Below are 72,089 nucleotides of genomic sequence, written 5' to 3'. Positions count from 1 at the left end.
TTAGTGGAGGTGTCTTTAGGGTGGCATGGCGAAGGAGTAGTACTCACGTAAAATGAATTGTCAATATACAGAACTATTTCTCGCTACTATGTTTTATATCAGTGCAGGACTATGGGTGGCGTTCGTATAGATGTTGAATGCGATAAGCAAAAATCGTTCGATATTTCATGCATTGCCGATGGTCTGGAGCATGGTAAATGCAATAATATCCAATTGGATTCATTCTCAGTCATCTGTTCGTGTTGAAATGTGGTCTAACATTCCACTATCAACGTACAATGTCTGAATCCCAAACCGTGTCCTGGAGGAATGCCGACTATTTCGATGACGTCATTGCTGCAGATTTGAAAATGGCTGTGAATGATTTCAAAATTGCTGGCCTACACATTTCGACGGCAGTTCCAAAATCAGCAGGATTTGTGTCGGTCGTTCACAGAGTCTTACTGCAGGTAAAGTTCGGCGGCCTAAATTCTGGAAAGCAGGTGAGTTACATCATCAAAGAGAAATCCGATCCGGGTGAAGGTGGCGAGGTGGTGGCAGAGAAAATCAGCACGTATTTGAAGGAAACCGAGTTTTATAGCACGATTCTACCTGTATTTGAGAAATTTTGGGAAAATGAGAGCCTGAAATTTGGACCAAGGTGAGATGTAGGTTTAAGCTTATTTTGGAAACATAGTTGACTGTAATTTTCTTCAGGATGCTCAAAACCACCACAGCGCCATTCAAGATAATCGTTATGGAAGATCTAAAATCGTCTGGATTCCAGGCAAAAAAATGTGACGTTGGGCTTTTGCTGCCTGATTGCGAGAAAGTATTGGAAAAGTTGGCTAAATTTCATGCTGCCTCTGTTTTGTACTATGAAAGAGTGAGTAAATGTATATTTTCTAAAATTGTGGAGATTTTAAAATCCAGTGTTTTTGTAGAAGGGGTCTTACTCGGAACAATTTAAGACCGGCCCATTGAGTGAAAGATTGACGAAACCGTTTGAAATCTACTACACACCGCTTTTTGACTCATTTCTTCAAATACTGGAAGAGTTGAAGTACCATCCTAAAGTTTTGGAATCTCTTGTAAGTATAAGCATTTCCAGCCCAAAACGCACAAAAAATATCATTTTCGCTCGAACCCTTCCGATTTGAATGGAACTTTGGTTATAATAATATGATGTTTACAACCCATGGTTTGATTTTTCATTTAAATATAATTATTTTTCTCACGAGTATGTTTTTAAAATGTCGTATGTAAAAATGGATTTAATTTTTTTCAAAATGATTTATCAGATCAAAATTACATCTGAGAAGAAGTTGTGTAGGTAATTATATGTTCTTTGAAAAAAAAATACACCAAAAGATACATAAAAATAATCACAGACAAACACACATTAAACTCACAAATTGTTCATCGAACAAGCATTTAACGGTCAATTAAAAAGTATCGTAGTTGGTAGTACCACCACCTGTGGCGCAGTCAATTCCCTTGCGTTTGACGTTTACACAGTACCGCAATTTGTTCAGTGTACTGCCCACCACAGTGTACCTCACAGATGACGGTAATGTTTTAGCGACGATGTTTGATTGTAATGTAATGTTTTAACGACGATGTTGATTATGTTCAATGTGTTATATTTGTTTGTCTGTTATAAAACGTTGATTGTCTCGGAGGTACCTGTCAAAAATAAGCTTATAAGGTAGTGAAATTACTAATTTCTCTCTCTCTCTCTCTCTCTCTCTCTCTCTCTCTCTCTCTCTCTCTCTCTCTCTCTCTCTCTCTCTCTCTCTCTCTCTCTCTCTCTCTCTCTTTTCTTTTTTTAGACGTAAGAGAAACAAACCCTCTATTTCCGTTTGTTACTAGGATAAAGTTGTGTTAATTTTACCTGCTAACACTCTTTATCAACTTTTAGGACGTTACTTCAGCTTTTTTCCAAAAAATATTACGAAAATTGAAGAAGGGGTCCTTACACAACATCAACGTTCTGCTGTTTTTTTTATGTGAATTTACAGGTGTTATTTCTTTTCAGTCTATTTTTTCACAAAGAACATAAAATTACCTACAACTTCTTCTCACATGAAAAATAACATCCATACGCAGTTTAAAAAAAAATACTCTTGAGAAATATTATCATACAGAAATGGAAATTACAACTCTGGATAGTAACCAACATATAGGCAAACTTTCACTCAAGTTGCAAACAATCATTGCAATCTGTTTGCTATTTGGTGTTGAAATTCTCTATAAGCTGTTATCAGCTCGATTATTAGCTTATAAACGAATAAACCGAACTTTTGCAGCAACCACTGAAGGGGAGAGTTTTTGCAACCACTTGCAATCTGTTTAGATTTGACCCATTGAAGTTCAACGTTTTGAACCATGGTGACCTTCGGATAGCCAGCATTCACATCAGAGAGTACGATAAACTATTTGTAAGTGTATAAACAACCCCTAAAAATTGGTTTGATCAAACCATCAAGAAACTATTTCAGCTCAACTACCAGACTTCGTTTTACGGAACGCCCTCGTTCGACCTGCTTTACTTCCTGACCATGTCAGCTTCATTCAGTACTCGAATAGACAAGTTTGATCATCTGATCGACCACTACTACATGCATCTGAAGGCAGCATTGCAAAAACTAGGGACGAAGACAGGCATACCGACCCAGCGGCAGCTACGGGATGACATCACGGCTCACGGATTCCTGATGTGCCTCAAATCGATTGAAACGTTGGCCATATCACTGAGGATGCCCAAGCTGGAGATAGATATGAAATTGCTACGTTCCACCGGGCCGGATGGGAACGAATTCCGGCGGAATCTTTATGCGAATGTGCAGTTTGAGAAAACGTTGGAAAGGTTTGTAATGTTCATGTGGAAAAAAGATTTTTTGTCAGTTTCATGAACTTAAGCTACATTCGATAATGTTGTAGCCGGGCTGTGGAGTTGACTATAAATAATATGACTCCTCGACTCCAACTCGATTCCTCAGTTAATAAAAGATTTGACTCCGCCTCCGACTCAAATAAAATTCAATACGAACTTTGATCAAAGAATTCAGTTTTATTTAAATGTATTGTCGTAATCGCCCATTTCCGTTCTATCGAGCAAGAAACATCAATAATATCAATGATTTCACCGTGCACAAATCAATAATAGGTTTGTTCCTATGCGTTAGTTCATTAGCTACAACATAAATCCTGTTAGAGCGCATTGTATGATTATTTACGCTCATTGTTTTTAAAAACAAAAAAAATGCTCCTAGCGAACCCCCTTTTTCTACGTTTATCCGTAGGACGAAGAAAATCTAATGGCGTTTCAATGTGTTTGGACGGAATTGAAACTCGTAGAACGAATTTAGAATCAAGAAGCTGTATTAGATTTTAAACCATATCTCAACGAAGAGTTTTGAGTGGGTTGGTTTATTTCTTTTAAATTCCGTTATAATTGCTTATCTTTTGACAGATATGCGTATTTCGTCTACTAATTGCAGACTTCATCAGTGCCAAGTACTCAACACCACTGAAGAATCCATCTTTTATCTACGAGCTATATACTAATCAATAGGTACTAAAAATCAGCCAAGATTTAGTATTCAGCAGCAGGACAAATCAGCTGAAGTCACTGTTAGGATCAACAAAAGATTCGATAAATGTCTTAGGGAAAGCATAAAGGGATTCCGTTAAGAGGTTTGACAAATTGAAAGAATATCTCAACAATTTGTGACTCTTTATCAAATCCAACGGATACGTATTGAAAGGTGAATAAATTTAAAAGTCATCTCTGACAGAAATTTTCTTTTTTTTTTTTTAATCTCGTTCATAAAGGACGTAAATTAGATCAAAACCCCTATCACGGCTTGCTATTTCCAGCCCTGCACTTTGGCCAGAGTGCGTATAGGGCATCGTTGTGCCGATTTGGTCGTGGTACATTTCGAGTATGAGAGAGAACTTTCAGTTAGATCAAAAGTGCATGAGAAAACTGTAAGTTTTTTCGCGGATAACCCGAAGTTGCGATAGTGAAGATATTATCACAAACAATCAGACATAAAACTCTTAAAATGTTCATCGAAATTGCTTTTAACGGTCAATATAAATGTTTCTTAGTTGGTAGTACCGCCATCTGTGGCATAATCATTTCCCTTGCGTATGAAGTTTACACACTAAAGCCATCTGTTGAGTGTTCCGCCCATCACAGTGTATACGACAGATTTCCGTAGTGTTTTGGCGACGATGTTTTACAATGATAAATGTTCAATGTGTTGTGTCTGTTTGTCTGTGATATCATATTAAGGTAACGTTAGGGTGAAATCAAAACATTGAGAAATATATAGCATTGCTTTCAGAAACACTTCACTTCGTAACCGATTAACAATTCTGACGGGCCTATGAGTACCCAAGTAACCATATAGTCGCAATATAGCTTTATATATACTTGCTTTGCTTGAGTAAGGTTAGTTGGGGAATCCGATGAAACTATCACTTCTTGAAACTAATCCTTTTCGTATTTCTTTCATTCTCTTTTCGCACTTTGCATATAACATCATGTCATACTAATCTCTACATTGATTTGTTTACTCATTCCGAGTACTCGGTGGACCAGCGGCTTTAGTCGCTAGGCTCTTCCCAGATGATCATGGCATTGCAAGAAAATTTGTTTTCGTTGAAGGAAGTATCACAGCACAGGTAATTGCTATTATATATTTTTGCAGACAGTGACAGATGGTGGACATGAGACCGACCACACCAACCAGCGAGGGAGGAGTCAACCTCAAACCGGGAACCGAATTAGTGCGGATTTATCTCCCTCGGAAAACAAGACAAACCCGGAAAGGCGGATTCATGTCAGAATCGACCAAGGAAAATCAATCTACGGAAAGAAATTGCCAATGAAATACGGAGCGTTAGAGAAAAAGTATTAGGGATTCCTAAGGAAACAATCAATGGTGGCAGACCAGCGCATTTATTTTATCAATTCAAAACTCCCAACTTCACCGTAAATATGAAACTGCATATTTTTATCACTGGTACGTGTATTCGTTGCAAATATCTCTTGGGATTGAACCCAGACCCATCGGGGTGTTAGAAAGTAGTCACGCTTACCACTACACCACCGGCGCCGGCCTAGATCTGCAGTAGATCAATCACATTGTAACTCCCGGGCTGAACAATTATGCGAAATGTGAGAGCGTGTTAGTGAAAATCCAAGGAAAATGCATAACAAATCGCTGTCAAACTCATTTTGACAGATATAATCCCGTACATTTTCTAGGTTAGCCAGAGTAAAATAATAAACAACTTTTCACTGCGATGCTCCCGCTACTGTGCGTGCACAGTTCGAAAAAGTAGTGTAAATTCCTGTTCAATATGATGCACAAAATTGGAGCGTCACATATCATATACGCTTACATTATATATCATGTAAAGTTCTGAGAAATTTCATGCAATGTAGCAAATATTGTATACAAAAGCCCATTGTTGTTTAAAAGTTTCTCGGTTGCGTGAAATGAAATACAAGTTTATGTGAATGAATGTTTACATCACTATTAAAATTCAGAATTTTTATCTGTGTGTATTAAACGTCACTAATATCTATTATGAGAAAAACTAATATACGTAAATACGTGACGGTTTTCAACGATAGTGTCGTAAGACAGAGGCTGACATATGACATTTTAGTTCGGTTATGTATTTTTTTCCGTCGAGCTTGTTTTCCGTGCTGAGCACCAATACTTCTGACGCCAGGGAGGCAGCTTTCACACCTGGACCCTACATCGACCCATCAACTCATGAACCGGGGATAAACGGCTTTACTTTCCTTACGTGATCAGAGATGTTATGCCTCAGAACATCCCGGCGGTGCCGACTGAGATTAAACCCAGGCCTGCTGGGGTGAGAGGTAATCACGCTTACTACTAAACCACCGGCGTCGCTGATCTTAATGGTAAAAAATATTTTCAGTGTCTATGACAATTAGTTCTAGCCTCACTCTTTTTAAATTTAACATGACATCACCAAAATCGTACCAAAAACTTTTAAATTTGATCCATTTACCACCATTATTTTTTTCTTATTACATTTTACATACATATACTCAAAATACCGTGTGTTGTCCCTTTGCTCAACACTGCAAAGGATGACCCAGTATCAATTTCCATTTTAATAAGCCTGCCTTAAATAGAAACTTCAAGAAGATAACGTTTACCAACTCCACTAATTGACTTAATTATCATGCAAGGGTAGTTAATCACCTGATACTACGTCACTATCGTTATCCATCCGTAATCTCTTAAAATACTAATGTGAATCCTCCACATTAGCAGCACAACTAGCAGTATCACCTACATCGACATACACGAATAAATCAAATTCATAACATAATGAGAGCATACCAAAAAATTATGAATTTTAATGGTGATGTAAATATCCATGCATGCTAAAATTGAAGCATGTAAACTTCCTTTAAACGTAAACTAGCAACTTGCAAGAAATATTGCTTACAAAGATGGATGGTTGCATACAATATTTAGAATATTTCATTAAATGACTCATAAATTTACACGCGTTGTTTGATTTTATGAGCGGTCGTGTATATTTTCTCTCTCTTTTCTCTGTGTTTGGGAGCAGAAGCGTTCGATACCTGCGTCGGAGGTGCTGGGTTTTTTAATCTTTCTATGATGGTATTGGTGATCAGATGTACTCTAAGCCCTGGAGGGTCAGCGCATTCTGCTGCGAATCCTGCAGATGCATGGAACAGCTTCGAACATATGGAAAGACAGGAATATTGATCTTTCCTTTTGTATTTATTTAATTGTATTTCCAATTTCACATAATCTTTACTTTATATTGCCGAATAGAGATTCCTAAATATATTCCACTCCATATTAACACAAATGTTACCTCCCGAGACGTTTATGAAGGTAGTATGCTGCCCATAATCGCATATCAGTCCCATATGGATAGGAAATCAAGCAAAGATGGTTCTGATATACGATTATGGGTAGTATGGGTTCCCTGCACCTTCTTCTGCGATTGTAAGGATATGGCCAGATATATAATGTGATGCTTGTTTTGAAAATTTTGTCGTACTGGAAAAATCACTAATCCCAAGTGTGTTTCACGGCAACACACGATATTTTCTGCAAAATAATTTGGTTGACCGTTATATAGCCCCCACGATTTATGCAATCGCATATGCTATTTTATACTATCCCTAATAAAAAAATAACTATAAACGAACGATAACCCAAATAATAAAACTATGCCACAAATGGTTTGGATAATACCCAGAATACATCATTGAGCAAAATAACCATAACAATTTTATTAGGTATGTTTTAACCTTTTAGCGGGTGCGCTAGTGTACTGAGTACACGCGTTTTGTAAAAATTCAAAAAGATCATGGAAATATAATTCATATTGGTCCGGGTTTTGATTGTGTTCGAAGATCTACTCTTCTTCTTTCTAGTAGTGAAAGTTGTAGAAAATCGCTTGCTTCATAGCATGGATTTGCACGTGTACTCAGTACACACGATGAGACTCGCTTAAGGTCCGTTTAGACTATCTGATTTCTTGGTCTGATTTTGACCGCCGTCATAATGAAAAATCTGCTCTATTTTACTTTCGACACACTTTGTCGAACCCCCCTGTTTGCTGGTGTTTACACTGCTTGCAAATGTCGAAAGAACTGTGAAATTAGATTTCAAAACAAAACTGTACCAGGAATCAAAAATAAATACATCCATTCATTGAAAAACAGGACACGATTTTGCGTTCACGAAGCTATTTCCGTCAAAACATTTTTAATAACGAAACTGCATTTTACTTACTACTAGTTGAGAATAATGCAATCCATTTGGCAGGGATCTTCAGAAAACTCAAGACAAGCACATTCGAGTATCTCCCCGGTTGTGTTGATCCATCGCCAGTATTTCATATTGGCTTTAGCCATCGACTTCTCTTGAATAAAAGATCGTACATGCAAATTATCGATACCATCAGGTAGATGAATGTTTCATGCACCAACTGGCATCGTAGCATTGAGTCACAAGAAATTGATGATTGAAGTCATTATTTACAAAAGCAGACTCGCCCCAATGAAATTTTGACACTGAATTGTAAATTATTGCGGATTTGGTACCAAGCAAAAGATAAAAAATTGTAGAAGAAAGATGATCCTGAAAAGATAATCTACCAAAAAGCATCTTCCTGGACACATGATGCCTTAGTTGTATAATTCGGAAAAGATCTGCATTATACAAACAAACTTCATGCCTACATTGAGAAAAGTTTTAGGTATGGGTATTAATCAAGAAAACTAGTGGGGGCGACCCCGGCGTAGTGGTTAACATCCATACCTCTAACGCCAAAGTCACGAGTTCAAATCTCACCCCCAGACAAGTCACGAATGACCCAAGAGTGTTAAAGTGACTATAATAATAATAATAATAATAATAATAATAATAATAATAATAAAAAAAGTAGAAGGGTCTGTGCCTAGGGGCACGAACGGAAGCTTGACGTAGGACCGCTTGTGGACGGAATAAATGTGAAGAGCATTTAGTTCTTTTAATTGATCAATTATCTATTATCTCAACTCTTTCCGTTTTTGAATTGTAGGCGTATCAAATTTGTAGTAATCTTTTTCAAAGAGAAAGTTGATTAAGAGAATCAATCAAAATCACTTGTACCCCTGCTTCCAAGTTTGGTTACAAGATTACAACTCTGGAGAGCATTTTGTGTGGTCGTTGGGGGCTTGTGGTTCTGAATATGGTCAAACAAGCACAGATAAATTCTATTCCAACTCTTTACTAATGTAAGCTTGGTGGCCCTGAAAAGGGCCGTTTTATTGAAGAGCATCTTCGACCTCATTTTCCAGGAACACCTTCAGCACACCTCGTAGATCAGACCGGGAAAACGTTTGACAACATCACGGCGAGCCAGACGACCGATGGCGGTTATCTCGAAGAATTTTGCGATGACGATTGGCGCCTCCTTTACCAGACCTTTTCCTCCTTTGCCACGACCAGTCAATTGTTGCTTGTTAGGTGTGAAGCAGTGGACTAGCCACCACCTTCCTACTGCTGCTATTGCTGTTCACCACGCCGTCCGAAGCGAAAATGAGCTAATGACATACAGCAGCGCTCTTTATATCTTTTCAGGTTAAAGCAGAATGATGTACAACCAAGTGGTATAAAAGCTACAAAGACTCCTCCCATTATGAGTAGTTTGCTATCAAGTAGCGACACTGGCTCTTTTCCTTTTGCGTACACGGCGAATGAAAACGACCCAAATTTGAGTTTAGTTCACTCATAATCGCCAAAAGTGCAGGAACTCAGCGATGAGTAAATTTGTAAATTTGGAAAATCCTGGAAAAACCTGGGAAACCATTAGGCAAATTTACTCATCGCTGAATTCCTGCACTTTATTTCTTATTTCTTAGATAACTAAACTCAAATTTGGGTCGATCTCATTCGCCGTGATATCACCTTGAAAGATATCGGCACCGGTGGCTAGCGTGATTACGTCTCTCCCCAGCAGGCCTGGGTCCAATCTCAGTCGGCGCCACCGGCATGTTCTAAGGCATAACATCTCTCATCATGCCTTCCTTCGGGAAGTAAAGTAGGGTCCAGGTGTGGGAGTTGCCTCCCTGTCGTCTGTAGCATTGGAGCTCAGTATGGAAAACAAATCTCGCGACACTTTTCAATAGGTCCTATCTACATTGATCGATTCTCTTCATCGACACTCTATTTCGTAAATAACTCGGCTTCACAAATGTTTCCTGGCGTCCTGCTTCCAGTTTGATTACATGAGCATTTTGTGTGATCGTTGGTTCTGAATATAGACAAACAGGCAGATGAATTCTATTCCTACTCTTTACTGTAATAAGCTTGGTGGCCCTGAAAAGAGCCGTTTTGTTGCCCAAGTTGGTGATGATTTAACCTTCGAAACCAAACAGAGTGCGTCTCTGTCACTTCAAAACGTAGATGACATCCATGACCGCTTACGCTTGGCGTGTTTAGTGTAGGTGACAGCATCACGGATCTCATTTTTCAGCTTCAGCATACCTCGTAAATCAGACCGGAGATACGTCAGACACCGCCACGGCGAGCCAGACGACGGATGGTTGTTATCTCGAAGAATTTGCGTTCGGTTCTGAATATGGCGATGAGTGTGCAAAATATTACGCAATTCCATCCTCCCTATTCGCACGCGCCCGAGGATCGGAGGCGAATGCCACTTCGACTTGTTTCGTCTACTTACTACTCTCTGACGACTGTGCTGGGAAAGCAGCATATACATGTAGGTAATTGGTGGATTTGTTAGTTAATTCGACGCTTTTGGACAATGCTGGACATTTACCAGTTTTTCAATAGTTAATTTTTGAAAATCAACATTCGGAAGCACTGTTATCGATGCGTAGCCATATTTCTGATCGATTGGTGATAAAATTATTGAAATTGGACCAGGGGCAGCTGAGCTATTAACGTTCAAAATCTTTCTTAATTTGTTACATGTTCCATTTTCGGTTTTCACAAAGTGTACCCCCATATAGAAATCAAAGACGTAGTCCTACGTCAAAAAAGCTAGTACAAGTTTGCTATCCACCTCCGGGAATTCCCCCAAAAATCTGCAAATTTTTCAGCAGATATACACAACTTCTTTAAGTCCTGAAAACCTCCTTGAACATTTTAGAGCTTCCCTGAAGTTCCGCCAGTTTTTTTTCCGTTTATCTCTTTAAGTTGTTCTATCTTCTCTAACACTTAACGGAACTTCCAAAATATCTTATAAAGTTTTGCAAATTTATCCGAAGCTCTAAAAATTTCTCTGAAATTTCGATAATTTTTCAGAAAATCTACGGTATAGCTTATGCAAAACCTTTATTTTTGATGCAGACAACAATATTATCTCCAATCTATTAATTTTGACGAACATCTTAACATACTTAATTCCATTCATCAAAGCTTTAACCAATTTAATTATTCACTAAATAATACTGTTGTTTTCATTAATCGCAGTCGTAATTTTTAAATCAAGTCCGTTGAACACGTCTTCAGTATCAATAAGAATATTTATTTTGAGTACTGTTGATTACGTCAAATAAGACAAAATAATTTTCATATTTTTCGTTACTTTCGCATTAAATATATTATTTTCATGTGCCTAAATTATAAATTCGATGCATATCCTTTGATCTTTGATTTTCCATGAAGTTCAAAAAATTATCAACGTAGTTCTGCAAATTTTTCTAAAGCTCCACAAACTATCCTGTGCTTCTCTGTAAGTCTAGGAACCTACCTTACTCTTAAAGATCGTAGGCCTTCCAAGTATTTTTTTAAAATTTTTATAAAGATCTGCGAAAACCCTTGCGAACTTCACTAAACCTCTAGGAATTTGCATATAATCTCTTTTGATTGTTCCATGAATCGCAGTTTTCAAAAGTTTTAACATTTCTGTACAGATTCACGGACTTTACTGACGTTCTGCGAATTTATATGAAGTTCTGCGAATTTTCCTAAAGGCCTACCAATATCTCTGAACATACGAATATTTATACGAATATTCCTGAAGTTTTGCAAATTAATCTGAAGTCTGCAATATTCTCAGAAGATGCAAGCTTTTTTAAAGGCTTCTAACTTCCTAAAGAACTGCAACCTTCTCTGCAGTTTCACGAACTATTTTATGAGCTTATATGAAAATCTGCAAATTAATCTGAAATGCTGTAAATTTCCAATACATTCTGCAATGTTCTCTATAGATCTACACGATTACTTGAGTTTTGAATATTTTTGTTAAGAACTCAATTCTACATATTTCTCTGAAGACCCTCGGACTTCCCTAGTAAAATATCGGTGAAGATCAACAAACTTCCCTGAAGATCTGCAAATTTCTCGGTAGTTCTACAGATTTCTTTGAAATTCTGTGTGTTCTTCAAAAGTTCTGTAAATTTCTCTAAAAATCGACAAAGTTCCTTAATCCCTTCAGATTTATGATCCTTAAAGATCATCAATTATCTCTAATGGGTACTAAATTTCTAATTATCTACGAACTTCTCTAACGTTCTATAAAACTGCATGTGAGGGAACCAGTACGCAGTTGACTTGTACAAATCCTCCGAGTCTACACCACTTCGTGCACTATCCCGTTGTTTCGTAAGTTCTCGGGAGTATTGACTTGAAGGTTGTTGGTCTTGCTTTTGACATCTTCAATCGATACATCCAGAACCGTTTCCAGTGCTGCAGATATCAATATCAGTACCTACAACATGCTAATTTTCACTAGCCACCTGATATCAGTATCAATCCCAAGTAACAATGTTGGTTTTATGAGGGTTCTGTAGACCATGAATTGGACTTGTAGAACGCTTTAAAACCTTGATAAAACTTGCAATGTTACTTGGGATGTCACTCGCCTCAATGTCAGTATGCATCTGACATGGACATCGTACTGATATCCAAAGTTCTACCGCAAATATTACGCCAGCTAATCGAGTGCTGACTTTCAGAAAACTCATCCGAACTATTGAAGCAATGCAATGGTTAAACAATACACTTCATTTGTTAAGCGGCTACTCGCTTTTGCCCAGGCCAGATTCCTGTCGACTTCCTTTATTTCCTTGTTGAGGTTCCGCCACCATGAGCCGCTGAATGTGCCTCTGCTAAGATGTCCTGCCGGGATCCAATCCAGCGCTTGCTTGCAAGTTTTTGTTACTGCCCTTTGGTAGTATGTGGCCGACCCACCTCCACTAACGTTCTTTAATTAATTATATCGTCAGGCCATTTTCCACAGATATGGCACTGTTCCGTTGGTAGGAAGTGATAAAAATCCCCATATATAAATTAAGAGAAGTGGGAATAATTCGATTTCGGTGCATATTCAGGTCAAAAAAGTGAACGACAACCTAAAGAAATCAGTCCGGGATCAGTCGTTCAGTTTTTTCTCTGGATATTATTGTTAAACAAACTACAATTAATTAAAAACAGTATTTACCCATACATTTTTTACACGCTTTACTACCAGTGCTAAAAGAGCCAAAAAATTCAAATCCGAAATTATGATTTTTTTTTAAAGTATGCCATTCGATTACCTATAGGAAACGGATAATGTGATTGGAATCAAGTCGATAGGTTGTATCGTTGTTGAGAAATCTTTAAAAACTTACCGTATTAATCGCGACTCAGCGGCACTAACCGTGTAAAAAAAAACCACGTTAAAAAAACCGCGTAAAAAAAGAATTCAGTGTCCATAATTTTCTATTATGGCATTGGGTTTCGTGATGTTTGGGACGTTTGCAACGTCACCTAGCGACAAAACTTTGTAAATTGTGTCTCTTTGTACATTTTAAACTTCCACGAGGACAAAATAGTTTCAAATGGATAAATTTTGACCGGTTTTGCTCAAATTTTGATCAAAATCCTAGAATTGCATAGAGAATAAGTGGTATTATAGTGAGAGGGAAGGATCATGTTTTAGTCACCTTAATGGCGTCTGAAGTTAAAATAATGCGTTTTTTTTTATATAAAAACCAGATTTGAAATGTGTATATATTTCAAAAGCTCTGACTTTTTGCATTCCAAAACTCTTACTCTTGATAGTATGAGATCCCTAACACAAAATGGATTTTCTTATTTTAAATTTTTGGGGTCTTCGAACAATTTCAAATGTGATTTCATGGTGTAGGTACTCGACTAGACTAACAACCTACAATAGGTGACTTAAAAAGTTTATTCATTTTTTTTATTTGTAGCGCTGTGTTATCGAGAGGAAAAATGTCATCTAGTTATAAGAAAAAATCTCCACAACTCGGACTGTGACTCCAAAGCCTTGGTTTTTGTCAAATAGGATGTCCAAAGAAAGGTTTGCAGAAACTAACAAACAGTTTTTATTTCTCTCGACAGTTTGTCAAATTTTAATCAGTTCTGTGATACACAAAATGAACTCTGTTAAAAACTAACAGCCACAGGAATGATTAGACCTTTTTATTAACAAAACGACACACTTCCGCTTCTGCCTTGAAAGCGCCTCTTTCGGCAAAGTATGGCAGCAAACATTCAATTGCCTTCACATACCGCGCGTTGGTGTACATGCGTCTTCGGAACTCTCTCCCAGCGTCGCTATCCTGCTGAAGCAACTCCATACTGATGTCATCTGATGGATCGAGGTACATCAGAGCCATTATTCCGAAAATGTTCGATGAACCTGTGAATGATTACACCAATTATTACTTATCTGGGACTAACAGCCTGCGGACAAACATACCGTAGACCATTCTATCATTAAAATCAAACTGTAGTTGCATCAAAGTAGGCAGTCCTTTGTTGTAACCTAGCAATGTTAGACTAGCAACGAGTTTCTCGTGATAATGTCGAATGAAATATGCTTGCTTGGAAAGTCTGATATCTAAGTTAACCGACGTGTACAGGAAGTAGTTCAAATCCAAAACGGGAGATCCGTAGAAGCACATTTGGAAGTCTAGAAGTGTAGAATTCTTCAATTGATCCTCACTATCGTACTGGAACATCACGTTGTTTATCCAAAAATCACCGTGGTTTAGCACATTGAATCCGTTCGGGTCGACCATTGTGTTTTCGAGCGTTCTACTGAATATCACCGGTCGAAGTTTTTCCAGGTCATCAATGTAGTCTGCTGCAAATGGGAATGTTTTTAACGCTTCCAATCCTGCCTCATAGGCTGGCCTAAACATATAATCCATCACAGGTAGGTTACTCTTATTATACAGACCTTCTTTGAAAGAGTCTGAGTAATTTCCGTTCCGTTCATGGTAAACAGCCGAAGCAGCATGAAACTCTGCGAGCTTTTCCATAATCGATTCAACGTGCTCTTGATCAGTACCTTCCTGCTTCTTGCCAAGTCTATAACGTTCACTACATAGATCTTCCATTACGATAATATCGCTGGGAAATCTTCGACATACTTTCAAACAGCGAGGACCAATTTCAACCTTCAAATCTTTCTCTCTATACAGTTCCTCGAATGCTGGAATAATCTTCGTGAACATTTCTATTTCCTTGGAAAAGGGATCCAACTTGCTACTGAAGTCTGCCGCCAATCCAGTTGGACGGGTCTTTACGATAACGGAGAACTTGTTCAGCGACTTAGTCATCTTATTATCAACGTCCAATTTTGCCCGATACATAATTGAACCATAATTTTCACCTTTCTGGGTGGCAATTTCTACCCAAATACGTTCAATACAATACTGATCACGTTCGACACTGAGCTTTTTCTCCACAACTTCGTTGAAGAACTCTTTTCTCATCCATCCGGGCAACGTGAGGAAATCACTCGACACTCCACTAGGATACTGATACCCACTGTTCCGTAAATCGAATACTCCATAATCGTAGAAAAACGGTAACAGTACTTCCATTTGTTTGAGCAGCGCTGGATTAGCGTACATCTTTTCCCGGAAACTATGACCTGCTTCACCGTCGGACATCATCGTATCAATGGATGCGTCTTCAGTCTTCTCCATTAGACATATCGGTAGCACCGAGAAGGAAGATGAAAATCCATACAGCATTCGATCGACAAAGTCCAAGTTGAGATCCTTGAGAGTCGGAGGTTTTTTGGAGTAGCCAAGAAGCTTCAGGCTGTCGATCAAGTTGCGGTGGTAGAAACTAATTATGTTGTCCAATTGAGGTATCCGGATGGCTGGATTAAGGGAGGTAAAGATGAAGTAGTGCAAATCGATGACGGGTGACGACCATACGCACATTTGGAAGTCGACCTGGGAAAGAACAAGTAAATCAGTTGTAAACTTGATTAGGATGGGTTGTTTTTTTTTTTTCATGATTTGTTTTCCGTACTGAGTACCAATGCTACCGATACCAGGAAGGCATCTCCCACACATGGACCCTACTTATCGACCCATCCACTCATGGACCGGGGACCGGGATGCCTTTTGGTCAAATTAGCCCTTTTCATGTAATGAAAACATCAATTTTTCTTTATTTAATGCAAACTGTAAACATATAAATGCACCATAGTACCACATGATTTTGACATATTTGGGCAAGCTGACACTTTTGGACAAGTTGACAGCGGTAAAACTGACGGAGGAATGGCAGAACAAAACGGGGTACTCTTTCACACTTGCATCGCAGTGCGTAATGCTAGAAAGAGTAGTATGTTGCAGTCATCCTAACACCTATTGATGTGAGCTACGACGAAATACCTGATTGTGCCCCCGTGGCAAAATGCTTGGCAAAATGTAATCTTTGGTAGCAACCAACACATGTACAATACTTAATTTAAATCGGAAAGGTCATGGCCAACCGTAGAAAATTGCCAGTAGAAATGCTCCATGGCAAGCATAGCCGTGGGCCCAGGCTGACTGATATGTGTTCACGTTTTTATGTTGGCTACGAAAATATGGCGGTGTGTCAGGCCCTATAGAGATTGCTGACGTTTATCGTACGCACACTACGTCACGTAGGGTAGAGAACTACTTCGGCCTAATCGCCCATTTTGGGCCTATCGAGCAGAAAACTTCAAATAAATCCATGATTTCAGAGTTAACAAGTCAATTATACGCTTGGTACGATATTTTAGTTAAAAAGCTACGGAACGAAGTCAATGAGAACGTTTTCACCCATTATTCCCATAAACAAAAGAAGCGCTCCGACAGAATCAATTTTTATCTTCATTCGAAAGGCCGAAGTGAATTCAATGGCGTTTCAATGACATTTCAATGCGTTAGACCGAGTTTAGAATCCGTAGGCCGAGTTTGGCATCAAGAAGCAGTGTTAGACTTTTGACAATATCTCAAAAATTGGTTTCTCTTTATCAAATCTTATGGTGCATACGGAAAGGTAAATAAATTTGGAAGCCATCAGTAATAATAACATTCCGTCTGGTGCTAAATTGCGCTAGATTAAGAAAGACTAAGTGCGGGTTGTGCTTAATAGGCTGGAAATGGGGTAGTTAACCCTATATATATACGAAAAATGTTTTCATCAGGAGAAAAACTTATGTATAGCGAAAGTTTTCCAGATGAAAACAAATCACGATCACAATCACACTTTAGCAATCTCTATAGAGTGATGTAGGCGCCCTTTTGGGATTAATCACTGCGCAGTGGTCCATCATAGGAATTTAGCAGAAAAATAGTCCTAGCTCTTTTGTTTTAATATTTAGACGCTTGGTGTCTTCGGTGAAGGTGCTGTGCTTAAAAATTATGTTCTTTTGGTGCTTGTAAAAATTAGAGTGATCCTCAAATGGATTGATATTGCAAAACTAACTTTCTTATTTTTGGAAATTAATACATATAATCTTGAGCAAAGTTGTAGCTGAGTAAATTTCAAACAACTCTGTTGAAGAAACATTAGATCCTCTAAACGATCTCATTTTAGAGTATTTTTTCAGAATTTGTTCAAGATATTTTTTAGCTCTACATCTTTTGTTTCTCGTGAAAGAAATTCTCAAGTAACTTTTAGAACTTGTTAAGTGCACAGTTTTGCCGAATTAAGTATATCGGTATCTCTTAACACTCCGAATACGAGGCCTTCGAAAAGCGTGTAACGGCAAGTTTGCAATGGCATAGCTTAGCCATTTCTTGGTGAATTTAAAAAAAACAAGTACCTTTAGTATTCCTAGGGTCTGTGGATTATTTTGATAGCAAAAAAAAAAATGAAAATAGGGTCTTCTACTTTTTCTAAAAGCTAAAAGAGTCTTTACACGTTTTTTAAAGGTGTGTTTATGGGTTAAGATCTATAATCTAGATTAATGGGCACAAATGTTCATAATTAGCCAGAATGCAGTCATGGTTCCTATATATGGATCCTGGAGACAACAAAACGATCCTCCGGAAAATCTGGAAAATCCGTAAAAGTGATCAATCCACGAAACTGATCCTCCACGGTTTTATTGAAAACATTAGGATCTGTGATATAAGAAATAATTTGGGGTCATGGCATACACAGGGACGGCTAAAAATCACGATAATAAAGAAAAATACATAGAGACCCGGATGGCCATGGGAACGTGCTCAGGAAGATCCGAAACATCCGTAAAAGTGGTCAATTCATAAAACTGATCTTAGAGCCCCGCTTTTTTCCGAAAACACTTGGAACTGTAATATAAGAATGATGCTGTGGATTTTTTCAGTGCTGCATTGGAAGATGCTATTTTCCGCATTGTCCCAGCACGACGACCCCCGTAAAAGCCTCCATGGTCTATAACCCACGCCTACGCGTGCTAAAACGTCAACGCTCTTCGCCCTCCGAAAGTATTGTAACTCTCGCTCGCCGTACTACAAACGACTGTTCAATGTTGCGAGTCGTAGTTATCGAAATTGCAATCGTTTTCTCTATATTCGACACGTGAGACACACGGAAGCGAACCTTCGCACGAATCCGAAAAGTTTTTGGTCGTTTGTCAACTTCAAACACAATGAAACCGGGTTGCCTTGTTCCATGTTTCTCGGGAATGACTCGGCTAATTGCGAAAGAGAAAAATGCGACTTGTTTGCTCGTCATTTCAAGCAAGTCTAGATAGAGCTGGAATTAGGGCGTAACAGCTTTTGTAAACAATGACTTCTCTCGATGTTTTCTAGGAATTCAAGGCACGCCCACGCAAACCAACATAACCATCGGGTAGGGGAAGTTTTCTTCTACCCGATGAGGATGTACGTTTGCGTGGACGAGCCTTGAATTTCTAGAAATCATCGATAGAAGTCATTGTTTACAAAAGCTGTTAGGCCCTAATTCCAGCTCTATCTAGAAGTGTTCCATGATTCTCCGCTTCGCCGACAAAAGTGCTGAATGCTACTGTTGGGATACCACGTGATGTGTTTAGTTTCGATATTCCGCGCATTTCAGAAGACATGGTGATAACCGCAACACGCAAACTGAAGCTCTCGTTCGACGCCGGACCTGACGACATTCCGTCATCAGTTCAAAAACGTTGTGTAGCCAATCTCTGCCTTCCACTTGCGAGGCTATTCAATCTTTCTGCACAGCAATGTGAGTTCCCCTGCCGCTAGAAATATTCTTATCTGTTCCCAGTCTACAAAAAAGGAGATAAACGGAATGTCGCAAATTATCGTGGAATTACCTCCCTGTGTACCTGCTCAAAACTGTTCGGGATTATCATAAATGATGCTCTGTTCGCGTGCTGAAAAAAATATATAGATACAGAACAACACGGCTTTTACCCGAACTGCTCCGTGTCCACAAACCTGGTGCAGTTCACTTCTAACTGGATGGCAATTCGATTCGATGCTGCATATATGGATCTAAAAGCTGCATTTGACACGGTCGACCATAATATCTTGCTTGCCAAGGTGGAGATAGTTGGCGTCTCGTCTATGGTGAATCTCTATGTACGGGTTAAGATTACCGCACGGCAGTAACCTAGGTCCGCTCCTTTTTTTTCTTGATTTGTTTTCCGTCGATTTTGTTTTCCGTGCTCACCAATGCTACTGACGCCAGGGAGGCAGCTCCCACACCTGGACCCTACCTATCGACCCATCAACTCATGAACCGGGGACCAACGGCTTTACTTTCCTTAGGACCGCTACTGCTTTCGATCATTTTAAACGACGTCGCCTTTCTGTTACCATCGTTGCGTTTTCTATGCAGACGATACGAAAATCTACAAAATTATTAAAAGTCTCTCGGAGTGTATGGATTTCCAGAATATGATAGCTATTTTTGCTGACCGCTGCTCAAGAAATTTGATGAGTCTTATCATCGAAAAAAAATGTAACATTATTTCCTATCACCAAAAAATCGAACCAATCATGTTTGACTATGTTCTCTACGGACGCTGTCTTGCTCGTGTAGGGCACATAAAGGATCCTGATACCATCAGGCAGCCGCGTTTTCTATGCAGACGATACGAAATTCTATAAAATTATTAAAAGTCTCTCGGAGTGTATGGATCTCCAGAATACGTTAGGTATTTTTGCCGACTGGTGCTCAAGAAATTTGATAAGTCTATACATCCAAAAATGTAACATAATTTCCTATCACCGAAAATCGAACCAATCATGTTTGACTATGTTCTCTACCGACGCTGTCTTGCTCGTGTAGAGCACATAAAGGATCTCGCCGGATCGTGGACTTCAGACTCACTTTATGAGAATCGGAAACTAACTAACTAATAATAATCAAAGATTTAAGTAAAGTAAAGGAGAAAAATCTATTCTAATAAGGAAACTGAACCCGTATGTTTTTTTTTATTATTATGGTCACTTTAACGCTCTTGGATCATTCGTGACTTGTCCAGGGGTGAAATTTAAACTCGTGACTTTGGCGTGAGATGTATGGATGCTAACCAGTACACCAGGGTCACCCCATGGACCCGTATGTCCAAGGAACATTCGTAAAATGGGCAATCCATGAAACTGATCCTATAGCTCAGCGGTTTTTTTTAATCACTTGGAACTGTGATATAAGGATGAAAATTAGGTCGAGACGTAAACATGGACCTAAATGGCCATGAGACTATCCTCTGGAAGATCTGGAACATCTTTTTTTTTTTTTAACACTCTTGGGTCATTCGTGACTTGTCCGGGGTGAGATTTGAACTCGTGACTTTGGCGTGAGAGGTATGGATGTTAACCACTACACCGGGGTCGCCCCATCTGGAACATCAGCAAAAGTGGTAAATTCATAAAACTGATCCTAGAGCTAAAGAATGAATTTGGCGTCGTGACGTAAACATGGACCCGGATGGCATGGCCATCTGGATTCATTTTTACGTCACGACCCAAAATTCTGTCTTATATCACAGTTCCAGGTGTTTAAAAAAGAACTGCAGAGCTCTAGGATCAGTTTCACAGATTGACCAATTTCCGGATGTTCCAGATCTTTCGGAGGACAATCCAATGGCCATCCATGGTCCATGTTTATGTCACGACCCTAAATTCTATCTTATATCACAGTTCCATAGTTTTCGAAAAAAAACCACGGTTATTTCACAGTTTCATGGATTTACGGATGTTCTGGATCTGCCGGATGACGGTCTAATGGCCATCCAGGTTAGTTAGTTAGTTATCTTTATTAATGAGACTTTCAGCCGAACGCTGGTTCGTCTTCGGGAACCCCTGAAGGTTCATGTTTATGTCACGACTCCAAATTCTTTCCTATATCACAGTTCGAAGTGTTTTTGTGAAACCCGTGAAGCTGTAGAATCAGTATCATGGATGGATCACTTTTACGGATCTTGCGGAAGACGGTTCCATGATCATTCGGGTCCATGTTGATGTCACGACCCCAAATTCATTTTATAATCACAGTTCCTAATGTTTTGCAAAAACTGGGGAGCTCTAGGATCAGTTTTATGAATTGTTTACTTTTACGGATGTTCCGGATCTTCCGGAGGACGGCCCCATGGCCATACAGGTTCATGTTTATGTCACGACCCCAAATTCTTTCTTATATCACATTTTCTAATGTTTTCGAAAAAACGTGGAGCCTTAGGTTCAGGTCCATGGATAGACCACTTTTAAGGATGTTCCGGATCTTCCGGAGTATCGTTCTGTTGTCTCCAAGAACCATATATAGGAACCATATTTGTATTTTGACTAATTATGAACATATGTGCCCATTAATCTAAATTATAGATCTTAAGCCACTTAAGCCAAAAACACCCCTTAAAAAACGTGTAACGACTCGTTTCACTTTAAAAAAAGTAGACAACCCTATTTTCAATTTTTTTTCCAATCAAAATCAATCAACAGACCCTAGGAATTCTATAAGTACAACAATGTTTGAAATTCATCGAAAAATGTCTAAGTTATGTCATTGCAAACTTGCCGTTACACGCTTTTCGGAGGCTTCGTAGTCGGCGTAGTTTTTTTAACCACCGTATTTGGAGTGATCACACGATATTAACGATTTTCTTTACAAAATACGCCCATTTCAAATTTTACTTAATCAACATGGGGGATTACAAGAAAAACTGTTCAAGTCAGATTTGCCCTCCAATTGGATCCGAGATTATCAAAATAATGTACTCACCAACGCTATCTCTTCGATATCATTGTCCGCACCGTACTGAAACATAAAATTATTGCACCAGGCATCGCCATGGTTGAGCACGTTGAATCCATTTGCATCGGCCTTCGTGATTCTGATCATCTCGTAGAACATGGACATACCAAAATCATTCTGCATAAAATTAAAGACTGTCATCACTCTATTCATAAACAAACCATTGCACAGTGGTTCAGGAATGCAATCTAGAGGAACAAAATTAATAACTCTAAAACTTTTATTTTTAGTGTGGCTGGTCACCCTAAAATGCAAAGTCATTTCTAGATCTTCCCTAACCAGCAATGTTTTTTTAATGAAAAGTACCATCTTTAAGTAATAAAATCATTGTACTTATTCATTCTAGAGAGTTGGTGACTTGGACAAAGTTGTTTGTTATTTAAAAATATAAACTCTTTTAAAGACGTTTTCAAGATTTGTTTTTTTTTGATGAAAGGTAGAAAAATTATTTGTTTTAAATCTGCCAAGGTTTTTTTAAAGGAAAACTTATACTTTTTGTATTTTTCAAAAACGTAATTCAACAAAACTTGAAGTTTTCAAAAGATACCATCCTGCTGTGATGCTTCGTTTTAAAGATAGTGAACATTATCGATTAAATTTTACATATCTTTATAAAATCAAAACTACGCACTTTAAATTTTTCAGGGCGGACAGTATTCATTATTGTATAGGGGAAACGCTCCTATAGTTGCGGTACGTTAGTAGCGTTAGGCTCCTATAGTTGTGTACGGAGTCTCCATACACAACTATAGGAACCTAACGCATCTAACGTACCGCAACTATAGGAGCGTTTACCCTATATATAGAAGATATTTTAGGTCGATACTCCGTGGCGCTTTTACTTCATGGACAATTATGTGAAATTTATGATGTTTATTGAACAGGTGTAGTTTTTGTATAAACATGACAACAGCGCTGTAGAGATCATAGTAAGCAATCGCAATGAGGATGCATTATGGTTTTATGATTTAGTGAGATCATTGGGTTCAACAGACGTTTATAAACGTACTCGATGTTACCTTTTGCATACCCAAGCTTTTACCTCTAAGACTTAGAAATTACTCCCATTTCGTTATTTCTTGAGCGACTTTGATTGAAGAACTTCAAATCTATCAGGAATTGCTTTTAGCTTTTTGCTTTTTATTTTTCAACGGTTAAGCTTTTTTTCGCAATAGTTAACAAGGTGGCTAAATTTTATTGAATGAATGAGTTATTGGAATTTCCTCATGTATTTATTCCACCTTCTCCGTACTTCTTCTGAAATCATGCCACTTCATAAAATGTATTGTTATACGATTGCCTACTCACCTACTGTGATCTCTTCAGCGCTGATATCCTTTTTATACAAAAATTATACCTTCTTTAAAAAAGAACTTAAATCTCACAGAATTGTCCACAAAATAAAAACTCCGAGGAGTTCCTGCCTAAAATTTCTTCTGTATATAACCCATATATAATGCTGGCAGTTCTGAAAATTCTAGGGTGCGATATTGTGAGACTAGGTAGATATGATTTTGGAAAAGCGTTGTAAATTTAATAGTTTTTTACAGTATTTTTCAAACGAAGCGTCAAACAGGATGGTCCAAAAAGTTTCAAGTTTGATTGAATTCCGTTTGCAAAAATTAAAAAAATTACTACTTTTCCTGATAAAAAAACATACTTAAGTTAAAAAACCTGATTTTTTACCTATTTATCTTAAAACAATCGATATCTTGAAAACTAAGACCACTGGGATTTTGACAACTTCGTGAGAGTTATATTTTTTACTAATAAACAACCAAGTCGAAGACACCATCTCTCCAGAACGAATAGTTAAAAAGATACATTATTCTATTACTAAAAGATGTAACTTTTTATTCCAAAAAATATTACCGAAAATTCACAGTCATTTAAATAACTCGTTTTGAAGTTGTTAAACGCATCTAGATTGGATTCCTGGACCACAGTGCCTTGTACTCTAGCGTGTACCATGACGTCAGCATAGAATTCCCCATCCGGCCATGTTTTTCGAATTATTTTCGTCACCGACTCCATATGAGTCTTCGCATACGCTTCAAACATCGCCACTGACCGTTCAGCGTACATGCCCTCCTTGAATTGGTTACTATAAGCTCCATGCTGCTCGTGGTACACCACGGAAGCTGCATGTAACTGGGCCAATCTTTTCAAAAATATGTCAACGTGAGATCGATCCAGTCCCTCTCTTCGATTGGCCATTCTGAATTGTCCCTCACTAAGATCCTCCAACACCAATACATCCGTTGGTTTAGTACTACTTTTCAAACACTTTGGACCAAAACGAATGTTAACTCCTTTCTCTCGATACAAATCTTCAAATTTCGGTAAAAGTTTTGTGTACATTTCAGTTTCCTTCGGGAACACATTCATCATCTGAATCATTTCCTCCGTAAGCCCGGCAGATGGTAGGGCTTTCACGATCAACGGCACCTTTCTAGAAGAACCATTTGTGGTGCTGACGTCTATCGTCACTCGATACAGCTTTGAGGCGAAATTATCCCCGGATTCGGTGGCAAGTTTCACGTGTAGTGAATTGATTTCGAAATCGCTTTCATTCAGCTCGAGCTTTTGGGCTACGGCATCTACAAAATACTCCTTGGTCATCCACGATGGGATGTCAGTTCCCTGTACTTCTGTCATCCTGCTCTACACTCGACCTGCCACCAACTTTACGGTACGGCTTCTACGCAACTTGAAAGTAAACTAACACCCCAAGCACAGACTGAACTCTGCAAGCAAACGAATGAAACTGACCACCACCAGCCACTTGCTTAATCATTAGTAGGTAAACATTGTCTACGTATTTGTTTCGTATATTTGTATTTTATCTCATCTCGGGGTAAGCGATTCCGATCCAATGGAATTGGACAAACAAGGAAATGATTAGACGCTTTTTTGAGCGTTGACTAGCGAGTTAGGGTAGGAGTTCCAGTAATAGTGGTGTACCTATGTATTAACAGTGGAACATCCGATAAATTTATGTTTCATAGGTACCTAAATAAAGTAGATTTGCATATTTGAAACCCCGATGGATTAGCCCGAAAACGACGGAAAATAGTTAATTTCCCTGAAGATTTTGGCTCCTTTGAACCTATAAAGACTGTAGTAGCCAAAATCACATACCAGTCCCACATGGAAATCAAGATGAGACTGATAGTGGCGCCGGTGATGTAGGGATAATTGTGATTGCCTCTCACCCCAAAGGGCCTGGGTTAATCCTAATCGGCACCGGCGGGATTTTCTGAGGCATAGCATTTCTGATAAGGCCGTCCTTCGGAAGGGAAGTAAAGCCGTTGGTCCCCGGTCCATGAGTTTATGGGTCGCTTAGGTAGGGTCTAGGTGTGGGAGCTGCCTTCCTAGCGTCGCACTATGGGCAAAAATGGGTCCAAAATTACCCAAAATTCAATATCTCAACAGCACGCTGAATTCCGGCCATGAAAAACGACTTTTCTGAAGGGAAATCGTTCGGGGAATCGATTCCACGTGGTCCTATAGACCGGAGAGCCTTGTAGGTATGTGTTTTGGACCATTTTACCCCATTTTCCCCTACTTTTGGAGGAAATGTTTTTTCACAGCTCTATTTTTCGTAAAACATAAGCACTTTATGCATGGTTTTAGAATACTATGTCTTTAAACAACAGTTCATGAGATATTAGGGGAATACGGGGTACACTTTATAGGGGAGTAAGGGGTAAAAGACGGAAAACAAATCAAAGGAAACAAAAAATATATGGGACTGATATGCGATTATAGGCAGTGTATCGAAAATAAGTAGTAGATAATTTTTTTATTCCACATCCGTTATAAAGAAATTTTAAATGAAAAAAAAATTCTTCAAATATTTATGTCAGTCCTTTTAAGAACTTCACAAAAATAAATAACAAAATATTATTTTAGCTCCTCTTATCAATTTTGGATAGTGTGACAAAACCAGGCCTATCATGGAGTAACCATGGGTAACCAGCTCCGAAAACCGATTTTATTTAATTTTAATAAAAAGAAATATCGCTTATCATTTTAAAAGGAGCTATGTCTGAAACCAGAAAATTTATTATAAATTTTTCCGCCACTATTTAATTCATATTGAATGAAATTGTAAATGCATTTATATCGCTCACAATAACAATAGTAACTGTATCTCAGAACACAACATCATAAATATGCAAATTTTTTTCATAATAAATGAATATCGATAACAATTCATTTTTAAAAATTAATAAGCCTTTTTTATGAATCTTTCAATGGTGACAATGGTGTTTGTCATCATAAATGGTAGACCCTTTTATAAGCCTTTTCATAACGTAAAATAAATGCAAAACAAATCGTCAGCCCTGTCTCTACCGCGAAGCAGCAGCAGGGCATAGCTTTGATTAGAAAACTTTCAATTATCGGCACTTCTACGTCACTAGATTTATCAATGCACAGTAGTCCAGAATGCAGATTTAGGTGAAAGGATATGTTTTGAGCCTGAAATTGAAACTTTAGACTAAAAGTCTTTTCTACTAAGTTGTCCATTATAGTTAGGTCCACATTTTTATGACAATGAATTCTAGGGTGGTTCTTATTATCATTGAAATCAAAAATCTATCTTTTTTGTTTGTAGGAATTAATTTGTAAAAAAAACTTTTTTGTTAAAGAGATACAATGACCGATTTATAGCTATTTTCTTGAATTGAGTTAGGGTGTCTCTAAAAAAACAGTTGTTTTGCTCTAGTTTTCTGATTTTAAATTTCTCAACAAAGGGGTCTTGCAATAACTTTTAAAACTTTAGAATGCGGAAATTTTTGCTCCACAGAGCTTGTCGATATCTTTCGCCGATCAAGAGTTATTGACGTTTTTGTACTAAAAATATGCCCTCGCTATAGCCATAAGCCATACAAGGCTAGGACAAGAATTAGTGCTCATGTCCCAACCATCAGAGGAAAATGAAGCATCACTTAGCCCTTCTAGCTCACATGATTCCAACGACTAACGAATCATACACACTTAGAAAAAATCATGTAAATCATCATCAATTTTTTAAGCTTTTCCATGATCTTAGTAGCCTCAGCATCCATGAAAAAAGTTGTGAAGAAGATGCAAATTTTCGAAATAATTTTCTTCTTATTTGACAGCAGTTCTGTACGTCATTCTTGCTGAAATTTGGAAAAACTTTTTCAGTGTTAACGTTTAAAGGAGGATATGACATAAATTATCTAATAATATTATTAAAAAATATGGTTTTACGTTTTACTTATTTTCTATGCAGTCCTTAGTTGCGGAAGTATTTTTATAAAAGTGGAATATATTAGAAACCAATGCATTCCACTATCAAAGAAACCAAAGATAGTAAATATCACAACTGATGGAACAGTGTTCCTTTTTATGGAGGACGAGTTTTTCCTAAAATGTATGCAATTTAATCACATTGTAATATTTTTCCGGCAAAATAAACACTTAACAACTATAGATTGACGTATGAAATTGCATGAAGAAGATTTATTTATTTTTAATCAATAAAATGTCTAGTTCCTCCAAAACTGGATCATCCACCCTAAATACGTTTGTAGCATGATGAATTTCGTTTATAAACACATTTGATATCTCTTAATAACGAACACACCGTGCCATCTGTGAAAGATTATTATTATTGGTTCCATTTTAGTTGATGAAATTACAGTAACGATCCGATTTTGTCAGCTTCCTTTTTGAAAATCTTTTCCAATATTCTTATTGTGATCTTATTGCACCAAAGTATACATTAAAGATCCATTTTGAAGATGAGTGAGGAAGATTTGGAATAACGGTTATGTGAAGTAACTAAAAGGTAAAAGTCTGATGCGCCTTCACAAAATCGGATAATTGCTGTATAATCATACTAAAATCCTCTTCGTATTGAAAAAAAAAACATGGCCAAATTACGTACGCCTTTCTGTAAATAACCTCGTGTTATCGGGCTTATTTTCACGTTATCTCTGCAAAATACCTATTGTTGCTTTTATCGCAGCTTAATACGGGGGTGTGCTTTGAACCACCTGAAATGATAGCATTTTGCCTTTTATGGACAACAGTGATGATTGAGAAAAAAATTTCTCATACATGTTCAAATGTTAAAATTTGGCAATGTTTTTGTTCTCTGCATGGAAACGAAAATGCAAACACGTTGTCGTGCTGCGTCGGAGTCACTACACTCAAAAATATTACAAAACGCATATAGATTAAATTTTATGCATTTTATGGTTTTTCAAAATTTATACATTGGTCCGATTAAAATTTTCGTCAAAATTATACTAAGTCCGAATAACGGAGTGGAATTCGATCAGTGTTCACTAAAATGATAGGAAAAAGAACATCTGGATTCTCTTCGGAGCTTCGTGCTGGTGAAGAGCTTTGTCCCGGGGGATTTTTACTGCACCTTTGATCTTCTGAGCACGAGTTCATCCCGAGGTTCATCCTAATGAACATCGAAATTGTAAGTATTTTTTGAATAATATTCATAAAACATAAAATAATTAAAAAACCTTCCTGAGACAATTTTAATTTGCATTTGAAAACATTAATATTTACCATAAATATAATAAAGAAGCGAAAAACACATTCTCTCGAATAAACCGTATCTATGTATTGTAAGTATATTTCGATTTTATACTATGGCACGCATAAACCATTTTTATACTAAGTTTGCATTCTCTCCCTTTATACCGACCTTTGCGTCGGTACACTGAACCAATTTGACATATTCCTGTTATGTCAATAAGATAATCCATTGAAAATGATATGATTGAAAATGTGTCAGGTAAATTCTATATGAATATCTGATACATTGACAATGCTGATAATTTTACAACTTTTATATGATCGTCATATGATAAATGAAAATCGGTCAAATTATAATAATTAACTGAAATGGATTTGAAACCCATAAGCATAAGCTTTACTTTTCACCACAATATAATATATGTGTCATAAATCAATCGAAGTAAAGTTTATGTGAAAATCACATGAAATTTACTTCTTCTTTTGACACATATATTTAATCGATTTATAAAAATAAATCAAAAAAATAACACCAGGCAGTGGGAGCTTTCACAGTTGTGTCTTTTTTTATTGTAGCTGATTTGGGATTCGATCCAGAACTGTTGAGCTGTGATGCTTTTCGTGTCTGCGCTCGATTCCATTGGGCCACGGCTGACTTCAATATTGAGCTCGTTCAATTAGCATCAAGTAATAATAGCTCTCCCGACGTGGAATATAGAGCAACGTTATGCTCGTTTTGCTAGAGTGAAGAAAAATAGCACTGACAAATATATGCTCCGTTTCAATGGTGTCGTGTATTCAAATCATTCTTAATGCTCCTGTGTGCAATAAAACAACGACTACATTATATGAGTTCATGGAACTGGTTCATGAAGTTTGAGTACTAGTGCTGGAATCTGAATTAGCCGCCTAGAAGGCTTGCAATTAGAATCTTATCAAAGTAAATATTGCAGTAGAATATTATTTTTCAATCTCAAAACATTCTTTTCCGGAACCCCTAATCTTATGAAACAATAACAAACAAAGATTATTTATTACAGTATCATTGTTGTTAGCAATATTTAGTTCGACTAATCATTCTAATAAGTGTACGATAACATCGTTGAAAATTGTTTCAATAATTTATAAAGAACAATCATGTAAGATGTATTTTATTGGGAGCGATGTTCATCCCAGAAAAACATGCCAAAACAAATGTTTGCTGTTGGATTTCTTAAAAGGAAAATCTATATGACTATTTAATGATTGGGATAGATTTTTTTACAATCTTCAAACCTCAAAAATCAAAGATAGCTATTCCAATGAGATATACATGTTTTCCTATACTGCAAAATTAAATGACAGTTCAATAGTTTCTACATGTCTGTTTACACGCGACATATCAACAAACGTCAAAAATCGTTAAAAGCAACTCCAATAAAATATACATGATTATCTTATATGATGTATCTTTTAGTGAGCAATATTCATCATGAAAACAGGTATATTTTACTGGATTTGCTCATAGTGCAAATTGTTATGATTTTCCATTAGTTTCTAGATGTCTGTTCCCACCCATGACATATCAACAGTTTTTCACCATGAAATATATCAGACAATATTCATATACATCTTACCTATCGCTAACTACGTTCGAAGCAAAGTATTTCAAGTACTAAGTATGTGAAATTACGATAGAAATCATTCCATATCGCAGTCATAGTTTTTAAGTGATAATCCATTGGAATCTATCAATCATCACATAGAATGAATAAATCTCCTGACATTGCTATGTTATAAGATGGATCCAATAAACGGTACATGTCGATTTGTTTCAGTGTACGGAGAGTTGCGATTTAGCGTAACTTTTATACTATTTAGATTTCAATATTTTTTGAGTATAGGCTTCGAAAAAAAATCTCCCTCTAACAATCTTCACACTTCTAGCAAAGGTCCAATAGAGATTAGTGACGTTTAACGCACGCACACTAGCGGGTGCATCACCGTGTAAAGTTGTTTATTATTTTCCTCTTGCCAACCTAAAAAATTTATGAAATTAGATCCGTAAAAATGAATTTGACAGCGATTTGTTATGTATATGCCTCTAATTTTCACTAACACGCTTTCACATATAGCACCAATACAACCGGACGTGAAAATCTCAATACTCGGGCCTAACCAAATATTCGACGGTTCGTTTTTGGCAAGTATATTTGAACGAGTTATGCCGTGAATACACTTGTATCACAATTTATTATACAAATAATGCTCATGTTTATAGTTTGGTATACAAGTGTAGCTGCGGCATTACTTAGGAAAACGGCACCGATGGTCGAGAGGTAAGCGTGACGGCTTTATTGCCCCAGTGCGCCTGGGTTCAATCCCAGACGAGGTCGTTGGGATTTTTCAGAGGCGACAAAATCTCTGGCCACGCCTTCTTTTTAGGTAGGGAAGAAATGTCATTGGTCCCGACCCTAGTGTCGATGGGTACACTGGGTTCCAGGTGCGGATGTCGCATCCTTGGCACCATTCTTGCCACATATATTGATTTTTCTGTAACGGTACAGATTTCGAGATAATTTTCGATACATATATCTGTATTACGGATAGATTACAGATTGTTGGAAAAAAAATTCTAAATTTATACAGATTGTTGGATAAAATCTACAGATTGATACAGATTTTTGATGCTGAAAATCAAAAAATATGTTTGGAACTTAAAACATAGATTAAAAATGTGGCATCACTGCCTGGCACTTGATTGCCGTCGGCGATTAAACAATTGGCAATTGACGCTCGTCGGTGATTGGCACTCGATTGCAGGCGGATAAGAGACCGAAGTTAGCTAAAGAAAAAAATCTAAAAAAAAGTAGGGGAAATGTATGTAATGTCAGTCTAAATGCCCCTAATTTGGTTCCATACTTAAATTCAGCAATTAACTAAATTTTCAATACTGACCAAAAATATCCATTGGTACCATCCCAATGTCGCGTTCATCTAGATAAAATTTGTAAATAGTAGATTTTTAGCGATGGGCCCAATCTTAGATCCATAGGCCAACATTAGAGCCATTTCCCCTACTTCATCAGTTAAATTTCAAAGCATTAAATGAAGATTGTTCAGAAAGTCACATTTGTTAAAAGATTAGAAGAAAAATATGGATGCCATGTGTGAACTTGTGTATTACAATTCACAAACTCTTCTATTTATGGTAGAAACATCATATATAAATTTTTAAAGCCAACGTTTTTTCAACAAAGATTTTGATTAGAACATAATTCAATTAAATATTTCATGCTGCTTCTGACAGCACTCACCACCAGAGGGCGCGCAGTCTTCAATCGTATGGGCTGGTGGATAATCGACTTGAAAATGTATGGTGAAATTCACATTTAATTAAAAATATCAATAATGGTGCAATTTGCCCGATATTTTATTTCTCCATAATGCCACTATTGCTAAAAAAACAAAATGTAGAGATTTTCTCACCGCTAGAAGCAAGGTTTGAAGAGAAATCGACGATTTTTAAAAAAAATGTCCATACCGCAAAGCTGGTTTATCCACCACTGGCGGGGCAACATCTGTCGGATTTGATGGTAGAAACTATTACACAATAGTGTAGCTCCTACCATATGAGGGTTTGCTTTGTTCGTCAGCAAAGTAATCATGGTGAACAAATTTGGGAATCCTGAACTCTTAATATTCTTTCAATAGTGTCCATATATATGCATGAAATAAACACTGAGGTACTCTGATTAATAGATAACAGCTACCTTATCTTCTGCCGTGCAATTCTGAATTGAAGCTCCCATCTATAATGTACTGTAAAGTCGCCAAGCTGACGGACGCTGTGAGTCGCGAATGATAGAATCAACTTTAATGACTACCCTACAGAATAGTTCAGTTAATTTTTATTGCGTCATCGTGTACATTTTTCGCACTACCACCAAATCACCACACATCTGCTTTATGATACCACTCATACGACTCAATCAATTTGTTTGCGCGATAGTTGTAGCCACATTTCAAACGGCAAGCTACGCGAGATAAAAGCTGCAATGAGTTTCTAAACTATTGAAAGTCTGTTCTATACGGTAAATTGAATTCTTACACAGCCGAATCCAACAGCCGCAGTTGATCTTCTGCAGTTGATACGTTCGGGTGTGTCCGTCTATACCTATTAAACGATACACTACTTAACAACATCTGAGATAATGGTTTCCGATGGAGATAAAACTGTTGACCAGCAACCAACGAAAATTCCCGATTGGTTGAATGAAACGTTTTTTGAGGACATCTTTGTCGAGAAGCAGCGTTTAGACCGGGGCAAGTTCAAGGTGAAGATCAACAGCACAAGTCTAACGGGTGGTGCTGGGGAAAATTATACATCGACACTGTATCGGGCCAATGTGGATGCCGTGTGTGACGGTAAGTGGTGGTTATCAATAATAGTTAGTTACAGAATGAAGTGACTTGCTTGAAATGTAGGAAAGGTATAAAATACTTCAAGAGTGCAGCCTATAGGCAACCGGTGAACACTCGTGTTTATTTCAGTTACCGTGGGGACGTAATTTGTGATTATCTCCGGTCTCTTTCAAATTGTTTATGGACGGTTCTTACATTTGAAACGACGTTTCACATTCATCTAAGTGATGGCCGATTTTCATTCGAATAATCGATTAACGAACCAAAAAGTAAAATATTTGTAATCGGTTATAATATAACCGATTACAAATATTTAACTTTTTGGTTCGTGATTTTATCATGCCGATACGTATAAGCATTAAATTCTCCAGAGGATCATCACCGATTGTTTCCAACATGTGCTGCACTGTCATTGGTGGAAAAATGATAGAACAGCGAACAAAAAATAATCGATTAGTTGTCAATCGAGTAATTAAAAATTGGGACATCTCTGATTTTGGTGTGATTGTTTTGATAAAAAAAAGTGCGCAAAATACATTCTCTCGAATAAACCGTATTTATGCATTGTAAGTATATTTCGATGTTATACTATGACACGCATAAACCATTTTATACTAAGTTTGCATTCTCTCCCTTTATACCGACCTTTGCGTCGGTACGGAGACTTGCGATTTCGCGTAACTTTTATACTATTTAGATTTCAATATTTTTTTCAATGTTGCTGATTGATGAGCGAAGTCGCGATTTGAAACCGACAATAATCTCCACGGGAGAGAACTACAAACCAAAACTGTCTCTGTTCATCAGTCACCTACCGCTTCAAGAGAAGAGCGAAAGAGTGCCCTTTACGTTTACGCCTTTATCCGTTCATTCTATGAAATGCACAAATCCAAGCCGATACCGAGGAAACTCGGGCACTGAGTGAGTGCCGCTCGAGTTTCAGGTGGCTTGTATCACTGATTGACTGAGTCAATGGTTGAGCAAGATTTCACTGGTTATTATGTACGGACACGGAACGGAGACACGGCAAAGAGAGAGAAAGTTTTTTTTCTCCTGCCTGCCGCGGTCCGCGTTTTGTTTCATTGGTGAAGCTTATTGTTTTTATTCTTAGGCCGACAACATAGTAGAAGCGATTCGAAGCGATTCGATTCGTTGGCAATAAGCGGAGCGCTTGCGTGAAAGCACCCTCTATGAGCGTTCTATGGGAATCGCCCAAACCAGCCATAGTGAAAGCGATGCGAAGAGGTGTAAAGCGTTCAGCAAAGCGACAGAGCTGTTCGTGTTGTGTTTTGACGCCTTCGAACGCAAGTGGAGCGAAATATTCCTCATCGGATGAATCCATGCTGAATAACAAATTTGAACAAATATTTTGCACTGCGCGCGCGACTGTAATGTTTTCAAAAACGCTTTCACTATGTCATAGGTTGCTTCGCTTGCCGCTGCATTTCGCTTTGCCAATTGCTATCGCATCGAATCGCTTCGAATCGCTTCTACTATGTTGTCGGCCTTACTGATGCAGATTTTGCTGTCTTCACCCACTAAGTAATGCTCACCTAAATTTTGCTGCGGGGAGGCGAAATATTTTGCAACAAATGGACGGTTTTGCGCTAACGAGGCATCTTGAGGGCAGTGAGGGAAAGATGGACACTTTCTGTTTTAATCCAAAAAATAGTGTCGCATAAAATTTAATGTACTAAATTTAGTGCTTTAGCTCACGAAGTGCTTTGTTTTTAATTTATGAAATGTTGCCCACATGCAGAGTTTATAGCTACCGGAAATCCTTATATGCCAAGATGCAAATCAGGGTTAGAGATTGTTTTTAGATTTATAAACAATAATAATTAAATAGGGGCTTTTCATTAATTACATGGGCTGTTTTGGGGGTTCTACACAGTTTAATGTTTTTAGTGCATATTTTTATTGGAAATTGTATGAGCTGTGGACATTTTCCATATCTCTTGTCCCATAGATAACTACAGTAGTCTGGGGGCAAATTGATCACCGGAATGAAATTGATCACTATGGGATGTGTTTTTGGTTAGCTTATAGCATATTTTTGGTGGTAGATATAAAGACAATTCTGATAGCATTTCATCGTGAGACTCCAATAACTGCTTTGACGAATTTTCAAATTTATTGAAAAGATGTTAAAAATCATCAAATTTCATCACTCAAACAAGTAGTCCTAGTACAATAGAGAATGATGCCATTAACTTGAATGCGGTATTGTTTGTTAAAGAAAATGTCTATGAATCAGAGTTATGAAAAAAAAAGTATGACAAAGTATTAAAAATATTGAGGCACCGTTATAATTGATTAATTCGAACATCAAGGTCAAACAATACTTGCATACTTTATTTAACTGGTTTGTTTAAAGTCCACTTCTTGAAATTCAACCTTACATAGAGGAATAATGCCACTCCTACATTAATAAACAAGTTTAAAAAAAATCGAGCATCCGGCATAATTTTGGAATTTCAATCTCCGAAAGTTTGTTTAAAAATAGTTTTCATTTCGGTGGAACTCTTGTTCCATCTGCACTCAGAAATACTGCGAGTCGTACATAGTTTAAAATTTAATCATTTTTGTCATTCGCGAGGTTTACAACCAGCATAGTTTAAAAAGTATACTATCTTCACCATATACTTTAAACTAAGCCCGATTTGTACGAGAGAAATTTTTTCAGTGTATTCGTCGTAAACATAATCAGCACCCCTCCATGCGCGCGAGCTGTCATTTCGATCATTTCAGTTTGCCAGCAAGCAGTGTTTCGTTTCTCGGTGACAATTTTTAACCTGAAATTACAGTAGGTAAATTGATTTTTTTTTAATGATATTCCATTATACCTTATGTCCTTTTATTATAGGTAACCCTCAAGAGTGGATTCCAGATTTTGTCTGGTTTATCTGCCTCCTACTAAGCCAGCCGATCGGTCCCTCTACCTGGACGATCCCGTATGTTCCGGAGAGATTTCTCTTCGGTTGCATAGTTTTCTGCTGACGTATCAAGGTAAGTCTCCTTTTTAATCAAATTTAAGTAGGATTAGGAAAGAAATAGATCTATGTTGATTATTTATCTTTGAATATTCCAGCATGGAAAGATTACACCAAGAGCTTTGCGAGGAGGTTACTGCTAGGTTAGTGGGTAAGTATGTCATTGGAGGTCATGCAACTTAATAGTGAATTTGTTTATTCCCAGGTTGGAACCAGTTCCAACCCAGTGCGAACCCAAACTTTTTGTCAGTGCGAACCTCAACCCGTGCCAGGTTATAAAAACAAACGATCAAAGTGACGTTTGCTAGTAAACAAGCAGACCCTATCTTGATACCCGATCCAGGTTGGAACTGGATAATAAACAAATTCGCTATAAGTTTCGTTATGATGTTCACCAAATGAACAATAATCATACTTACCTGACATTAACCCCTATGATAATCAAATGAACAATAATTCTTACAAATTATTTCTTTGTAAACTTTGTAAACACAAATTGTAAGGCCCTTTCCACGAGAACCGAAGCACGCCAACACAAATCATCATCGGTTGGGGTAATTCTTCCCTTTCCGATAATGGCATCGGTTTGCGTGGGCGTACTTTGATTCGTGTGGAAAGGGCTGTTGCTAACAAAATCTGTTGTGCCGTTTTCAAGGGTTACTCCTGAAATGTAAGATTGATTGCATGATGCCATTATTCAAAATGTTTTGTTTTAATTACTGCAATTTTTCTTCAGGTTCATTGCGACTTCGAACTGATGTATCCGGATAAAGATGCCACCCAACCATTTTCAACCATCGTACCTTTGTGCCTCATGCTGAACCACTTTTACGACGAAATTGCTTGTGGTGCGTTCATTGTGATTGAAAATAGTTATTTAATTAATTTCAGTTTATGTTATTTTCAGTTGGAATACAGGCGCTACTAAAAATTATGGCAGAGCTTACACACCAGGGTAACGTCAGAAAAGCAGATCCTACGAACCTGCCGCCCTTGGAAGATTTTGCTTCAGTGTTCGTGAGATGGAAGCAGGAAGCACCTAATGATGAAATCGATACCTCAAGTGCACCGTTAATTTATTGTGATACGCTTGCCTTTGCGGAAGGAATGTACTATGTTATTTTAGATAGGAGCACAATCGCATGCGGACCAGACTTTTTCTAAGCGTTAGATTTACTATTGAAGATTTACAAAGTACTAAATGTAAAAGTGCCCAGTAGAGCGAAGAAAACGCTTGATTTTTTTTTTGATGTTTTTGTTCACAAGATTCTTAAGTACAGTCGTGTAACGCGAGTCAATGATCTTTGCGCACATCTATCTAAAGCTGTTAAAACACTTCCACAGGCTTAACCGGTCTAATCATCTTCCCGCGACATTTCTTAAACAAAAATTATTTCGAACATGATAAATTTATAGAAACTAAGAAAAAAAAATTGTAAAAAATCAGTAGTAATTTCACTGTTTATTGATAGATTCACTAATAGACCATTTAGTTGAAACATAAAAAACTAATTACTTCATAATCAATACTTCATTGTACAATATTCTAGGATTGTCTAGGATTCGACATAAAATAGATGGAAAACAGGAGAAAGAAAGGATAAAATGTAACAAGTTAAGTTATGTTTTGCACCAAAATAAATGCAAAAAATATAATTGTTTAATTGGTTAATCAGTAGTTAATAACATCGACATATTGAAAATGTGACTAGTACAAAAGTGCGCTTCCCACCTTTGCAAGGGAATGGCCCTCTTAACTAAGTTACATTTTCAATTTGTCGGTGTTATTAGCATATTTATCCTTCTGGCAGATCGAAAACAAATCTGGGGGCGTGGAAATCGTTTCTGGGATAAACCAGCATTAAACTACGCATGTTTATTCAAAAGATATACTATGCTCCTTATATTTCAAGTTTATACTAGGCTCGTTTTGTTGGCAACTAATTGAAGCCTGGGGTCAACCAGGCGAATAGCGTTTTAGTGTGACTTTTATACTAGTTAGTTTAAATTTTTTTCTGAGTGTGGCCCTATATTCCCCACCCCTATGTAATAATAAGTAACGAAAAATCACCCTTTCCCCACATACGTTACATAATTTGTAATGCAAATCACAATAGATTATTTTATATTTCTTTTTCAGTTTTAAAAATAATTGTTTCTGTACTTACCCAAATGAATAATTTCAACATTCTCATTCTCATCCATGCATTGTGCGTTTATTGCAAAAATGTTGTGACCCCGACGTGACACTGAATCTATTTTCAGGTTCAACAGTCGCCCCTTTGCACGCTTACTAATAAGTTGTTTTATTTCCATTGCCCCTTTATCTACGTATCCAGGTATAACTGCTTCAACGAACAGGTAGACTCACTCTGACTCAATTTGTCTCTATCAACACACTCTGACTCAGACCTCGAGTTAGATGCATGGTGAATCAGAACGACTAAGCTCAATGACTGAGAGAGAGAAAGTCTGGTTAGATGAACACATTCTCAGCATTTGTCTGTTCTCCCGCTGAGTTGAGTCGGAATATTTTTGTTATTGCCTCTGTCCTATTCGTAGTGAGAGCCTGGTTGGGAAATGAACATTGTGAGTTGTATCTCTCAAATACTGGTACTGAGTTTTCATTGATGCGAAAATTTGCAACATTGATTTTTTTAGTGTAGTATTATTTTGATGATGATGTTGCACCAAATGAATAAGATGGTGATAAGACGGTGCACCAAATGAATCTCTATCACGAAGCGAATTTAGCACAGGTCTAATGCATATGGGTCATTCCGCGCCAAGTGTCCGAGGTAGTTGGAATTGACCTTTTTCAATTTGAATAACATTTAGAGGGGAAGTTTATTCATTTTTTGTGCTGATCGGAACACTCCTCGGTTAAGGGAGTTTTTCAAGAAAGCACTACATTCTTTTGTTCATATCTCCGGAACTAATGAAGCTACAAATAGCAGTCGGTACTGTTAGTCAAGAAATCTAAATATGCAACTATTACGTCTATACAGTGTTGCCATAAAAAATTAATTCTCGTTTTGAAACTTCAAACGCAATATTTTATTTACAATTTTATGGCACCATCGTATTCTCCATCCTTTTTTTTACATAAGAAACATTTAAAGACAAAATTATGCATTATGATGTAGCATTATGCATGTTTTTCTCCGCTTAGGAACTTGAACTTCTCGTGGTATCACTGAAGTCCCTGTATAGTTCCCCGTCATAGTTGACGTCGGGTCGTTTCTTGAATGACTCTGCCATCGTCCTCATATCCTCTTCCAATTTGGTTATAACTTCAAGCTTCAAGAGCTCTATGGTTAGGCTACCTGCATATGCCAGGACGTCCATCACCTTTCAAACCTTTACAGGAACCTGACCAAAGTCTTGTTGAACTGCATCACAAAACGATGACTGCAAATGAAATATTAAATAAAATGAGTAACATGAGTAGTCTATTAAACTATATTGAAACCATCAACATACTAATCAACATAGTAATTTTATCACAGCAATATGAGTATGTAAAGTGAATATATATTTTACTAACCGTACTTGACGAACACTTCAGCAAACATTTTGCACTTCTAAAGCATAATGTTTGACATCGATATGAAAAATGCACTAGCAACCGATGTTATAACCAAGACTTGATATAATCAAAATTACGTCAAGATAAAAGTATTTGTAAATACTTCAAAATACTAAACACAGATTCAATAATACTTAACGAGTATTAGAACTAAATTTTAGAGTGCGATACCTCTAGCGTATTACAAATTCAGGATTGTGGACTATACCGATAAGGAGTGGATAAAGGGCGAAGAGGAAGCCAAGCGGCTGGCGCTGCTGAAGGTAAATCACTTGGAAGAAGTAAGGAAGTGGAGGACACGGATGAAAGCGGATGCTAAACTCAAGTCGCTTACAAGGAAGAGTTAGAACAACTCATGAACTATGTCCCTCTTAATAATTTAACAAATAAACTATCGGAAAACAAAATAGGGTAAATTTCTAGATGAATATGTGTCTGACAACAACACTGTGCAGCCGTCCGTTACACTGGAGCGAGGGCTAACCGAAACTTGCCTGTGGTTTGCCAGTTTGATCGATATTGAATTTCACCCTAGGGGCACTCAATAACCTTTAACTCCAACGCAGGCAACGGCTGTAATTAAATTAATTCCATTAACTACTGCTTTAATTACATTAATTACACAATGTAGAACATTAACTACTTTTTAACTCCATTAATTACAGTTGAAATTTCGTAACTAAAGTACATTAATTGCATTTTCAATACTTTTAATTACATTAATTACGGAAAGATAATTTTAATAACCGTCAGTAGGGTAGAGCGCTACTTCGTCGTAATCGCCCATTTCCGTTCTATCGATCAGAAAAGATCAATAATATCAATGATTTCACCGTGCACAAATCAATAATAGGTTTGTTCCGATGCGTTAGTTCATTAGCTACAACATAAATCCTGTTAGAGCGCATTGTATGAATATTTACGCTCATTGTTCTCAAAACAAAAGAAGCGCTCCTAGCGAATCCCCTTTTTCTACGTTTATCCGTAGGACGAAGAAAATCTAATGGCGTTTCAATGCGTTAGGACGGAATTGCAACTCGTAGAACGAATTTAGAATCAAGAAGCAGTGTTAGATTTTAGACAATATCTCAACAATTTGTGACTCTTTATCAAATCCAACGGTACGTTTGGAAAGGTGAATAAATTTGCAAGTCATTTTGGATAGAAATTTTCCATTTTTTGCTTAAACTCGTTCAGAAAAGAGAGGTAAAGCGCGGGTTGTGCTTAGTAGGACGGAAATTAGATCAAAAACCCTACAACTTCAAAACGCATTAATTACTTTAAGTACTTTTGTTTGCATTTTAACTTCAACGCAACGGTTCTTTGTATTGCGTGCCCCTCGATTTCACCTTGACGCCAGGCAGTTTGGGAAAAGGGATCTCTTTGTCAAATACGTTGATGGAAAGACCTACGCGGAGTAGACCTAGCTCGCTAGCTGTTGACCTTCCCAAAATCGATCGTCGACCCTTGGGAACAACGATGAGCTGCGCCCCAACTGATGAAGCTAACTAAGACGTCTTCCAGGGTCAAGGCATGAATTGATAAACGCTGATTAAAATAAAACTAACGAATTCAACTTTATTAAATGCTCAAATGTTACGACGACGGTAGCCAATTCAACAAAAGTGTACTCAGACTGGATTGAACCTTGCTTTTTATTGCGGTAGGTAGAAGCACTCCGATTCAAGTGCCGGGCACAGCTGTGGATTTTCGGAACTCCAACGGTTGCAACGCGAGCACTTGTTTCGCTTGCCTTTGCCCAAGCTCCGTTGTTTATTTCTGTGACTGTCTCTGGAACTGATTGCCGTTGGATTGTCGGCTCCTCGATAGCTAACATTGGATACTCTGTCCATCTGAGTAAATGGTTTCTTACGTGCTCCGGAACTAGGACGATTTCCGTGACCTACCGCTAAGACGGCTTGGTCGCTTGACCTGCAACAGACGTTTGAACGCATCCTTGCTGCCCTGATGTTTGCCTGCAGGTCTTCTCCAACGGCGAGGAATAAAGCTTTCACCAGCTTATCCGGTTCTCTTTTCTGATGCAATGATGCAGCGATTTCAAAATTCTTCACGTACTTCATCCATTCCTCCCACAATCGATTTGAAGGTAGGTCCTTTGGGAACGGGCGCAGTTGATCCAACATGATACTTTGGCCTACAGGTTGAGAATCTCCATTCCCAACCTGATCGCCAACAATGTATCCCCAGTTTGGGTTATTCGATTGCGACGCTTTGCTTTGCTGTTTTTTTTTTCAACAATACCCTTGCGATATGTATGACTGCGTTTTCAAGAACTTTTAGACGATGGGCTGTTGGCCATGCGGCCGTTTGATATTTCTCTGCTACCCGAGCAGATTGTATCATTATTGGGTGAGCCTGTTCCACCGCCGCGGTAACCCACTTAGCTTTTGAGGATGATGAACGTGTGTCCTCATCGTCTGACTCAGCCGCAAATTGTGGATCTTGAACGCTCTCTGAAGGCATTCGTGCATATCTTCCCGCCATGTTCTGAAACAATTGACAAAACACGACAAGATACGGTCAACCGAATATCATCTTTTTTTACGTGGCAATACGTTTTTGGCAACATATTAGGTGCAATTTCAAAAAACGAAAATCAACCGCGTTACGAAAAGTGGACCAGTGTTGACCACTTATAACTCTGTAAATAGCGAACGGATTTTAATTCTAAACAAGCCAAATTTTCTAAAAATCTGCTAAAATGAACACTATATCAATTTTCGATAGGTCACTATTGAAAATTACACAAATCCCAACTGTTGCAATAGTGATCAAAATTATCACCGATTGCCTGCAAAAAGCACATTTCAAAATCGAATTCCATTCGGTCGGAACGGTCCTTATTCAATCACCGTGTCATCAGCAGCAGCAGCAGCAGCAGTGCTTTCGGTGCATGGCGTTGAACATTGTTTTCCAGTACACATTTTGAATATTGATACCGAGCACGTATTTTTTTTGTAAATTCTATGGTCGTATCTTGGATACAACCTCTTACTTTTTTTTCTTTGACCAATAAGTTTTCAAGCAATGTTCAAGTCAATTATTCTATTATGTCCACTCTTATACACCAATCGTACTAGTCGTCCCGAGCTAGTGTAAATCTTCGATCATTCAAACCGAATAATCATCATGCTGGTCGTCTCGACCCAGCGAATAACTTGGCTGGTCATCCCGATCCAGCTAAAGATGTGATGTACATTCCAACACATCAATCATACCAGTCAGCGGTGCCGGTGGTGTAGTGGTAGGCGTGATTACCTCTCACCCCAGCAGGTCTGGGTTCAATCCCAGTCGGCGCCGCCAGGATGTTCTGAGGCATAACATCTCTGATCACGCCTTCCTTCGGAAGGGAAGTAAAGCCGGTGGAGACTAACGATTCTAAATTGGCTCACTACTTGACTAGCCTATTGGTTCCAAGCAAATCGATTAACGTACTTCATTCTAGTCGAAATTCTAGTGCTACACGATGTTTGTTTTGATTCGCTATGAAAGTTTGACAGATAAAATGAGGGGTTCGTGGATTTTCCTATGTTACGAGGGGTGCATCGATTAGCTTGGGATCGAGGACAATACCAGAGCTGAACCAAAAAGTTGAGCACGTTTCTTCGGGACCTTCTAGTAGAGTTACCTCTATGGTAAAGCCGTTGATCCCTGGTTCATGAGTTGATGGGTCGATACGTAGGGTCCAGGTGTGGGAGCTGCCTTCCTTGCATCGGTAGCATTGGTGCTCAGCACGGAAAACAAGATCGAAGGAAAACAAATCAAGGAAAAAAAACTTTTTACTCTTTATTTGTTTCAAATTCAAAATAAATTACATTTCATTTTAACCTAGGTGCTCCAGTTACTACAGTAACTGCCTTAATTGTTATGATATATATCTAAGTGTTTTTACATTGTTCCTGCCTTGGATATTCAGTATTTTAAACAGGTTGTCTAGACTGCATGTCGGTATAACAATTGAAATCTTAAAACTAAAAACTAAAACTAAATCTTATCTAAGTATAAAAAGAATTAATCGTTGCAATTGAGGATTGCATCGATTTTTGCCTGAAATTATTAATTATTTTGTTGAACATTTGTTCTAAAGTCTCAACATTCGAAATTCTATGTACTTCGGTAGTACTGTACCAGGGAGGCAACTTCAAAATCATCTTCAGAACTTTTTTTCTGAATTCTTTGAAGTACTTTTTTCCTGGTAGTGCAACAACTAGACCATATTGGCACAGCATAAAGCATGGCCGGTCTAAAAACTTGTTTAAATATTAAAAGTTTATTCGTCTGTCAAAGTTTGGATTTCCTGTTTATAAAAGGATACAAACCTTTTGTATATTTGTTACATTTGGCTTGAATGCCCTCAATGTGATCTTTAAAAGTAAATTTTTGGTCAAGCATTAATCCAAGATATTTCACTTGGTTTGACCAGGAAACTGTAACTCCGTTCATAGTGACTATGCGACTACTACTAGGTTTCAAAAAAGAAGTTCTAGGCTTATGTGGAAATATTATAAGTTGAGTTTTGGAAGTGTTGGAAGAAATCTTCCATTTTTGTGAATGAGAAGATAAAATATCTAAACTTTTCTGCAGTCTGCTGCAAATAACACGAAAACTTCTTCCTTCAGCGGAAATGCTTGTGTCGTCAGCGAACAAAGATTTGTGACAACCCTGAGGCAAATCAGGGAGGTCCGAAGTGAAAATGTTATACAATATAGACCCCAGAATGCTACCTAGAGGAACTCCTGCTCTAACAGGTAGTCGAATAGATTTGGAATTTTGATAATTTACCTGCAGAGTTCGGTCAGTTAACTAATTTTGAACTAATTTCATAATATAAAGTGGACAATTAAACTTTTTCAATTTAGCAATCACACCATCATGTCAAACACTGTCGAATGCTTTTTCTATGTCTAGAAGAGCAACTCCAGTTGAGTTAAATCGTTGAATTAAATTGGTAACTTTTAAAAGTTGATGAGTAGTTGAATGCCCATGGCGAAAACAAAACTGCTCATCTGCAAAAATTGAGTTCGTATTGATGTGAAGCATCATTCTATTCAAAATTATCTTTTCAAAAAGTTTACTTTCGAAGAAAGGAAACTTTTTGGACCGTAGCTAGAAGCTTCAGCTGGATTTTTATCCGGCTTCAAAATTGGAACAACTTTTGCATTTTTCCATTTATCAGGAAAGTATGCCAAATGGAAACATCTGTTAAATAATTTTACCAAGAAAGACAAGGTACTCTCTGGGAGTTTTTTGATGAGGATATAGAAAATTCCATCATCACCTGGAGCTTTCATATTATGAAACTTTTTAGATATAGACCTTACTTCGTCTAAATCAGTCCCCCAGGAATCATCAAAAATATTTTCCCGAGAGTAAATATTCAGATAATCCCGAGCAACCTGATTCTCAATAGGACTAGTGAGACCCAAACTGAAATTATGGGAACTCTCGAATTGCTTAGCAACTTTCTGAGCTTTTTCCAATTTTTTACCATCTTCTTCAAGCGCTAGAATAGGCTTTTGAGGTTTTTTTCAAAAATTTTGTGAGGGTTTGGAACTCGGGTCCAATTTAGACACAATATTTTCAAAAGTTTTGTTTCGCAGGGCAGAGAATCGCTTTTTAATTTGTTTTTGCAAATACTACCAGATAACTTTCATGGCAGGATCACGTGTTCTTTGATATTGTCTCCTACGGACATTTTTAAGACGGATCAAGAGCTGAAGATCGTCGTCTATTATAATTGAATCGAATTTAACCTCGCATTTGGGTACTGAGGCAGCTCTTGCTTCAACTATAGAAGTAGTCAGAGATTCAAGAGCATAATTAATTTCATAATTGGTTTGCAAAGGAATGTTTGGATCGAAGTTATATCAACCGGTGGAAATTAACGATTTTAAATTGGCTCACTACTTGACTAGCCTATTGGTCCCAAGCAAATCGATTAACGTATCCCATTCTAGTCAAAACTCTAGTACTACACAATGTTTGTTTTGATTTGCTATGAAAGTTTGACAGAAAAAATGAGAGGTTAGTTGATTTTCCTATGTTTCGAGGGGTGAATCGATTAGCTTGGGACCGAAGATAGTACCAGAGCTGAGCCAAAAAGTTGAGCACGTTTCTTCGGGACCTACTAGTCCTAGAATTACCTCTATGGTTATATTGCATAAATGTTCGATATTGCTCCCAATCAGCTCTATGGTAATTGAAAGTAGAGCTGTTGGGATTACAAATTATTTCTTGGGATATTTCAAAAGTTACTGGAAGGTGATCAGAACCGAAGTCAGCATGAGTAACCAATTAGCTACAAAGTCGACATGAATCAGTTAAGACCAAATCAATAGTTGAGGGATTTCTCGCAGAAGAAAAGCATGTTGGGCTGTTTGGATAATGGATGAAACCTGCGAAACAATCATCAAACAGAATATTACCATTGGAATTGCTTTGAGCATTATTCAATGAGCGGTGTTTTGCATTAAATTCAGAATTTAGACCTTTTGCTGGCCTACGCATTGGAATGGCAAATAGGCAGCTATAAACGTAAGTTGTCCAAATTTTGTTTCAACAGAAACTCCCAAAGTTTCAAAAACTTTGGTTTCAAATGAAGAAAGAATTTTATGTTTGATTCGTCTAACGGGTGTTCAATAAAAAATGAGAATGATTTCAGTGCTGTCCAGCGCTCTTGTGAGAGCGTCGCGACGAAGTTGCGTAGTACGGCTGACCCTTCTCCAATATTCATTGACGTGATTTTGAAGAATAAACATTATGTTTATAATAAAAAAATACTGCATTCGTTGAATTTTTTTTTATTACTAGCTATATGACTGAAAAAATTCTCATTTCTTGAACACCCGTTATTAACAATGACGGCAACGCCACCACAGGGTCCATCAAGCCGATCATTTCTATAAATGAAATAATTTGCGTCCTTCTTAACCTTATGGTCAGGTTTGAGGAACGTTTCAGTTATAACGCAATATGCACGTTATAAACTCTCAAAAAGTTAAATAGCTCGTCTTCATTATCTTTAAGAGATCAAGCATTCCCATTTAAAATGTTTAATGCTTTAAAATCTATTACTGAATTTCAAAGTCATGTTGCACACGCCGTTTGCTGTCGGCGGCGGCGGCGTGGCGGCGTGGCGGCGTGGGTCAGCGTGAGAAAAAAAAAACTTTCCAAACCACTCGCACATAGACAAATAGTTCAGATTACTCAAAATCGCTAAAACGTAGGTCAATCAAAGTTTCAGTAAATTTTCCGACACTTCCCGGGAAAAAACTTCTGATGATGATGATGATTCCACCTCTTACCCCTTTAAAGGTTTGAGTTGGACGATTTATTTTTAAGATAATGATATATGACATTTTATCCAAGTTTGCAAAGAAAATCGAACTGGTTACAGTTACAGATATAAATTCCCTCTAGAGTTTACAGTTGCTTCACAGCGATATAAATGTGGAAAAGCTCAGGCGTCCACCTCTCAGTTCGCCATTTGTCTACCTAAAATATTCATAAGTATTACAAGCTATCAAGAGCTGATGAAAAATCAAAAAGCATCCCATTACACTAGCAACCCCGTAATCTGATGCTATCATAATTTTCAGCAATGTCAGGAATGCTCACGAACCCCCGACATTTGCCAGAAAACTACTAACTACTAAGTCAAGGCATCTTCCAGCCCCGTAACGTGGGCAGATCACCTTTTCGTGGTACGATACGGGATGTAAGATCTACTACCGATTCGTAGTCTTGAGAGTCTACTTAGAGAATGCAAATCTTCATTCAAGTGTAAAATGGCATCATCTAAATCCTTAGCTGCAATGAATAACACAGTATCATCTGCAAAAAGATTAACGTCGAAAAACCGTAAAACACGTCGCAAGTCATTAATATACATAATAAATAAAAGGGACCCTAATACACTTCCCTGGGGCACTCCAAGGTTATTCTCCACGGGACTGGAAACAGAATCATTAGAAACAGTCCTTTGAGTTCTGTCAGAAAAATAGCTTTCAAACCATTTATATGCAGTACCGTAAAACGGGGTTACATTGATAGTTTTTTAAAGTATATTCTAAATATTGTTTACAGCAATGAATGTTTTTCAAATTTTATAGAATTAATTCGTTAGTAAAATGTTTAACAGAAATAAAAGCATTTACAATATTTTTTTAGTTTTGTGACCGAACTTCAGTATTTTGATTTGGGGTTACTTTGATAATGCTCGATGAATGTAGAAAAAATGCGTGAAAGTCAAATAATTGGAAAATTTGAATGAGTATATATTCAGAAAACCTCATAAGCAATAAGAATACAACATTGAATATGTTATGGCTCTACCAGAAATGCATTTAATAAATTATGGTTTGAGTGGTTTTTCAACCGGGCGAAAAACGCGAAAATTGTTTTTTTTATATGTTTGTAAAATATGTTACACATACAATATAAAAACTATAAACGATATCAAAGGAAGCTACAATATGGATCCAATACTTCTAATTTGTAAAAAGTGCATCTTTATATTATACTATCAAAGTTATCAATATCAAGATTTACGGTACTCGTTATTCCAAAGTGCTTGATTGATCTTAACAATAAGGGCCTACACAGCAAAAAAATTATTTTGATGTCACATCAAAGCGGATGCACTTCAATTGTGTTAAAAATATGGTGTAATATTACTTACCAAAAAAGACAAAATTATCGTAAATACAGTGCATCATCTGACATTACGCTGCTTTTACCGCATTTGTTTATTTTTGTGACCATACAAATTACATGAAATTTTCGACATGATTGAAGTGCATCCTCTTGGATGGAATATCAAAATTTATTTTTTTCTGTGTAGAAATTGTTTCAAAAGCGCGTTTAAGATTCGAAAAAACAGCAAAAATCGTATCTTTACACTCCAAGTTATTTTTTCACTTCGTAAAATACCAAATTCAACGTGGTTTTACAAGACTGACCTTTCCGATATCCCAATTTTCTGGTATCACCAAACTATTACTATTTAAATACTCCAAGCGCTGGCCTTTAGCAACAAGTTCTAAAATTTTCTCTAATGTGTACAACCTGTTGATGGGACGAAACTCTTCGGCTTTAATCGTTCCAGCAACTTTTTGAATAGGAACCACTACACTGAAACAAATCGACATGTACCGTTTATTGGATCCATCTTATAACATAGCAATGTCAGCAGATTTATTCATTCTATGTGATGATTGATAGATTCCATTGGATTATCACTTAAAAGCTATGACTGCGATATGGAATGATTTCTATCGTAATTTCACATACTTAGTACTTGATAATACTTTGCTTCGAACGTGGTTAGCGATAGGTAATAAGTATATGAATATTGTTTGATATATTTCATGGTGAAAAACTGTTGATATGTCATGGGTGGGAACAGACATCTAGAAACTAATGGAAAATCATATAAGTTTGCTCTATGAGAAAATCCAGTAAAATATACCTGTTTTCATGATGAATATTGCTCACTAAAATGTATATCTTATAAGATAATGATGTATATTTTATTGGAGTTGCTTTTAATGATTTTTGACGTTTGTTGATATGTCGCGTGTAAACAGACATGAAGAAACTATTGGACTGTCATTTAACTTTGCAGTATAGGAAAACATGTATATCTCATTGGAATAGCTTCCTGTGATTTTTGAGGTTTAAAGATTGTAAACAGATCCATCACAATCATTTAATAGTCATATAGATGCATATCCAGGAAAGAAATCCAACAGCAAACGTTTGTTTTTGCATGTTTTTCTGGGCTGAATATCGCTCCCAATAAAATACATCTTACATGATTGTTCTTTATAAATTATTGAAACAATTTTCAACGATGTTATCGTACACTCATTAAAATGATTAGTTGAACTAAATACTACTAACAACAATGATACTGTTTTGAATAATCTTTGTTTGTTTCCGGAAAAGAATGTATTGAGATTGAAAAAAAAATATGATTCTACTGCAATATTTACTTTGCTATGATTCTAATTGTAAGCCTTCTACACGGCTAATTCAGATTCCAGCCCTAGTACTCGAACTTCATGAACCAGTTACATCAACTTATATAATTTAGTCGTTGATTTATTGCACACAGGTGCATTAAGAAAGATTTGAACAAACCACACCACCGAAACGGAACATAAATTTGTCAGTGCTATTTGTCTTCACTCTAGCAAAACAAGCATAACGTTGCACTGCATTCCATGTCGGGAGAGCTGTTCTTACTTCATGCTATTTGAACGAGCTCAATCTTGAAGTCAGCCGTGGCCCAGTGAAATCGAGCGCAGAAACCGAAAGCATCACACCTCAACAGTCCTTGATCGAATCCCAAATCAGCTACAATAAAAAAAGGCACAACTGTGAAAGCTCCCACTGCCTGATGTTTATTTTTCGATTTATTTTTATAAATCGATTAAATATATGTGTCAAAAGAAGAAGTAAATTTCATGTGATTTTCACACAAACTTTACTTCGATTGATTTATGACACATATATATTATATTGTGGTGAAAAGTGTAGCTTATGCTTATGGGTTTCAAATCCATTTCAGTTAATTATTATAATTTGATCGATTTTCATTTATCATACGACGATCATATAAAAGTTACCAAATTATCAGCATTGTAAATGTATCAGATATTCATATAGAATTTACCTGGCACATTTTCAATCATATAATTTTCAATGGATTATCTTATAGCGCAAATTTATAAGATTTCCACATAACAGGAATATGTCATATTGGTTCAGTGTAAGGATTCCTTCCAAATATGTGGCACATGTCCAGTTTGCAATGAATCATTAATAAGGTCCAGCAAGATGTGGCCAATGACACACGGGAAAAAAAGAGTTCCCATATTCGTGAACCACAGCCGTGAACCATAGTTCACGGTGTATATTTGAGAAAATTTTGTTCTGGATAGTTGGCCGTGACTTTTAGTTCACGGTCCGTTCCCGTTTTCGGGAACAGATTTTTTTCCGAGCATGAAAGCAATCTTGAATAACTCTAGCATTAACATTATCTACTCCAGCCGATTTTCCTAATGAAAAACAAATAACTCTAAGTTCATCTAATGTAATCAAATATAAAACTACTATTAACTGGCAGTTTTATTGAGTGACCTACGTCACAGAACAGATAGGTAACATGGGAATCAGAAACGGAGGCATTTAAATTTCAATTGGTAGTGACACCTAGCGGTGGAGAGAACGCTTTTTACAATCAAAATTTATTTACACTTAAACCACCTTTTACCATTTATACCAGCTTTACTTGTATATAAAATTCACACATACCCAAGATTCATAGGAAAGGTGTGTACACTTTTGTTAGTGCTTATGTATAGAGTGTCTGTAGGAAAGATGAGAACATCTTATTAATTTTTTAGATTATATGCTTGTTTTGAATTCTTCTTCTTCTTCTTCTTCTACTTCGCATTTAAACCTATTGCTTATCGCATATAAGCTTATTGCGTGCTCTAAGCTTAGTGTTCTAGATACACTTCCACAGTTATTTATTGAGAGTTTTCAATGCCGGTATCATTTTACATTAGCATAATTGTGTGGCAAGTACAATTCTACCGAAGACATCATATCAAGAAGACTGAAAACTTTTCCAGAATCCAGAAGAGATACTGTGGCGCTGCACTTATTCTGCCTCTATAGTTTATTAGCTCTATTACCAAAACATACGCAACCAAAACAAACTGCGGTGAATAAAGCTGTTCTGCAGTATGGAGATTTTAGAAAAATCGGCAATTTCTTTTCAAACATTGCTTCTTGGTATGAGCATTTTTTTGTTTAGTAATAGTGACATTATCGAGGGGTGACACATCTAAATCTCAATCCTAGATGCTGGAAAAATCTAACGCTGGGAATCAATCTACGTAAAATATTTTACATTTCAAGCCAAGCCACCCCAAATATTTGTGTATGCTCAGATCACTTCCTATCCATAGATTTCATCAATGCTTCCTGAAAAAGCAGAGGATAAGTAAAATGCTAATTGTGGAGTGGGGCGATCACATCAAAGAAAAACAGTATGTATGATTTTTCTGCTAATTCTAGTATGATTATCATAATTTCGTTCACTTTGTTATTCAAAAACACATTTGGAATAAAACATATTCAAAGTTTAACGATAGAAAATAGGGGAAATGTGGGATTCAGCACTTCTTCACCTACTATCATCTGCGGGTATTTATTTGCATCATGTTCCAATGCATTGTTCTGCAAAAAAATAACACTCTAAGACTTCATTTACTCCCCTGGCGATAAAAGGGAAAGAAATGCCGAAGCCAACATTCCCCCTAATTAAAAAATATCCCATCCTGAATTCTCAAAACTATATTCAATACACATGCAGATCGCTCTACCTGTACGATGTTAAAATATCTTGGGATTTCAGAGGATATGTCAAAGAAATGGCAGGGAAACTCTCTTTACTCCAATGGCATTTCTCATGGCCGTGTTCGTTTGTGTTGAAAAGCAAAACCTCTTCCTTCTTTCACTTTTTATGCGTAAAAACCGTCGTCCAGAAAAAGCAAAATGATAATGCATTTCGTCGTAGAAAAAAATCGTTCCATTCATGACGGATGACCCCATTGTTTACGAATACGAGCTTGTAGCATATAGTGATGTAGCATATAGTAACTTGCCATCTCTTTTGTTCTTTCAGTCCTCCTGGTAGCAGTGGGACGACACCACACTCGACATAGGAATTTCCGTTGACGAGAGCTCCTTAACTCTTTACTCCCATGGAGAAATCTCATATGTGGCGCCTTGTTACCAGTTTTCCCAGACTTTTCGATTCATTACGTGTGTGATAATATTTTTTACATTCCTTTGCTTAATGCCTTTGATTTATTGATCGTTAACATGTTGTCATGTTACATGTAACATTTGTATGCTAATCAGTACATAGTGGCTTAATCCAAGGTTAGTTGTGTACTAGGATTTCATATTTTTCTTTCAATCTGGCATTGCTGGTACTGGTATAATTGACAACAAGAATCGTACAGTACTATCCTAATATTTTGATCATGTGAATCAAATGAAAACTTTACCGTTTTATTAAAGCACGTTAATTTAATTTTTTACTAAAGATTGCTAGTATTGAAAAGCCAAACGCAACGGATTATAATTATGTTATGCATGCACAGCTTATTTGACACATGATCTTTATTAGCATATTTGTATAGCTTTAGCTTATTAGTGGATTTATGAATTAAAGGAATAAACATGAGTAGAAATTCATCAAAAAGTATTTGAAATTATTTATTACACACAAGAGGGTGTCAATGGAGTCAGATTCTAGTTTTGTTTTGATAGTTAATATTTTTGGGCTATTTAACATGACGTAAATTACAAATAATACACGCAGTCGTGACCCGCAAATTATTAAACTTTCAACAGTCGCGCTGGTGCACTTGATGAACGTGCAAAAAAGAAGATAGTACCGTTATTTGGGGGGTAAATTGTGCCAAAAACACACAATTTTAAGTTCCGTTCCTTATCAAATTCACATTTTTGCGAGGAAATAAGTTTTAAGCATGCGAATAATTATTCATAAATAATATATTTACGACTGTTGAAGAGATGGTCGATTTAAATCAAAATTTCATTTTACTAAAAAATCTATAAAAACTGGACAATTGAAATTCCTTATGAGGAATTTGACCATAAATCTCAAAATAAGTAAATGCAATGTAACTATGAGGAGTACATTTGGAATCATAATGATCATAATGTCAATCGAATATATGAATAAGGATCACATTTAATCCATGTCTATCCACATAAAAGTGTGTTAAAATATGTGATTACCAATGGACAATTTTAAACAACGCTTTTAAAAGGTATTTATGGCACTTAACTTTTGAACACTATTTAAACAAAACAACATGAAAATTTTATATACGCTTTACCTCAGGAGTACAAGCAACATGATTTAGTCTTCATTTTCTATATATTCCAGATATTTTCAAAACTAAACATGTTTAATTTTTGGCCCAATGTCACCCCCACTTACGGTTTATGATAAAATCACGTATTACGGCAGGTTTTATGAGTCAAAAATTCTGAGACTCCTCTTTGGCTCAAACCTGCAGACAGATCTTTTGAACTATATCATTTTGTCCGCACATGGACTTTAAACTTTTACGTTGCGTTTTCCATGTTGTGTAGTTGAATTGAACAAAAAAATACACCATTTGCTTGATCATAAATGGTTAAATGGCGGAGGCATCGAACCTTATTATTACCATACAGAGTCAGAACAGCAAGTGGTATAGTTGTACATATATACATAGTTGTTACACAAACACATTTGCAATCACCATATTTAAAAACGAGACATTTCACCAACATCCCATCAAATATGTTTATAATTGGTTCAAACAAATTATGATACTAATAGTGATTTTATGCAAAGTTATACCCTATTCACGTATTCAAACAAAACCGCTAGAATTACGTCAATAATGATTGTTTTAGCCAAGCATTAAAAAAAAAGAAAATTTAATTTTTGCATGTTCAGACAATTAGGAGCGTACTGTAAGAAAAATATTTTAACGGTAATTATACCAATTTATACAAGATTTTAAATCATCATGTGCACTGCGAAATGAAAATAGAAAGGAATAGCAAAAATAACATGAAAAGCATGAACTCAGTTTCAGATTAAACCGTTTGCTCTAAGTTACCTATCTGTTCTGTGCTGCTGTAGAGATCAAATATAAGTCAGGAGGAAGACGAAAAGGCACGTGTCATCCGGGAAGACCGACTAAGCAATGGGTACAATTTGCAATTAATTGGTGAGGCCGTTATTTGGCTGCTGCTGATGAGAATCTAGGATTTACAATCGTTTACAAACTGTTCCATGCGTTCGTCTTGGTTTTCTTGCAGGATATCTTTAAATTTTTTAGAATCTATTCCTTCTGATGTTACTGCTTTCGTGGATTCTAACGGGTTTCGTATTTAATTTTCTTCGGATTGAAGGTTTTCAATCCCGATCCAGAATGTTTTTCTTGCCCGGCATGGCGGTACGGCGGTTTTTTATCTCCTTTTTTTAAACAACAAAATAACAATCGAATGTAAACATTATTTTTCAGTGGTGCTAGAATTGATTAAAACATTTGTTTATCATGCGATGGAAGGGTGTTTGTGGGTGTTTGAAGTGCGTCGACGTATCTTTCTGTGGGTGTTAGCACAATGTGACAGAGTGACCCCCTACTGAAAATTATTTTTATAGATGTATTATCATTTTTCTTGATTTCAATTAGTTACCCGGTGAGATAACCTCGATCGCACATGATCAATTTCGGTTGTTGCTGTTTGGTAACCTTTTACGTTACGCTACCTACACCCTCCCAACTCCCCTTTTGCTGCGCCAGTGATCAGAATATTTAGCACTGTCTGATTTAAAAAATATATCAAAAAGACTATGAGCTTCGTTTTCTGAGCACACTGTTATCGAGCCCATAGCATTTCATCTCTATTTTTAAATAAAAAATTGAAGCAAAATAAAGTACACAAGTACCCCCAAGCACTGACAAGGTAATGTAATCGCACTTGTTTAAAATAGTTACAGTGCACCAAATGCGATGAAATTTTGGTTTTCAGCTCCATTTTTAATGCAGATTATGAATATGCAATCACCTCTAAAGATCCCAATTAACTGAAAAATTTAATTTACTCATCAGATGGCAGCATTAAGTCTCTCATTGTCATAATCAAAACAATGATCACCGCTCCAGAAATGAAGACTTTCAGCGTATTTACTCGGGAAAAGCACTTCTACGAAGAGACACTACCGGCGATGGAACGAATGTGGGCAGAGGCAGGCGAAACGGTACGGTTTGGCCCTCGTTGTTGGAAAACCAATGAAGGCGAAGCGGACACCATTGTTCTGGATGATCTCGGCGCCGAGGGCTACAGCGTGGGAAATCGTCATCTGGGTGCCAATTTAGAACACGTCCACATATTGCTCGCAAAGCTCGCCAAGTTCCACGCAGCTGGTGCTACCCACTACAGGAAGGTTGTGACCGGTTCATGACTATTACTTGTAGTAACTCTTCTAAAAGATTCGTCATTTCTATTCCAGAATGAAACGACGTCTTCGCTTTACGACAATATTCTTATTAAACCGAACGGAAAAGAATTCATGGAGAAATATTTGAATACTATAGCACCGGTGTTCCTGGAATCTCTTTCGACCTCGTCGGGTCATGAACGCTACATAGCTAAATTGGTATGTAAAAAATCGATACGATGATTAAAATTTGATTTTTGTTTCGATTTTTTAGGAAAAAAGCACTGAAAATGTATACGAAAAGCTATCGGCGGCACTCACTAAAGATGACTCGGGTTTTGTCACTCTCTGTCATGGAGACGTGTGGACCAACAACCACATGTATAGCTATCATGGATCTGGAGCTCCCAAGGATGTTTTACTGGTTAACTTACCGACCGAATATCAAATTTTGTATAATATAACAAGTGAATTTCGATTTCCAGATTGACTTCCAAGGTCCGTACTATGGCTCACCGGTTGGAGATTTGTTCTATTACATTATAAGTTCCTCATCGTTGGAGTTGAAAAAAAGTACTCAATTTGACGAGTTGATACAGTATTACCAAAAGCAGCTGGCTAAAGGGTTGAAGAAGTTGAACTATCCGGGTGCTATCCCTAGTTTGAGAGACATACAGATAGAAATATTGAAACGAGGTTTCTTTGGAATGTATTGCTTGTATTCAATTCTTCCGATAGTCTTGGCAGACAAGAGCGACAATGCCAACCTTGCGGGACTTATTGGCGATGATGAGGAAAACCATAAATTCCGGTACGACTTATTCAATAATCCATTGTTCCACGAACATTTGAGGTCTCTGTTTAAAATTTTTGATGTAAGAGGGCTGCTGGAGTTTGAATAAAATAGACCTTGATTCAGTGAGGTTACTTCCTGAGTAACATTATGTAGATTATCCTAAGTCCGAACCATCCATCTTGAATAACTACATTTATTTTGTCTCTTAATCTTTTTTGTTATTTGATTAGACTGGCTCGCACATACCTACTTACAAAACCTTTTGCAATTTATACTTATATTAATGGAAGATCTAATATGCATTTGTTTTTGTAACATACATCACACATCAACTACATTATCGTCGTAAGTGGATGAACAGCCAAACCATCAACCAGTATGGGTGGCGTAGGGTGAAATGTATTCCCTCTGATGAAACGGGGGATGAATATGATTGGCGTGGTGCGGGTGAACAAGATTCGGATACAATTCTGGCGAGCGGCCGTCATGCGTAGGTGTCCCATTCAGCAACTCCGACATGAAACCAATGTAGGTAATTGCCAAACGTAGGGTTTCGATGCGCGAAAGGCGCTTCTCGTAGGCAAATGTTGGAACCTTGAATTACAAACAATTTATGAGAATTTACTCCGGTTGTAAAAGTGGTTAACAGTAGAGATATACCTTTCTTCGCAACTTGTCGAATGCTTCGTTCAAGTTGAACATTCTCCGTCGCTCGCGAATGTTGGCAGCCCGTCGTTGTGCCATCGATGCTACCCGACGGCGTGTTTTCTTTGAGGATGAGTGACTGGAAGAAGGCTGGGCACCTCGAGGTGATAGTCGCTGGCTCACGAAACTGCCCACCTGCTGGCGGGGCCAAATGGCTGCAAGTTTAAAGAAAACAGTCTGTCTTTAAGCAGAATGCATGATGCTCATGATTAACAAATTGTAAACATAATTCTGGAGCCCTTTTAGAATAGGTCTTATGTCCATTTGGCGATAGAAAAACTTGATTAACTTGATTCGTTTTCTACCGCGAACTGAGCGGTGGATTTTCAATATCATTATTGCGAAAATACCGCACTGGTCGTGGCAGAAAGTAAATCAAGCTAATCGATTGTTTAATTGACAAAGGACATATTCAAAAGTTAATCGAAAATTGCTCTTATAATTTCAAAATTTAACCTACATCGATTCTGTTATTAAAATCTGCATTAATAAATTTGATGTATTTTATAAACATTTAGAGTATTTCATTTCTTATACTGTCTTACCTGACTAACACCGTTGTATCCGTGGGAACATGAACTCGTCTAATTTTGCATTACAAATGCTATGTTAAATTGATGAAGTATACGTTGTATCCAAGGCCTGCGGACACAACGTATACAGGGTGTCTGCAAATTATCCGTACAGAATTTGACAGCATGCTTCTATACAACCAAACGGATTAAACTAAGCATACCTGTATGGTATAATATCTTGACCTATTGTCTTTATACGCAGTAAGTTTGGTAAAGTTCCCAACAAACAATTGCCTATTGAAGAAACGACTTCTTGACGATTTTATTCAACTGCATGCTTAATAATACCTTGTACTATTTTATATAATAACTTCTGTTCAGGCTTTGTTCACAAAAATCTGGAGAATTTATTCAACCATATTTGGTGTTGAGTAAGGTACACACTTAGAAAAATTAATGTAAATTTAGGTGCCCTGAGACTGTCATATACGAGCGTCAATTTTGACATAAAATTGAGTCATCAAAGACGCGAAATTCAGTTCAATCAAACGTACGTTGGAACTTTTAAGTCTCAGAGTACTTAATTTTACATGACATGTTTGTTTACTTATCAACCTTTATGTCGAAAATGGATTCCGTCACGTGTACGGTTAGATTAGGTATTTCTAAGTATGTATGTCAAGAAGCTTTTATTCGACTTGCAAGAGTTGTAACAGAGCTTATTCGATCAAATTTTTGATTATTCAGCGATTATTAGACATCATTACTTCCTTAAACAACGATGGTATAAAGGCGAATAAAGACGCTTGATTCTCATGTGAAATAATGTTTAATTAAAGACTATTATACTTTTATTGAAAAATTATTCAACTACGGGATAATTAATCCGAAAATAAGAACGGCACAGAGCAGGGCTGTTTCTCATTTAGTGATTGTTGTATCATTATTTCTGTCGAAGCACGCACCAACCACACAGATACTAGAAAATTTATTACATACATACATACACACATGTAGTTAGATGGGATTCGAACCATGACCTTCCGATCACCAGCCGCTTGCCTTGACATCTGATCTATCCTAGAATACATCATATGGGCAGCTAAATAAGCAATACAGACTTGAATCTGAATACCTATCAGCACTCCCAGCCGTAACTCTAACTCTAAATTAATTAGGCGTATACAATAAATAAAAAAGGGTTGAGAGGTTGGGATTGAACTCACGACCCTCTACTTGGAAAGCGGAAACGGTAACCACTATGCTACCAATTTTGTTTTGTTGTTAGTCTGAAACAGTGTTGTGAAATAATGAATGAATACGCCGTTTGTAAAGCATTTACAAAGCATGCAATTAAAACATTGACGCATAGTGGTATAAAAGCTATTATGCTGACTTTATTCACCTATATTCAGCAATATTGTTAAACAATGCAATGGAATCTAATAATGGAGCTAGAAAACAATTATTAGACGTATAATAGAGCATGTTATTAAATCAATTGAAAACAGTCGAATTACAGCGTCAATGTATGTGCAAATTACACTTATTCAGTATGTTATTAGATCAAACTTCTAGTGTTGAATCAGGAAGACAGTCATCGTTTGTATAGCTTTTAATAAGTATATTAATCAAATCAGAGCAAACAGCGGAATAAAGGCGCATCTATCGATCTCAATGAGCTTTTTTAGCGTTAGCGTTAGCGTTAGCGTTAGCGTTAGCGTTAGCGTTAGCGTTAGCGTTAGCGTTAGCGTTGTTATGATATACTTCGTAGATTGGATACTAGCGACACTCACGTCTCTTCTGAAATTCTCAGTTAGACTACTTTCAGGAATAATGCTGAGGAGTAAACATTGGTTCCAATCTAAACAAGAGTAACAGAAGCATGACTGTCGCTATTCCCGGCCACGCCCATCTTTACCATATTTAGGGGTAGGGAAGGAAATGTTGATGTAGTACTTACTTAACGAGAGGCCACCTCACACCCTCATAAGTGCTACGGAGTTGGAGGGTTGGGTAGAGTATTCGGTTAGGATTCACCTCAAGTTGGCGATGCAACCAAAAGTATGTATTGTTTATTTGTTGTTTATTTAATCTCTCGATAGCCGGCTATCGAAAGAACATATTCATTTTGTTTAGTGATCATGAATTTTAAGAGTCATGATGGAGAGCTTGGGATTAAACCCATGATTTTCTGCTCAGTAAACAAAAACGCTCCCTCCAGGGTCATCGAGCATCTCAGAACCATAACGCTTCGCGACAATACAGGACTACATTTTCGCTTGATATGCAAATAGTTTCCGAGGTTAATGTTCAATATCAAATATACAAATGATGGTGGTGATTTATTATGCTTTGGAAGAGCTTGGGGTTAAATCCATGATTTTCTGCTCAGTAAGCAAAATCGATCCCTCGAGGGTCATCGAGCATCTTATAATCCACAGCGCTTTGAATAACTATTATTTACGATAATTACATGAAATAAATAAAATATAAACTACAAACAAAACGTGATTGCTAAAATCTCAAAAAGATATTCTCACAAATATATTTCACGCCACCAGGAATCTCAAAACCATTAGACGTTATAATGATACTCTGCACATGTTAGACACAAGAAGAGGCCAAAAAGCAAGCGTCCGACACACAAAACCCGTCAAATCCACTTGCAGTCACAATCAACGATTCTACGAATCGCGAGCGCTCACGAATCATAAAACCGCTGACTGTGACACTCTGAAAGCGAAATTGACGGCTCTATGCGTCAAACACCCGCCCTCCAATCTCCTCCCGCATCCAACAACACAACTCTACATTACAACATCTAACGAATTCAAAACTCCGAAAATCACTCATCTATAGCAAGTGAGTGGAAGCAACCCTGCATGCAACCATTCTTCATGATACACTTTTTCTGCCTATCTTTCTATTAAGCCAGTGGACATGCGTTAGCTTCGAAACTTCTAACCAAACTGGGTAAATTTTCAGATCACAAAAAAAAAACTTGAAAAAAAACTTTCAAAGGTAATTACAAGTAAAATAAATATTGATTATTTTGCGCAAAAACGAGCAAGTAATATTAAATCTCTTGTATCATATGCTAATGCAAATTGACTGTAACACAAATAATATGCTTAAATAAAATAAAATATTAATAAAATGATATGCAAAATTTACTAGAAGATCATTACTTTATTGGTGAGATGTTTCTAATAAACCCTCCCAATTCCTCTGTATACAGAACAAATCTGATACTATAATCAGAATTGCTCAGTCTGCATGAAGCAGCCGATTGCATCAAGGAAGTTCTATTAACAACCAAGAATTAATCGTTTGAGGTATACTGAAGCATTAAGAAGCTGATATGTGTCACTATAGGAAATCATCATCGTTGCAAATATAAAGAAATTAAACATAACCCTTTGCTTCAGTACCGTCAACCTCCATGTCCATGGGGAGGGCGATCTTAATGAGCTTTTTTCAGCACATAGTTCGACATCCTCTTCTATTCAGCATTGTACACTGTTATAAAGCATTTATTCAATATACATATATGCTTATTTGTGACTCTGAATTGTTTGTTGAGTTGTGATTTCAAATTATTGTAAAATGAAGCCGAATAGTTTGCACGGAGCTGATGTTGAACTTTCATCAAGGAAACAGTGTCAGAGATTGTAAAGACGTTGAATATGGCAAAATCTACTGTGAGTGTCTCAATGAAATGATTCCAAGAGCTTGGAACGCTAGAGGACCGCGTCTGGAGAGGAAAAAAACGCACCGGAAATTCAACAATTTTCATCCGAAAGTTGGCGAAATCACTGGAAATGTCGAAATCTTCCGCTGCTGCCATAGTTCATGCTGACTTGAAGCTTAACTCATACAAACTATGCAAAAACCACTACTTGAATGATACCATGAAAACAAATCGGTTCAGAAAAGTTAAGGTTCTTCTGAACCGGTTATCCGAGGGCCGCCATCAGTCAGTGCTGTTTACCGATGAAAAAAATTAACTATCGAGCAGCATCACACCACCAGAATGACCGGCAGTTGCTTCCTGTTACTTCTAAAAATCAAGAAAGTATTTCAAGGAGTCATCATCTGGCTTCCGTCATGGTTTGGGATGCAATAACTCACACCGGCAATCTTGATCTTCATAAACAAAGAGGTAAAAGTGAACTAAGCAATGTATCAGAAGCTCTTGACTGACTCAGTAGATCCCTAGGCATCACAGCAGTTTGACAAGCACGATTGGATTTTTCAGCAAGACTGAGCGCCGGCTCATGGGGCAAAAAATACTATTAGTCTCTGCGAACCCCTTTTTCCGAGGTTTTTGTCGAAAGAGGAATGGCGTTCCAACTCACCGGATTTGAATCCTATTCGGTGTGGACTATCTTGGAGTCAAGGGCCTGTAAATCCCCGCTTAAATCACTGGAACATTTGAAAGCATCTCTTCTAAAGGTTTGGAAGAAATATCTGAAGAAGAACTTGCGGCCATCGTGGATAGCGTCCCGAAACGTTTGAAGGCGTGTATCTCAGCACGGGGTGGCCATTTGAAATGAACAAATAAGACTGTTTGCTTCTATGAATATTGCTATAATAAACCATGTCTATTCATTTTTAAGTTGTCAATAAAAGATAATTTCAACACCATGCGTGCAACAAGGATTATATTCGGACACCCTGACAAGGTGACTCTGTATACTTGAGTGGTTCAAAATATCCATTTTTCTCCATAATCAAATCAGGTCAAGTTAATCCTCCCAAAATATGAGCTTATTGCAATGCGACCTCATACTGCATACGGGAATTACTATAGGAAAACTGAACTTTTTGTTCTCATCATCTTTCGCTGTAATTATCTACGGAAAATTATGCTATCTGATGAGCTGCAATTTATTTTTTTTTATTTTTTGAAGACTGCATTTGGATTCAACGTCAGGATATTTAGTTATTAAATAATTTGGAAGATGATATTCTTCTGACATGCTCCATCAACTGCTCGACAGACAACATTGGTGTGCTTATCGCGAAGAACAAGGCAAAAAATGCAGGCTACTGTGTTATAAGTGCTGTGAGCAGTTCAAGAGCCACATGTGAAAAGCGCATACAAGCTTTTTGTAAACAAACATTTGTAGGCCCTTTTCTCGCCAACCGAGGGTCGCCCACGCAAACCAGCAATATCATCGGGAAGGGGAAAATTTCCCTTACCCGGTGATGTTAAAGGTTTGCGTTGGTGTCATATGGGTGGCGAGAAAAGGGCATAAGAAGGTTTGTTTACAAAAAGCTTGTATGCCCTTTTCACATGTTGTTCTTGAGTTGATTAATCATATCAGAAAGTTATCCGCTTCGAAATCAATTAACAACTAATTATCTTGAATTTAAATCAATCAGTTGTCTTCAGTAAAGTTGTAGTTAATAAAATTTCACATATGAGCTGATAAAGGTTGAACACGAATAAATCCGGACACATTAAAAACACTGCCAATAAGGCATTTTTTGAGTATTTTTTTTTCTCAAAATTTCACTGAAGCTAAGAGTATATTGAATCACAGTTGGCATTGGTTGTCAGGATCAGTGATGGTATAGTCATTGATATTTTTCCGCTCTCATGCTTGATATTGATTTTACAAGCTCCTTTGATATTGCAAAACTATTAACAACGTGTAAAGTTGAAGCTGAGAGTTGAATCGACGCAAAAATGATTCCGTTGCACCTCGTTTTCTTGGAAAGAGAAAGTAAAATAATGCTGTCTTTTTTCTCTTCACCGATGGCAGACGCAAAGAGACTGCTGCCCGCCGTTATGGAAGTTTCGGTTGTGTTCGGGTATAAAGCAAAAATCATAAATCTCAATATCACCACAGTTTGGTGAGATTAGCAGCTGGTGAATTTTGTTAGCTTGATATTTGCAGCTGCGATATCAGAGCTTGCAATATCAACCGCAGTTGATACAGCGAAAATGGCGTCACAGTGGTGTCCAAGGAGATGAATCCGGCCAATACTCCGGAAGTAAGACCAATTGAGGAATACTGGTCAATTGTGAAGCATATACTGAAGAAAAAGGGTGGAACTGCAATTGACCTGAAGGATTTCAAGCGGAAATGGAATTTGCAATAGATGATGGGCCGTGTACGAATAAAAGTTCGAGCAATGGCCTGTAGTAAGAAAGCTAGACTGAAACAATGATCTTACAATAAGCATAATACCTATCAATGAAAAATAAAATACGTTTCAAAACCCGGTTTTTTTTCATGTATATCCTTTAGGTTTATATAATTTCCCGAGTGACGTGGTCTAATTTTATTGAATATGAATGTATAGTAAGGGTTCTGAATAAAAAATCAGTTTCTCGGGAATCGGGAGATGTAAATTTTGGTAAATTTCTCGGGAAACTCCTCCCGGGATGTGCCGAGTAGGAAATATTAAAGCGAAATATCCTTGTTGGCTCACAAAAAGCAATAAATAACCATTTGTCATCAAATTGGTATCAATTTGACTAATTTGATGGATCTAGGATCTATTTCTTGAAAGGTTTATGTTTCCTGATGAATGTGGGCGTTTTAGTGGAATACCTGTATAAAGAGAGAGAAACATTAGTAATTTCCATTTAATTCCACTACCTGATTTGCTTATCCTTGACAGATACGCGTATTTCGTCTACAATGTGCAGACTTCTCCAGTGTCTATGCTAAAGTCGAGTATTAGTACAAGACACTGAAGAAGTCTGCACATTGTAGACGAAAAACGCATATCTGTAAAGGATAAGCAAATAAGGTAGTGGAATTAAATGGAAATTACTAATCTTTCTCTTTCTCTTTATAAGATTTATGATATTTGATGAGTGCTCAAAATACCACTACGAAACTTGACTTCATCCGGCTTCCATTTTTTGTAGCCAATCGTGTCGAAATCGGTTCTGCCTACCAGCTACTGTAATTTATTTATTTATCGTCAATCAAATGTAGACCAGTTTTAATTACAAAAAACACTTAACATCTATTTTAATGTTTAATTTGTCTCGGAGATGAACCAGCCTACAGCTGAAAATCTCCTAAATAAAGGAAAAAAAATAATTTCTGACTAACCTCGAAAAGAAACGTTTTTTAAGATCATTTTTGTTCATAGTCAAATCAATTTTTTCATAATGTTCATTTTAATAAGACATCATAATATTTAATGGCGCGTTCCTGGCATAGTTTGTTCTTTGGTTGTTAATATAAAACATATTTCTGTTTCTTATGGAATGAGTGGGAGCATAACAATTTAAATATTCTAAAATCTCTGTGGCATTCACTCTTTGTGCTACAACATCGTTTATAAAAGCTATCAGTGCGAACTGCCTTCACTTTTTAAGCGCATTCAAATTAATCAACATAAATTGAGACTCATTATATGGTAAGGGTAAACTCGTCCAGCCTAACTTTCTTAGAGCAAATAATAGAAACTGTTTTTGAACTGATTCAATGCAGTTTTTATGAGTATCTTGATATGGAGCCCACACTTTATTACAGTACTCAAGGAGGGCCTCACATATGATACGTATAATGTTTTGATTGTGAATGGATCATTGAAATGAAAACTAAACCTTTTAATAAACCCTAACATGTTGCTTGCCTTATAGATAATGTTATTATAATGTTCAACGAAGCTTAATTTAGAATCTAGTATAACACCTAAATCTCTAACTTGATTGCACATTTCAACTCTGTTTTGTCTTATTGTTACATGTTCTTGCCTAAAAATTTGCTTTCTAGTAAATGAAATGGAATTACATTTCTTCACATTAAGCTTTAATAAACTTTTTATGCACCAAGTGAAATGTAATGTAATGTTATCAATTTTTCAAAAAAAAGTTGCATGTCGTCTGCATATACTGAGACATTCAAGATATTCAATATGTGTTCTACATCATTAACAAATCGAATAAACAGTAATGGTCCAAGATGGGAACCTTGTGGCACACCAGATGTTCACATTAACTACTGACGATAAATCTTCTTAAAATCTAACTCTTTGTGTCCTACCGGTCAAGTATAACTGAATCCATTTTATAAACTGTTGACTAAAACCTAACTTAGATAATTTGAATAGCAAAAGAAGGATATCAACTCTATCAAACGCCTTACTGAAGTCAGTACCCAAGCAACACGGCTTGTCATAAAGAAGTTGAAAATTCTATTCAATGATTTACGTGAAGAATCAATAATACTTTAAGATACATGATTTAATACATTTATACAACCTAAAAAGCGCAATATGCGATGCTTATAAGACTAAATACTGGTATTATAACATGTTTTGGAAACATCATAATAACCAGCGGAAAAAAATGCATGGGATTCGAACACTGGTCCTTAGCGTGGTAGACTTATTACTACCTAGCTAGACCAACTGGTCACAGTGGTGTTAGGTCCCGAACAGAGGAAAAAAAAACTCCTTATAAGACCACTTGCACCTTTTCAGTTCCATTAATTTATGAGATGTCAATAAGGTGTTTTCAACATTCATTATAACAAACCTCCGAAAACCTCATAAGAAATTGTCAATCACTGCGGACAGAGACAGATCGGCTTGACGGCGCCGTCAATGTCCACGCCAATTTGGAAAGTATGGAATCTCTTCAAGAGCAATCTTGTATATGACAAGTTTTATAGTGGCATTAAACAAATAAGATGCACGTTTAAATAACATTTAAAGTCAAAGCAAAAGAAAACTATTTTGGAAAATGTTGAAATCTAAGAAGTATGAAGAAAATATCTACAAACCTCATATAAAAAGTATGAGGTTTTCTGCATCACTTATAATACATTTATACAACTAGCCGTTCTAATTATTTTTCATAGAGATGTTTTATGTATTACTTGGGATAGTGAAAAGAAAAGAGAAAATGTTACAAAATTCAACTGATTAGTAGTCGTCTTTCAACAAGACTGTTTGCCTGTAATTAAATGCTTAATTTGTGCGAAAACATTTTGATTTATTATCGATTCAAATAGGTTAGCAATGCAGGGCAATAAAGCAACTCCACGCTATTTTTTTTTACGAAAATTGGAATCAAAAACGATTCCTTCCAAATTGACAGAAGAAAACAGGATTGGAAAGAAGAGTTAAACCGTCAAACAATGGCTTTGCTATCTGCTGCGATACTGATTTCAAGATTACTGGTTGCAATCCATCTGGTCCGGCACCCTTTGATGCATCCAATGTATTTCGAGAATGTAAGATTTCGTTGACGGTAACATTATTAACTACAATATCTCTCATTGGCTCAAGAAGGTATGATAAATACTTGTAATCCCGGTCTTAGCTTGTGTAAATATCCTGGAAAAAAAACTCGGTAAATAAGTTATAGGGGAAATGGATGTAATGTCGGCCTAAATGCCCCTAATTTGGGCACATACATAAATTCAGTAATCGACTAAATTTCCAATAACAACCAACAATATCCATTAGTACCGTCGCAATGACGCGTTCATCTAGATACAATTGCTAAATAGCAGATTTTTAGCGATGGGCCCAATCTTAGATCCATAGGCCCAAAATTAGAGCCATTTCCCCTACTTTTTTGCCGAGATTTGCACACACGAGCCCGGTAGAAAAAACTAAGTATGAAGATTTAATGTTGTCTTCAACCTGAGTGTTATACCATTCGTATGCGTTTTTTATTTCACAGTTCAAATGATCGCATATGTTCAAATAAATTGTGAAGTTACTATTATTTTGTTCTCTTTTATAGGCTTTCTATTCTATTTCTATTTTGAGATTATTTATTTGCCTATTACCATGCTGGAGTTTTAGACTACTTTGATTTTTTCCTTAGCTTTTTCGGTACTTTCGTCTATAATATATCGTATACAATTTCATAGAACATATAAGAGCCTGTAGAGCCTGTTCTAAGCTCGAATTTCTAATCAAACTTTGCCAGTCAATAGAATTATTTTTTTTTTTTTTGATAAGCTTATAGTTTGCATGTCTAAAGCCAAAATAGGTTTCCAACAAATCGCCATCCAACATTGTGAGTATGAAATATTTCAATTTTGAGGTGCTGGGGGCAAATTGATCGCTGGGGTAAAATTGATCATTATGGGTTGCGTTTTTAGTTGTCACGTAGAAAATTTTCGGTGATAAAGATCATGAGAAATCTTGATAGTATTGCATCATGAGACTCCAATGAACACTTTAACGACATTCTTATAGCAAAAAAGTAGATTTTACTGCATAAATTTCAACTTTATTTAACTGACGATCAATAGCATTCAAACATACGGTCATAGGTTTGCAACGATTGTTGTCATTTAACTAAGCATCAATGTATCTGAATTATATTAGAAATGGTAGTAAAATATTTTCAATATTGAGAAATCAATGATTTTCGGTGAAACTTACAGTCACTTGCATATAAAGGGTGTTTGGTTTCTTAGTGCAAATATTTAAGGGATGATAGAATATAATATTTGATGAAAACAATTGTTCTATGCATATTAAACGATCAAATCTAAAAAATTACTGAGATATTGAACTTTCTGTTTTGATATATGTTTGCCATAAATTGACTCTAACTCAAAAAATTTAATCCTGATGAATGTGGGCGTCTTAGCATAATGAGAGAGAGAAGGATTAGTAATTTCCATTAAATTTCACTACCTTATTTGTTTATCCTTGACAGATGCGTGTATATCGTCTACAGGGGGAGAAGTAGCTCATCGATTCTTCCGGTTCGCCTCCTAGCATCGTGCTATAAGGTACCAGGCGATAACCAGGGTAGTTGATCGATAGCTCGATGACGTCATTTCGTTGACGTCTGCAATGGGAAATTCTCATAGCAGGCGTTGACGATGGGACGTTGTCGAGTTGTTGAATAGCAACTATCGTGGTAACTCACCGATTACCTGTCGATCTGCCAAATTTGAAAAGACGTCTGCATTGAATTGTCTCATATAATAATATTCCGCCCACTATATCACAAGAAAATGCGAGTAGCTGAGTGGAATGGAGATAAGTTAAGCATTGGGTACAGGACCAAGTCTCCCCTGGGTGGTGCCAAAAGATGAGCGCAATAGAATCATCAAGTTGCCATAAGGCACGGAATGAGACTATTGCATGGCTGGGTAGTCAAAGTCTTCTATTCGTTAGTCATTTCAGGTGGATTAGAACAGGTTTAGGTGGGCGTTGGCCAGATTTGGATTTTTCAGATGTAATCCTGGATGGGACCCTGTCATTGAACGTCGCGTGAAAGTGGAACTTAATGAAGGCCTAAGTACTTTTTCGTAGTTTTTAGTTTTCGGATTTGAAAGATCGTCGGTTACAGTGGCCTGGTTCTCTGTGTAATTACAGCTGATCTGGCAGTAACAGAGTAGCAACCGTGGGCGGTCAATCAAGCTCAAGCTCAAGCTCAAGACAGATGCGCGTATTTTGTCTACAATGTGCAGACTTCTTCAGTGTCTTGTACTATTACTCGACTTATTAGTACAAGACACTGAAGAAGTCTGCACATTGTAGACAAAATACGCGTATCTGTCAAGGATAAGAAAATAAGGTAGTGGATTTTAATTGAAATTACTAATCCTTCTCTCTCTCTCTATTGCCTTCCTTACACAGCTTAAAAATTTCCTATTTAAAAGTGTCCGTTCAATTTCTAGTAAGCTGCATTCAGTTACATTCTAGATATGAACATGTCTAAAATTTGTGTACGCAATAAAATGTATTATTTTGTCTAACCAAAAGATGCCACCTAAAGCGTTCTACAACTCTATTTTGACACAAACTTTCTGTCTCGTTTAGTGTTGTTGTAATTTTGTTCTAAACACATCATGTTGTATCGTTGATGAACTGATTTTGATGATTTGCATGTTTAAAAACCAACAATTTAAGGCTCACTTAAAATACCTGTTACACATTCATTTTTAATTCAATTTTAGCACAACAGGTTTTATTTTGAAGGGGAGTAAAAAATCTAATATTCTCAATTCTATGAACTTAGCAGGAATAAACTGAACTATGAAAAAAAGGTTTATGATATGTGTTTAGTGGAATGAAACACCAATGTTATTTTTGTAAATGCATACATACTGAAAAAGTTCGAAAAGGTCGCATGCTATAAATACTACGGCATATAACTTCTACTTTTTTTCTTTCATAAGTCCCTATTTGCCCCTCATTGCCCCGAGGGGCTAAAACATAATGTTTTTAAACTGTTGGTACCGAAGCAATTCAGTCTAAAAATAGATATTGCTCCCATATCTTCATTTCTTAACCGATTTTGATGAAACAGGTTTCAATCTATCTGGAATTGATTTTTGTGTATTTGTGTCAAGGTTATTGGTGATTTATTTTTATAAAAAAAAATATTAAAAATTTCTTGTATTTATAAACATTAGTATTATTCCCACAAATTTCTTATATATGTTTAATACTCAGCAAGAACTATGCTCAATCAAATCGATAAAATTAAAATCCAGAACTGATGAAATGGGAGTAAAATCTATTTGTTTTGGTAGAAAAGCTTAATTTAATGAAATGACCGATATGGAGAAGCATGGTGATTAGTATATCAAACATAAACAGTTATTATGTTCAAGGTGATGGAAGGAGTTACATGAATTTAGTAGCTAATTAGGATTAGCAAGAATTGTTTGGTGGATTGTTTTTAATGTGGTGTTTTTCATAGACGGTACCTTTTTGGATTTGCTTAAGGTGATTTCGATGGAACTAATTTTATTTCAATTACACACAATGGTATTTTTTATATTGAATAACACGGAGTCATTATCCATGCAGCATAATTATAATCTTCACGTTTTCGATTAGGGACTGTTCACAAACTACGTTAAAATTTGTTTAGAGATGCAAGAAATTTTTACCCTCTCTACTGCTGCATGGATAATCATCAACACACATCTCTAAACAAATAAAGGACCATATATACTCGAAAATCCCTCATTCTACATTCCCCACGATAAAACTAACTTGCCTTAATCCGTTTTATTTTGAAATAAATTCTGCCCGTTTATACTCAATACCCAAGTAAATCATCTCATAAATGGTTAGTATGAGTTTTAATTAAACAAAATGCATGAGCATGAGCATTGATTACCATTCATTTCAGTAGTTGCAACTCAGTAATATAAAGGAGCTTGGGTTCTAACCCACGATCTTCTGCTCAGTAAGCAAAAACGGTCGCTCTAAGGCCACCCCCTTACATCACAACAAGCTACGACCGATGATCGTTCATTATCGGTCACAAGAAGCTATACAATGAAATGAAATCCTCCAAAGTAGTTAACAATGTCTTCTCAATATACTTATTACTTTTCTGAATCGTTCCTCCAATTTCTGTTATTCACAATTTTCTACAATAGTGGCCTGGATGATAGATTAACTCAGTAATGTAATGAGGCTTGGGTTTTAACCCATGATCTTCTACTCATTAAGCAAAAACAATTGCTCTATAGCCACCCTGTCCCTTACATTACCACAATCTACGACCTACTTAACAAAAAGCTATTCAAGTGACAAATTCGTCACAAAAAATTTACAATAGCGGAATGTTCATAACTGTGAGATGAAAACAGGTGTAGGTTAGGACGTAATAACCAAGATAGAGAAGAAGAAATTAGAAAAGACCGATAGTAGATAGAAAAGACGAAACGTAATTTGAATAATGTCCAATCTACCCCGCCCTACTGGGGCTTACTGATCCTTACCTAAATCTGCACACGGAAATCCGGCGGCCATCAGTTCAGGATAATGCACCATCGGCGAGGGATTTTCCTGTCCCCAAATCGGTGTAAACGGCGATACCTCCGGCGGGAAGGGTGGTTCCATATGCTTTGTTGTTAATCCAAAATTTTCAAATAGACAAATGAATTCATGTTTCAATTATTTCACGGTATGTCAACACTCTGATGATTCACTCTAAACTCAAATCATGCACAACGAAAATCAGTAATCTATTCGATTTGACATACACCATTAGCACTCTCCCAATGATGATGCGGATCACTAGGGAATGTGGTCATCACTTGCACTTTTCCACTGACGGATGATGTTGATGCACTCACAATGCCTAGTTGCACTTTCCCAAATAGATCCAATCGATTCGAGCTCCGGCGGAAGACTAAAAGTTCATCCGACATGGCACATCATGATCCACAGGATGCTACCAAACGGGTGTTGTGATATTAAATCTCGTCCCTGTTTGCCACCCTCTACTCTGCTGTGCCCGCAGAACGTAGTTCGTAATATAATTTTAATAATTTTCCATCTGTGTTTCCGCGCCGAACATCCACACAATGTGGCACTAACACAGCTTTAAATGCCAGTCGTGCAAGGACACGGGAAGGATGCGCCAATCGACGTCAGGTTGCTAGGATGTTTCATCCCTTCTGCGATGCTGTGTCTCCGGGCCACCACCCTTTTTTTCGCATCGTAGTCGAACATACCTACTACTTCAAGGATAGCGGGAGCAATAT

General features: G+C 37.0%; 4 protein-coding genes and 1 pseudogene across 4 annotated transcripts; 3 read left to right on the top strand and 2 right to left on the bottom strand.

The window, feature by feature from the left end:
• Window positions 1-278: 278 nt before the first annotated feature.
• On the top strand, window positions 279-2,894 carry LOC135708699 (uncharacterized). Its single transcript, XM_065230804.1, has 5 exons — window positions 279-640; window positions 697-865; window positions 924-1,070; window positions 2,289-2,420; window positions 2,481-2,894. Exons 1-5 carry the CDS (start codon window positions 279-281, stop codon window positions 2,892-2,894), a joined length of 1,224 nt encoding a protein of 407 aa, XP_065086876.1.
• A 10,992-nt stretch (window positions 2,895-13,886) lies between these two features.
• On the bottom strand, window positions 13,887-24,749 carry LOC135708696 (uncharacterized). The gene is made up of 4 exons (XM_065230801.1): window positions 23,979-24,749; window positions 21,978-22,127; window positions 14,248-15,739; window positions 13,887-14,187 (listed from the first exon to the last, which is right to left on the bottom strand). Exons 1-4 carry the CDS (start codon window positions 24,666-24,668, stop codon window positions 13,958-13,960), a joined length of 2,562 nt encoding a protein of 853 aa, XP_065086873.1. The 5' UTR covers window positions 24,669-24,749; the 3' UTR covers window positions 13,887-13,957.
• A 7,938-nt stretch (window positions 24,750-32,687) lies between these two features.
• LOC135708697 (uncharacterized) lies at window positions 32,688-56,517 on the top strand. Its single transcript, XM_065230802.1, has 5 exons — window positions 32,688-32,951; window positions 55,277-55,611; window positions 55,678-55,824; window positions 55,880-56,029; window positions 56,091-56,517. Exons 1-5 carry the CDS (start codon window positions 32,738-32,740, stop codon window positions 56,505-56,507), a joined length of 1,263 nt encoding a protein of 420 aa, XP_065086874.1. The 5' UTR covers window positions 32,688-32,737; the 3' UTR covers window positions 56,508-56,517.
• LOC135708704 (uncharacterized) lies at window positions 36,517-37,291 on the top strand (annotated as a pseudogene).
• Window positions 56,518-56,761: 244 nt separating the features above from the next.
• On the bottom strand, window positions 56,762-71,715 carry LOC135708698 (protein Fer3-like). Its single transcript, XM_065230803.1, has 4 exons — window positions 71,586-71,715; window positions 71,322-71,445; window positions 57,062-57,261; window positions 56,762-56,995 (listed from the first exon to the last, which is right to left on the bottom strand). The coding sequence occupies exons 1-4, from the start codon at window positions 71,634-71,636 to the stop codon at window positions 56,771-56,773; spliced, it is 600 nt and encodes a 199-aa protein (XP_065086875.1). The 5' UTR covers window positions 71,637-71,715; the 3' UTR covers window positions 56,762-56,770.
• Between the last annotated feature and the right edge of the window lie 374 nt (window positions 71,716-72,089).

This window comes from Ochlerotatus camptorhynchus, unplaced genomic scaffold (genome assembly GCF_037179485.1).
Source record: "Ochlerotatus camptorhynchus isolate MF236.1 unplaced genomic scaffold, CSIRO-AGI_Acam_v1.1 ptg000332l, whole genome shotgun sequence".
Lineage (NCBI taxonomy): Eukaryota > Metazoa > Arthropoda > Insecta > Diptera > Culicidae > Ochlerotatus > Ochlerotatus camptorhynchus.
Note: the sequence above shows the minus strand (reverse complement) of the source record. Positions and strands in the feature narration are given on the sequence as shown.

Coding starts and splice junctions, on each gene's coding strand:
- LOC135708698 (XM_065230803.1), bottom strand. CDS start 71,636: ATGACCACATTCCCTAGTGATCCGCATCATCATTGGGAGAGTGCTAAT. Junction 57,262..71,321: donor ATTTCCGTGTGCAGATTTAG/GTAAGGATCAGT, acceptor TTAAACTTGCAG/CCATTTGGCCCCGCCAGCAG. Junction 56,996..57,061: donor TCGACAAGTTGCGAAGAAAG/GTATATCTCTAC, acceptor TTGTAATTCAAG/GTTCCAACATTTGCCTACGA.
- LOC135708697 (XM_065230802.1), top strand. CDS start 32,738: ATGGTTTCCGATGGAGATAAAACTGTTGACCAGCAACCAACGAAAATT. Junction 55,612..55,677: donor GTGCTACCCACTACAGGAAG/GTTGTGACCGGT, acceptor TTTCTATTCCAG/AATGAAACGACGTCTTCGCT. Junction 55,825..55,879: donor AACGCTACATAGCTAAATTG/GTATGTAAAAAA, acceptor TCGATTTTTTAG/GAAAAAAGCACTGAAAATGT.
- LOC135708699 (XM_065230804.1), top strand. CDS start 279: ATGTCTGAATCCCAAACCGTGTCCTGGAGGAATGCCGACTATTTCGAT. Junction 641..696: donor AGCCTGAAATTTGGACCAAG/GTGAGATGTAGG, acceptor AATTTTCTTCAG/GATGCTCAAAACCACCACAG. Junction 866..923: donor CTGTTTTGTACTATGAAAGA/GTGAGTAAATGT, acceptor GTGTTTTTGTAG/AAGGGGTCTTACTCGGAACA.
- LOC135708696 (XM_065230801.1), bottom strand. CDS start 24,668: ATGACAGAAGTACAGGGAACTGACATCCCATCGTGGATGACCAAGGAG. Junction 22,128..23,978: donor AATTCTATGCTGACGTCATG/GTACACGCTAGA, acceptor AATTTTATGCAG/AATGATTTTGGTATGTCCAT. Junction 14,188..14,247: donor TAATGATAGAATGGTCTACG/GTATGTTTGTCC, acceptor AATCATTCACAG/GTTCATCGAACATTTTCGGA.